Consider the following 72,089-nt stretch of genomic DNA (forward strand, 5'->3'; position numbering starts at 1 on the left):
GGAAGCTCGCCGTATTGGTTTGTTGGCTGTGGGACCGCAGGACATTGAGCAGTGGTGTGCGTTGGCCTATCGAGTGGTCTGTGCCGTGGAGGGATCGTCGTATGTAATGGGCCTTATCCATAGGGTGCAAGTCCGGGTGTTGATCGATACAGGTGCCTCGGCCACCCTCATGTCGTTGCCTACTTTTCGTTCGTTGCCGGCGTCTCCTCGGCCTCTTAAGCAGGTAACGGCAAATGGGGGTAGTTTGGGGATAGTTGGTCGCATGATCGCAACGGTGCAAAAAGGAGATGTGGTAATGGACGGGCCTGTGTTGATTTCTAAAACTATGGCAGTGTCCTGCTTGTTGGGCACGGATTTTTAATGCAGGATGCCCCTCAATAATGGTGGACCAGGGGTGTATTGAGATATCATTGGGGCATCACCTGCATTTTTTGAAATCCCCCACAACATATACATCAGTTAATGCGGTTGTGGAGGCTACGGTTAGCCAGACAGTGCACGTTCCGCCAGCCACGCATATGCTTGTGCCATTTCGGTTGTGTAAGAGCTTGGCCCTGCTAAATCCGGAGGAGGGAATTCTTTTGACCCCCTCTAACGTGGTATCGTGAACACCCTCCTTGGTGGGGGCACTGACTTGTGCCGGCAAACCGCGATCCCTTCCTCCAAGTGGTTAATGCGGGCCATACACCGGTAGTAATCCAAGCAGGCTCCCCTTATTTTAAGCTGCAATTATAACAATGCCCAGTGGAATCACAATCGCAGGTCAAGGCCCAAAACGTCTAGCGGAAAGCAACAAACAGCACGATCCCAGGTGTCAGACATTTGATGTAACACGCGCCTTGAATTGAGCAAGGTGATGAAAGCCAAGGTGAAAATAGACGAGTGGAGCAGATTCCAATGTCTGTCACTGTTTGAATTTTATTAAAATTAAATAAAACACTTAATAACTGGGCCCTGAAGTCCCAGAAATTGTAGTGGTCTCCGCGCATCGTAGATCGATGTTCAAGGGGAAGAGAAGGCCGAAGTGGATGGTTGGATGAGACTATCAGGGCAGATAAATTAAACTACTAAACTGTCTTCTTGGTTCTTTCGGTAAAGTCACGTAGAAGGGGGGAAAAAACATAATATATATTTTTTATTATGTTATATTTTAATATTTTATTCTTTTATTATTTCCCTTCTACGTAACTTTACCGAAAGAACCAGGAAGATGAATCCCTGCAGTCACGAAAGCTTTAAATCGATACTAAACTATGTTTAATTTGTATTTCACTAGGTAAGGCCCAGAGTTATTTAACTCTTTTTCAGAAGAGACCCGAATATCACAAATGATAGTTCAATGAAGTGGCTTATCGCATGTAAATGCATAGCAGCCAAATACTTTAAACGTGTGGTGTTGATTCTAAATGTGGAGGGAAAAATCGGAGGAACCGGAAAAAAAATCCACGCCACCACGGGGAGAGAAAAATGCAAACTCCAAATATACAGCAGGCGTCAGGGTCGGGATCGAACCCGCAATCATCCTGCATACCAGGCGAGGGAGATAACATATCCGATCCGCCGCGGCACCCTCCCTCATCATAGCAGATGAGCACCGCTCCTCACGAGTGTGGAGGCAGTTCGATTCCCACTCACAGAGCAGCGAGCTCTGCGGGCATGCTGGGCTTTGGCACCTGTGGAGGGACTGAGTCTCTGCCGAAGCTTTGAAGTCATGGAGCAGTTTGTAAACATAAGGTGGAAACATTCATAACAAACATCTGATGACATGTACAACGAACATGTTTAGCAAACATGTATAACTAAGATGTATAGCAAACGTGTATAATAAGCAGCTAATGACATTGAAGTATGAAACAATAATACATGTTACCCTTTGTGGAAATAATACAGGTGTTAAGATGTTCAAACACCAAATAAAAACCTTATGCAAGGAATCATATATATAAAACATATGTATAACAAACATCTGATGCCATATAAAACAAACAAGTATAACAGACACAAACATCTGATGCCATATTAAACAAACAAGTATAACACACATGTATAAAAAAACATCTGATGACATGTATAACAAACATGTCGATAGCAAACACCTGAACGTAATCACAATAAACTCAACATCTTCGTCAATAACTACTGTGGCCTTTAAAAGGAATGTCGGTATAAACAGGTGCCGCTTTCCGGGCAATGGCCGTTCTTTAAAGCACGTAAAATAGAACAGTAAATGATATCGATACACCACGCGATCTCTCTGGCCTCTGTGCCTTGAAGAAGGGCCAATGTTTACAACGTCACCTATTATGTGATTTTTATTAGAAGGCCGCAGTGCTATTGATGAATACGTTGACCTTTTTGTTGTCAGCATCAGCATCGGAATTTATTATTTATACTAGAAGAGGAATCCGATGAGCTATGAAGCTCTTTTTTGGCAGATGTGCAGAATGGGCATGGGGTAAGAAGGTTACAACAATCAATGCAAAATAAAATCACGTTACAGAGTGCGAAGGTGCAGGAAAGGCAAACAAATGACAATTTTTCGTGTGCACCACTTTCAATGCAGAAGCAGCAGCATCAACAAAGTCATTTTCAAACAATAATAATGCGAATATGCTGCGGTGTTTTAATTTCTTAACACCTGTTTTATTGCCAGCAATGGTAAAACTTGTTCTTACTTTTCAATGCGCTGCCTCTTTGTCACGCCACTGGTTTATGAAGGCCTACCCACTCCGCGTCGGATACGGGGATTGTTTGACCATACTTCATCACAACTGGTCAGTGCCATATCGGTGACAGCAGAGTCCAGGAAGGGTTCATATATCACGTGCCAATTGGTGCGAGCATTGTCCGCGAATTAAAAAATTGTGTCGCCTGTTATAATGCAGTGCCGTAAACCCACCGCGCCACTGCTCCACCCCATGATGACTCTCCACAACTCTGGCTGTCACCTGATAAGGCCGGTTGTTATTATCGCCGAAACGTCATACTCGAATTGTAAATGCTGTGGGTTTACTTTGCAACACACCAGTGTGCTGAACTAGCAACTAATTGGCACGTTTTGTTTACGACAAACCATACTAATTGGTTGTGTCGGGTGGTGGCGGGTTTATCGACACATTTACATTTACACGATCTAATCCAAAAAAAACTCTTATGGATATTGATTACTAAAGCCTATGTGTAAATTTTGCTTCTGTGAGTAACAACACCCATTGAACTCTATGCTACAGATATTTCTCTTAAAAATTTTAAGTAAAAAAACAACAGATCATAATCATAACACGCATGCGCAGATTCGACATTTTTAGAAAAGCATTTTATTTTGTTGTTACACAGCCATAGCAGCATCGAATAGCTTTACATTGTGATGGAGCATCATAGCACCATCATAATCCTTAATTATTGGTGAATTGTGTCATAAGTTGACATTACTTTTCCTGTAGGAGCTAAAATTATTATTACTGGTGATTAACTGTGAATAACCGAAGCAAAAAGAGATATCCATTGTAATTTATAGGAATACATTAACCCCCTCCCCTCTGGTCTTCACACCTGATTGGCTCTCAAATGACAACATTACATTTACCGCCTCAATTTAAGACTGAAATCGGAGGATTCCTCCACAATTGTGGCTGTCTCCTGATGAGGCTGGTTGTAATTACTGGCGAAACGTCACGGTACTCGAATTGTAAAAGTTGTAGGTTTACTCTCCAACACACAACCGGTTAGTGCTGAATTAGTAACTAATTGGCACGTTTTGTTTATGTAACAAACCTTACTAATTGGCTGTGTCAGATGGTGGGCGAGTTTAACTACACATTTATATTTACGCGATCTAACCCAAAAAACCGTACGTAGCCAACCGTGCAAATCATAATTACCTACATGAAGCGAATTCCAGCACAGCCATTATTAAAGAACTACAAATGATTTAAACGCAAGTGCTGCCAAAAGTGTTGTCTCCACTGTGACTGCAATGGGCTTACCTTTTCGAATAAAATGGGACAGTGTCAGCGCATTGGTTCTGGTTTGTTGTTCTGGGGCGGGGGGGGGTGAAGGTTCCATCTTTGGTGACATTCCATCTCAGGGTTTTTTCCCCAACTATCACTGACGCACGAACGCAGGTGGTGCAACAACAGCAAGCTCCATTAATCATGTGTCACATCTGGAGCTGTAAAAACCGTAAAGCATGAGTCATTGGATACCTAAAAAGCAGTGAAGCGTGAGTCATCTAAGCTTGGAAAGCCATTAAGCACGAGACATCTGATACTGGAGCACGTTCCCGCCCTGCAAATGTCAAGCAAAATCCACCACTGTGTTCATGCCTTTGAGCGCCAAAGGAATAAAAAAACACTGCCCCGATGGACACCGCGATTACGGCATGGTGAACAGGGTAGGCTGCATCGTCACGAACGGGAACTTGTACGTGTTTGGAAGGCCCTCGTGTTTGACGTTGTCGAAAGTCGACCACGAAAACGCGGGCAGTTTTCCTTCCATCGTTGGCCCATTGACCGCAGACGTCATGAACTTCTTTGCCATCCTCATGTCCGCCACCTGCTCAGGCATCAACAAATGATAGAAGTCACCGCAGCTCCTCTTCTGCTTGCTCCGGACACGACAAACAATGTCTGCATTTTAAACACGTAGTAGGATGTCGCGACCAATATCATCCATAAGAGGTTGTTTTGGGTTAGATTGTGTAAATGTAAATGTCATTAAACCCACCACCATCCAAAACAGCCAAAACTTGCCAATTCGTTACTATTTCAGCACACCGGTGAGATGGAGAGTAAACCGACTTCAAGATTTACAATGCGACTTCTGTGACGTTTCGTCGGTAATTACAACAACCAGCCTCATCAGGCGACATCCAGAGTTGTGGAAAAATCCTCTTGTTTCGGCCTTAAATGTTTCCGCATTTTACGCCAGGGCGATTTTTACGTTCGGGTGCGGTGTGATTTCCATCTTCTGTCACCCCGGTGCGGAGAGCCCGCTCTGCAAGCCGCACGGCACGCAGAAAATCACGAGCAACGGCGGCCGCGGTATCTAGGAAAATTGTTTACGACCCGCCACACGGACTCGTACCTTGGTGTCATAGCAGCCCACGGGGCTCCCTGTGTCAGGCTGCAGGTCATCGCGGCAGCAGATGGTGTTGCAGGGGTTCCCGGACGTGTAGCGATCCGTCTTGTACCCTTCGGAAACAGCGTTGCGGTGACGACCACTTCAGTTGTGGAACTCATGAAGTCCGAACCTTGCTTGGACAATTACACCAGGTACTAATTTGAGGCTGAGTCTACCTAGGGGAGGCCCAGTATTGGTTCGGATAATCGTCATCCGTGTTGGCTGTGAGCGAGAATCGAACTCGGGTTGCCGGGTTTATAGTTTTCTGCGAATGCTTTTACACGTGATTGTCGTACAGTTAGAGACCCAGATATGCAAGAAAAAGAATGCATTTTTTTGTCAATTTAATATATTTGTGAGTGGACGTCATCCCCACATAGGCTTAGAGCCACGTGACAGCCTCCTCCTCCAGCACGTGCAGGACAACAACAACCAGTCTGCCCGACAGGAGGCTAACTGCTACACTACCGCTCATTGGCACACGAGATCATGCATCATCCTTTGGACAATCATTTTTTTTCGCGCCAGGTAAAATACCTTCCGCCTTGTGTAGGGAACGGGATGGGGGGTTCAAGGGATGTGAGCGCTGCGCCACTTTCTCACGACACCGAGCAGAGATCAGGGACTGCCCACGGTTGTGACGAGGTAATACAGGGTGTCCGAACATGAATATACGAAAAATAAAGTTGTATTGTTTTTCCAGATAGTGACAGAAATTGTATATGAATATATGCATTATGCTCGTACGTTTTAGTTTGTTGTGAATGTCGATTGATTCTGTTTCAGGAGGAACCCCATTTTCTGATATAATGACAAGTCCACCCGTTCACCAGATAACACCATTATATTTTTTGTTATCTCTGGGTTTTACACTAGCAAACCTAGGGACCTTGAAGAACGCAAACATCGTATTGTTGATGCTGCTGTGTCATCATTCATCCCTACAGCATCCATCCCTACAGCTGTGTTTGAAAATCTTTAATCAGATTTTGAACGCCAAATGAGATTGATTATAGTGAACGATGGGCGACATATAGAGGTGTAATAATAGGTGTAATGATAATTCGCTAATCTTTAATCAATACAATTCACCTTTTAAATTATGTAAAAACGTAGACTTCTCTTACGTGTATTTATTTTAAATTTACAACAATTCAACGTGCTTTTTGGTATATTCATGTTCGGATACCCTGTAAAACGAAACTGCATGACCGCAATCACAAATTACTCGAGTGATACTGGCGAAGCAATGAGACTCATTGCAATGTTATACACACACTTTATACAAAGTAAATGTAAATTTCGATTTAAAGCTTTCGTGACTGCAGGGATTCATCTTCTTTGCTCTTTCGGTAAAGTCACGTAGAAGGGAAGTAATAAAATAATAAAAATAAAACATAATAAAATAATTCTCACGACGTTTCAGCCACAACGCAAGCAGCAGCAGCAAACTGCAGCAGCAGCAAACTGCAGCAGCAGCAGCAAACTGCAGCAGCAGCAAACTGCAGCTCCCTTTGATGCTGTTAATCCTGCATAATGCACATGCATATGTAGTACTAATCACATTCCTGCATTTCACATAAATATGCTGAATTCCTCTTGATATGCAAATTCCTTTGTCAAAGCGCCCAGCTTATATACATGCTCCAAGCTCGTGTGCTGTTTCATTCAGACTCTGTCGCCTCGACGGACCTGGTTATCACCTGAGGACGGCTGCTTGCGTTGTGGCCAAAACGTCGTGAGAATTTTTTTATTGTTTTATTTTTATTATTTTATTACTTCTCTTCTACGTCACTTTACCGAAAGAACCAAGAAGATGAAAGTAAATGTATTTAACGATTTAACTACGCAGACAATGTGCCTCCTTTGCGTATTTATCTCTCCACATAAAACTAGTTTTGTTGTTGCACATGCTCATGAGCCATACGGCCTCCTGGGAGTAAACATTTTCAGCGGCGTTGTTTTAAGACACGAAAACTGTTCAAGTGTCTCATCAGCAGAGTGGGGCTTCATTCAAACAATGCTGGTGCCCAGACGTTTATGGGCAAACGCTCTTTTATGGCAGATATCGGTCGTAGTTCGATGCACAACTATACTGTATACTACATAATGATGACTTTTGTGTGTATATAATTGTTCAATCAAAGAATTCGGCAGAATATGTATATCTAATCTCATGATGGATATTTAACACGTAGGCTTTCGTGACCAATATTATCCATAAGAGATGTTTTGGGTTAGATCGCGTGACTATAAATGTGTTGCTAAACCGGCCCACCACCCGACACATCCAATTAACAAAGTTTGTCACGAGGTCTAATGTTTGCAGACTACATCGGTATTTTATTGTTGTTTATCCAGAAAACACTTTCTCAAGAAGTTCCTGCAAATTTTTGTTTTCAATAGGGGGCGATCGTTGCTGCGTTCAATCTCAACCGAGTCATTTGCAGGCAATGTTTCAGGCATTCAGATGTGTTGGGCAATACCACCGTGTATGTTTTTTTTTATAATTAAGCAATGGGAGGAAAACAGAGAATCTACAGCAAACGCTTACAAAATATACACGCTTTGCTCACAGGGGGAGAATGTACAGACTCCACTCACTCACTAGAACAGGGGGAGAACGTACCGACTCCACTCACTCACACTGCTGACGAGGGGGAGGACATAGAAACTCCACTCACTGTATAACAGGGGCAGAACATACACACACCACAGAGAAAGCTGTTCTGAGTGGGTAATCAAAGATAGTCCCCTTCTTGCTGTAAGGCACGTGTGTTAACCTCTTCGCCACCACCCTGCTGCCCAAAGCGTGGTATGAGAGTGAGTTGTAAACAAAACAACTTAGTTTTGTATAAAGTTATGCAGTACCGTTGTACCGCAGCACTGCCTTGAGAGACTCCACATTCCTGATCTTGCTCTGATCGCGACGGAAAATCTTGGCGCGCGATGACAGCTGATGGGAGTATTCGTTCCCCATATAGTCATTCAGCCTCTGGTATCCGCCCAGCTCGTATATGGACCTGTAGAACGGGATGTTGTAGGAAGCCCAGTACCCTGTTGCGCGGTGAGACAAAAGACAGGGGCGCCTGCCGTTGGCGCATTCACAAAACCAGAGGCAGCTTCTGCGTGAATTACATTTCACAAAGAGGACTGCAGAGCTCGGGCAATCGTTGGCTGCCAGCTCATCACGTGGCTGTTGCCTTTCTCGTTTATCTGTGATTCCTCCTCCGAGCACCTCGAGTCGTCCTCTCTCTCTCTCTTTGATAGTGAGTAAACACGTTTGCGGTAGCTGCGCTTTACAAATTGTTATCATAACTTAACTGATGTCAAACTGAACAATGATCACACATCATAGATGAGCCACGGCTAAAAATCAGGTAAGGCTCAGCTGATGGCCCTTCGCCATCAGACAGGTAACGCCACAGACTCATTACCGCATCTCCGATCAGGGGTGTAACTACCTATTTAAATGGGGGGGGGGGGGGGGGGGCTATGCAAGACTCACTTTTACTGAAATAGCTAAGGATGTTTTTAACCCGTATACAATGATATGTAGGCTATAACTATTTATATTTTTTTAATTGCACCGTGTAATGGGTTTAGAGAAAGACAGACTCACAGTGACAGTGTTAATAAAAACGATTTAAAGGAACAATACTCACAATTACGTTATCGTGCGTGTTGCGTTCACGCCGACCACATCGCACTAGGGATACCTCAAAGGGCAACTTTCTGCTGCTCTATCGATGCGATAGCCAGATGCGTTAGTCGAGCTTGGTCCACGGTAGACCGCAGGTTATTATTAAGGAATATCTTTTTTCTTGAAAAAAATTCTTAACATTGTTCCTACTCGTTTATCTGTTGATTCGGGGCCCCTTGTGGCCGACTAGGCACCATGCGTTGCATGACGCTGCCACAAACCCTCAACCAGAATAGCACCCTGTCTCTGATTAACGCGGTTGGCTACCAACAGTGCGAACTAACAAAATATTTTAACAATAGAATGATAATAATAATAGATTTGACCCTTTCTGGTAATAAAAACAGGAGGTGTTAAGACGTTCCAACACCAAATAGATACATATTTCAAGGCATCGTCTGCATTCAACACGCGTACTTGTGGAAAGTATGCAAACATGCTCTGATAATATATGCATTGTTTTTTTAAACTGATTAGCCTACACCAAAGCCAGCCTGGTGCAGCCTTGTAGCTATTTGACGTTTGAAGATCTTAACACCTGTTTTATTGCCAAAAAAGGTAAAACTTATTCTTATCGCTTCATCATTTTGAAACTGACAAAATGGACCCACAGATAAGTTCAATATACTGATAAAAACAAAGATCCCCCGAATAGCCTAAACAGACTGTCGGGGCAAGTGCTGTCAGCGAGTATCACCTATGAAGGCCGGCACCGTACGAGGGGTTGGGCGGTCAGCATCAATGATAAAGCGCGAGACAGTGGTTTACGATATGGTTAATCATTTAGGTTACATGGCCACAATCACATACCTTAGCTTGTCTTTACGAGTCTCTGTAGGTCTATATGTGTCTTTATGTATCTCTAGGAGTTCCTATGTATTTATTCGTGTCTGTTTGGGTTTCCTATGTGGTCCATAGTTTTGGGTTGTATGGCCACAGTCACACGGCTGTGGCTTCGTCTTGAATTTTCCATTCATGAAGGCGATGTGCACACCGGCCTGTTGATGTTCCGATGCAGTCGACGGTTACACCGGTGTTTTCATCAGTGGCGAGATGTTAACTACCTCGCCTGGTAAACAGGAGGCCATGGGTTCAAACCCGATCCCGACCCTGACGCCTGATGTATATTTTGAGTTTGCATGTTCTCCCCGTGGTCGTGGGGATTTTTCTCAGGTTCTCCAGTTTTTCCCTCCACATTTAGAAACATGCCTTTAGAGTATTTGGCTGTTATAAATTTCCACGTGATAAGCCACTTCGTGGAGCTATAATTTGTGATAGCCAGGTCGCGTCTGAAAAAGAGCTATATAGCTCAGTGGGCGTTCTTACCTGGTCAAATACAAAATACTTTAACCGTTTATAGTTTAGTTTTAAAGGAGAGAATGTCAAAGCCAGGAGGTGTGACTGTATAAAGGGGGGTGTGTCAGTGGCATGCGCACTGCGCAATGAGTCTCGTTCACACGAGTTTGATTCTTGGCCATGACTATCATCGGTGGTGGAACTATTTTTTTAAGACGAGCGATCCTGCGCGAGATGTAATGAGTCAGCCTCGTACTGTTCCGACTTACGAACCGTCTGACTTACGAGCAGGCCTCAAGAAATAATTATGTCCGTAAGTTCGAGGAATGCTCGTACATTGTTAACAGACACGCACAGCACTGATGAGAGTGGGTACCGTTCCGCAGGATGTCGGTTTGGTCAGCGGAGTGAACCAGCGTCGGCATCTGTTCCACCACGTACAGGGCACCATCATGAATGCCTACGCCCAGCTCAATTTTGTTCAGATTCAATATCATGTACTGGTTGTTGTAGGTTCCTGAGGATACACAACAGAGGGGAATATTTTGCCAGCGTCAGTAATCACCCTTTGGTTTTTAAGCAGCATCGCGTTGCACAAAGTGTGTATAACGGTCACTGAGCAATCACGGACAGGCAAGCTGGAAGGTAGCTAGCTGGCGCCGTCAACAAAATTACTCAGCTCTGCAGTCGTCTACGTATCAAGAGGATTGGTTAGCCAGAAATACCGCACCGAATCGCAAGGCCCTTTCTCACGAAGGGTCCCACCAAGTTTTCACAAGAGAGAGATGTTGCCGTGTGTGTTTAATCACACCCGAGTAATTTGCAGTGCAATTTATTACATTTGGGATTATTTGGCCAATGCCAGTTAAATAGTGTGTAAAACGAAACTATAAACTAATTTTATTTCACCAGGTAAGGCCCATTAAGCTATATAGCTTTTCTACAGAAGCAACTTGGCCACAAACGTTAGCTCAACGAAGTGGTTTATTACGTGGAAATTTATAGCAGCCAAATACTTTAAAAGCATGATGATTCTAAATGTGGAAGGAAAAACCGGAGGACCCGGAGAAAAATCCACGTGTCCACAGTGAGATCATGCCAACTTCAAATAAAGCGGCATCACAGTCGGGATCGAACCCACGACCTCCTGTATACCAGGCGAGGTAGTTAACATCTCACCACTAGGGCGCCCCGAGTGTGTGTTTTAGCTATGGGAGGGAAACCGGAGAACTGAGAGTAAATCCATGAACAACAGAGGGAAAGCACGCAACCCCTGTAGGGCAAGGTGTCCGAGTTGGGAATCGAACCTAGATGCTTCAGTAGGGAGTAGATAAGATTAGTATGCCCTTTGCTCTACGTGCCTTTTCCTGGAAATCCAAGGGAGTTTCGCAACATTTGTCTGATCCACTCACTCTTTGCTGCCTCCACACGTGTTGGATGGCAGGCCACATGGATTGCCACTAGAGTCCAGCTAGATGACATCCATTAAAACCCTGTCCTATAACAGCACATTTATTATTCATTAGGTTACTAGTTAAGCTACAAAAACATATTTTAACGACCCTAATATTTACACGGGCCCAGGCCGCCATCAACCCAGCAATTGAACATCGACCAACGATCTCCTGGTCTCCAGAGCAATGACTCAATCGATCCGGACGGCTTTCTGCGTCGAATTTGTATTTTCTCCACCTATTCTGCATGGGTTCCCTCCAGGTTCTCTGGTTTTCTGTCATAACTAAGACAAATAAAATATACTCACGATGTAACTGGTATTGGCAAACATATCCCAATGCTGAACAATCAATCTGCAAATTATTCGAATTGGCGTTACCCTTTTCGGCCACAATGCAGGTGTTAAGATGTCCCCGGAAGCATGAAGACATTCTCATTGGGCAACATTCATTTGTAAGGCAATTACCCAAAGATCTGCGATCTGTTGAACAGATGTATTAGTGCCATTACAAAATAAGATAAAAATCAGCCACGCGTCCGTTTGTTTGTTCACGATTCCTAGGTTTCGTACGGAACTTGGTTCAAAAGCGTTTCATGTATTTGCTCTGAAGTTTTGGAACCAACTGGCTTGTGTCCTCTCTGGGGATCACCACTCTGTCATCACTGTACTCTCTTCAAAATACATTATTGAGGTCGCAACAATACAAATGTGAACGTACGCAAGATCATTTCGTTTTATTTACTTGATATATTTTTTTATATATTTTTTCCTCTTCATTAACTCTTGCTGCCGTGTTTGTCTTCTGGCCGAGTCGGATAACAAACTTCTAATTCTGATTCAAGCAGCACACATGCTTGTGGTACAACATGCATGCAAACAAACATGCTTGGATGATGCATTGTTCTTGAAATCGATTTGCCGTCACCCGAGGCAGCCTCCTTTATATTTGGCCTTGTCTCACCACCGTTGTTGAACCGAGAGAACGCCAAAAATGTGAACAGCACAAAAGCAACGCAGACATAAAACATATTAAAATAGCTCGGGTTGTGCAGTTTAGGATCCCCATAGATATTACCACCCTACTTGGAGAACTTGGCATGACCCTCCTGACAAAAGAGTTTTGAGACTCGGTACGAGTATGCAGGACACCCGCACTGCTCGGGTAAATAATGGAGATTTGTGGATGTGCCTAACAAGGACCTCATCAGTAATACATCTGTCCAGGTGCCTGGCTTCGACCTCCAAAGGCCCCAGTGGGTTCAGTTGAACCGCATCTGGTGTTACGAAGGGGTGGTGTGTGCCGCTTCTGAACCATTGATGGGGCGTACTACGACAGGAGACCGTGGCACACCATCGACTCCAGCTGTTAAGTCCGTCAGAGTGTGCCGGGAGGACTGGTTGTTGTTGCTCTGCACGTGCTGAAGGAGGAGGTGGCTGTCACATGGCTCTGTGGCTACGTGGTGCTGACATCCACTCACAACTCATTGGTTCTTTCGGTAAAGTCACGTAGGTATAAAATAAAATAAATTAAATCACGACGTTTCGATTGCAACACAAGCAATCATCATCAGGTGGGAAACCCATAGCAAGAATTATTTTTTTGCTGAAGTGGGAGAGAGATGCCGTGGGAAGAGGTTATATAGGTAAGAGAGGGGGGAGAAGCAAGGGAGGGGGTAGGGGGAGGGGAGCGTTGCGTGGACGCTAGGAGAGTGACGTGAAGCTGGACGGGGGGGAAGTGGGCGGGGCTGGAAGTGGGAGGCTGAGATAGCTGCGGGTGCGTGGGGGGGGGATGCAACAACAACGCCACTCACAACATTTATAACATTGACAACAGTGGCGGCTCCTGCAAAATCTCTCAGGGGGGGCAAATGTCTGGATGATTGATAAGGATAAGGTCCACCCATGCAATGGATAAATTAACAGCTTAAGCATGTAAAGGCAACTTCACTTATTTAATATTAATGAAAAATAAATTGACTCTTACAATACATCTTGTTTGTTTCTATACTCACTATTAAAACAAACCACTCAAGTTTAGTTTATTAAAGATTCCACTAGGTGGCGATAAATTATATTGTTGAGTGAAACGTACTTACGTATGATGACGTAAGCACGTATGATGACGTAAGCACGTTAGGGCTTGCCCTCCCGGAAGCCATAGAGAATGCATTGGAGCGCCCCCGTTCGAAAAAAAACATCTTTGAATGTAAGTCTATGGGGCCACTCGGGGCGATTCTCAGCCGGAGTGAAATCGCCCAAAAAGAGGCGGTACTCCACAGAACGTGACATGACGCTGATTGGACTATATCCAGAGGCACAGTGACGGCTAGCGTGACTCTGTGGTTCAATGACATTGGTGGTGCGTCGCCCAATCGCCCTAATGAAGAAACCGCCCCTGATTGACAAGCATATTTTTTTGGCATATTTGGCGCTCTAACTGTATGGCAGTCACGTGTAAAATCATTTTCTGAGTAAATAAATGAATATGCATTACCCGAATTGTGCTTGGCTAAGATTTCGCCCCACTGTTTGCCGTCGCGAGCGAGCACGTTGGCCGTGCGCACTCTCTGCCACGACAGCAGGGCCCGGGGCGTGATGTCGTCGAAGAGGTTCTGGTTGTAGTTGACGATCGTTGTCTGGAGCATCACCAAGCCGCTGCTCAGCAGGTAATAGTCGTCGAGTGATGACAGGAAGCCTGCGGGGAAAGGGCACCAGTGGACGCAATCCCCGGGGGGGGGGGGGGGCGGTTCGGGTTTACGACGGCCAGAATTCCAGGTGATAATAGAAGCGCCCTGCCATCGCGTCTGATAAATATAATCAGGGACACAGCCACGATGGCCGAGGCAACGTTTGCTTCGTGTTGTCTCCGTTGGAGCATTTCATCTCCTGCTCACGTAAATGATGCCACTACTACAACAAGGTAGACGATATTACTTTGTAAGAAACGTAGCACTACAAATAATCGATCAAATCAATCGACTATCGAAATTTTTTTTTGGTAATTAAGTAACCATTTAACATGTATGCTTTCGCGACCAACATCATCCATAATAGAGGTTTTTGGGTGAGATCGCGAAAATATATGAATGTGTCGTTAAAACAAACGGAGTACGACGTTTGTGCAAGAGCGCAGAAAGGTGGTCACCACATCTACGCCTCTATATAAGGAACGAAACAGTAAGACTTCTCTACAATTATGGCTGTGGCCTAATGAAGCTAGTTGTAATTACTGGCGAAACGTCGTGCTCTGATTGTAAATGATGCGGCTTGGCTCTCCAACACACTGGTGTGCTGTGTTAGTGACGAACTGGCCACGTTCTGTTTACGTGACAACCCGTACTAGTTGGCTGTGTCGGGTGGTGGCGGGTTTTAACGACACATTTATATATTTACGCGATCTAACCCAAAAACCTCTATTATATAAGTAACCATTGTGCATTAAAGTCGGCAGGTGCTGGGGCATCTTTCGCATGGATTAATAGCAGTAGACCAAAGATGCAATTTCAGATGTTGTTATCCACTCAGTTGTCTGTTCAGAAGCAGAGTCGATGTCGTCCATCCCTCCTTTAAATGAGTGAAGACAGCAGCAGCGGCGGAGTGTTCATGATGGTGGTCGATGGTTTGGGATTTGTGGCCACACTCGCAGGCCGCCGAATATTTCATGCGTAATTCGTGCATCAGGTGGCCGCATCGGCCACACGCCCCCCTCCCCCGATCCCGTTTCAGAATCAGAATATCAGATTTATTTATACTGGAGGAGAAATCCGATGGTATATGAAGCTCTTTTTCACAGATGTCCAGTAGGGGCACGGGGTAAGAATGTTAAAACAACAAACAATACAAAACACGATCGTAGTGCAAAGTACAAGAAAGGTAAACAAATAACTCAAATACATACAAATGAAAGTAAACCACCCCCATCCTACCAGGCAAAGTCCACTGATATATTAACTAATAATTCAGAAGCAACCTGGCCACAAATGATAGCTCAATATAGTCGCTTATCATTTGGACATTTATAGCAGCAAAATAATCAAAATAATCTCAGTCGATGGTCGGAACATTGGCAGCGTGCAAGGTTGAAACCGGGGAGGGTCGACCAGTAGATTGCCCGTACGAGAGACGTTCATTTTTGACGTCGGTCACAGTCCAGACTCTCGCTTCCTCCATCTCTCTCGCCTTCGTTTGTAGTTGTGGTGTGAGGCATGAGACAATTCACAGTTTGGGAAACTCGACGATGATGATGAGTGATCGCTGATGTGGCGTCGCTGATTCCCACCCACATTCACACATGCGCATGCCGACTCAACTCATGATCAAATTGTTGTTGTGTGCAATGCTGGTGATGCCACCAGCACCACCACCACACCTTGATAACAACCACTTTCTACCTTCTGCCAGATCACACAGCTGCTGCACAGGAGAGTGCAGCACTCCAGTGGATAGGATATGTTATCTGCCTTGTCTGGTATACAGATCATAGGCTCGATCCCGACCCTGACGCCTGCTGCACATTTGGAGTTTGCATGTCTTTTTTCATGTGGTCGCGTGAATTTTTCTCCCGGTCCTCCAGTTTTTTCCCCTCCACATTTCGAATCAACATCACGCATTTAGAGTATTTGGCTACTGCTATAATTTTCCACGCGATAAGGGGGCGTCCAGAAATGACGTCACGTTTTTTTGGACGATTTTTTACCCCCCCCCCCCCTTTCGTCACACGGCGTCACAAAACGTCAGACCCCCCCTCAAATATAATGTCACAAAGTTCTGCCTCCCCCCCCCTCAAAAAAAATTAAACACGCTTCAAATATCTTTAAACTGTTGTCATTGTAGTGCGTATTTAATATGGCGCTGCACTCTGATGTATGAGAAAACATTTATTAAAAAGTATATTTAATTAAGTAGAACGTGTTGTCTATATTTATTTAAAGTTGCGCATTTTGATATGACGTCACATTTCTCACCCCCCCCCCCCCTCGTCACACATCGTCACAAATGATCCCCCCCCCCGCCCCAGGTGCGTGACGTCATTTTTGGACGGCCCTTAAGTCACTTGGTTAAGCTATCATTTGTGATGGCCAAGTCGCTTCTGATAAAAAGCGCTACACTGCGTCATCATCAAAGATTAGCTCAGTCGACCTTACCTGGTATAAAGAATAGTTTAGTAGTTAGGTTTTTGTGCCCTGACCGTCTCATCCCACCATCCACTTATGTCTTCTCTTACCCTTGAACATCGATCTATGATCGCGTGGAGGCCACTCCAATATTTGCCCCGGTAACAGACCCTCAACCATCTCACATCCGTCGCTTATCCAGCACAACAGTTCTGTTTTGTCCCGAATCCTTTTTAAAATACTCAGTGGGAAAGATTTGCACGAGTCTTTGTTGGGCGCAAGAATGCATGCACATGCGCGTGTATGTGTGCAGTGGGGAGCAGTGGCGTAGCGTTTAGCGTGCTGCACTACGAACCCTGCCACCCGAGTTCGATTCACGCCCGTTGCCAACTCCAGTGACGTTTATCCGAACCGGTCCTGGGCCTCCACTAGGTTGACTCAGCCTCAAATTAGTACCTAGTGAGCTGTGTAAACATCGCTACTGGGGAGACAAATTTGGTCGGGCGTGGTGCTGGCCACCCACCCCCTCGTGTGCCGTGCCGGCTTTCATAGGTGTTTCCTAACATAACTTGCCCCAACAGTCTATTAAGGCTACACAGGGGACCTTTGTCTTCGTTTGGTGCAATGATTTTGGTGTCCCTATGGCAGCCGAGTGCACGCTGCCCAAACGCGGTTGTTGCTACGCCGTGAGCATCACGCGGCATTAGCCGGGGTGGGGGGAGGTCTCCTCACCAGGGTAGCTGCTGAACGATGATTTGGGCGCGGCCGCAGCGACTTCTCGCAGGTTGAAGTCCCAGTGCTTGAATATCCGCGACGTGGCCGAGTACGTGAACCAGCTCGAGTGCCCGAAGAGGACGTTCTCAAAACCCGGCGTCACCTGCCATAACACAAGTCCCCAAGAAGTACGCGTGTCTGAGTGTGGGTGTGATCGGCGCTCATTTAGGGAGTGGCTCGTGTCGCGGAGAGCGCGCTGAGCTATGAATTCGGCCACCCGAGTTCGATTTTTGCTCACGGCCAACACCAGTCAACCCAGCCTCACATGAGTACCTGGTGTGGTGTGTAAACATCGGCACAGGGGAGACAAAGGCGTTTGGGTGTGGTGCTGGCCACCCACCCCCTCGTGTTGCATGCCGGCCTTCATAGGTGCTACTCGCTAACAGCACTATATGTATCCCTATGTCTATGAGCCTTTATGATATCTCTGGTTTTACTATACAGTCCATAGTTTGGGTTGCATGGCCACAATCGCACTACTGTGGCTTGTCTTCATTTTTTTCATTTGTGGAGAACATGCACGCATCGGACCTGCTGATGTTCTGACGCGGCTGATGGTTACAAACTGTTTTTTTTTATTTAACCAGACCTCGGTTGACTAAGAAATGAGTTAGGGTCCGCGTGTGAGAAAAGGTAGTGGGAACAAACCCTATCTGAGACCCCCACCTAATCACTTTCCAGATTTGAGCATTGCCACCATGGGATTGAAAGTCAGCTCACCGAGCCGACCTCCGTAAGGCTGACACACCGCACGGACACGGAGCACCGGCACGGACACGGGCGTGGTGCAGGCTGCCGCCCATAAAACTGCACCTCATAATGCGGCTGTGTGTGGTTAAAAAGGTATTGTTTTTTTACACAATCAGATTGTGCTAGCCCAATACCAAATGGGCTAACCCCTGATTGCAAATAGTGCTGTAAAGCGCAAAGACAACGCGATAAAGGAATCCGCGTCTAATGGAAATCCCACAGGGCAGAACGCGACTCCGCCCCGCCCCCCCCCCCCGTGTCAAAGAATGACGACGCTAATGATTTTTAACAAAATTTCTTAAAAACCCTTCAAGTGACCCGTGTGTCTTTAACACACTTTCCCACACAGTCCGCTAACCATATTGTTTCAGGACATTCAAACCGACATTTATTTGAGTCTAAGAGTTGGAATTCGGTGTTAATACGCATGAAAACGTGATGCGTACGTGTTTGCGCTGGGGTTGATGGCCATCACCTCGCTACGCTTGAGAAACCCGGTTCACCGTCGGTTGAATGACGTCAATCGGGAGACAGGATCTAAGTGGTGCCACCTCAGAGCTGTCGCCTTTATTTGTTTATCTTCTTGGTTCTTTCGGTAAAGTCACGTAGAAGGGAAGTAATAAAATAATAAAAATAAAACATAATCAAACAATTCTCACGACGTTTCGGCCACAACGCAAGCAGCCGTCCTCAGGTGAAAACCAGGTCCGTCGAGGCGACAGAGTCTGAATGAAACAGCACACGAGCTTGGAGCATATATATAAGCTGGGCGCATTGACAAAGGAATTTGCATATCAAAAGGAATTTAGCATATTTATGGGAAATGCAGGAATGTGATTATTACTGCATATGCATGTGCATTATGCAGGATTAACAGCATCAAAGGGAGCTGCAGTTACTGCTGCTGCAGTTGCTGCTGCTGCTGCTGCTGCAGTTTCTGCTGCTGCTGCAGTTGCTGCTGCTGCTGCACTTGCTGCTGCTGCTGCAGTTGCTGCCTTATCCATTTTAATATAACACTATGTATTATTCTACCCACCCTAATGTGTATCACACTGCTATATGTTTACTATACAATTACGACACCATACATTACTCTGCACACTGCACCATGCCAGTGAGTGGAACGCGGTCTGAAAGTCACCGTAAACGTGAACACAATCAGTTAAGATCCGAAATGGTTTATTACGTCCTTCCAATGATTGCTAAGCCAGAATCCATCTTCTCGGTTGAAATTGTCTCTGTGTTTGTATATGTGGATCGCCTCATGAACGAATCTCTCATGATAGCCAGATGGCTTGCAGAGAACCTCTGTCTTGGCTCACATGACATTGACTTCTCCAAGACAGAGGTTCTCTGCAAGCCATCTGGCTATCATGAGAGATTCGTTCATGAGGCGATCCACATATACAAACACAGAGACAATTTCAACCGAGAAGATGGATTCTGGCTTAGCAATCATTGGAAGGACGTAATAAACCATTTCGGATCTTAACTGATTGTGTTCACGTTTACGGTGACTTTCAGACCGCGTTCCACTCACTGGCATGGTGCAGTGTGCAGAGTAATGTATGGTGTCGTAATTGTATAGTAAACATATAGCAGTGTGATACACATTAGGGTGGGTAGAATAATACATAGTGTTATATTAAAATGGATAAGGCAGCAACTGCAGCAGCAGCAGCAAGTGCAGCAGCAGCAGCAACTGCAGCAGCAGCAGAAACTGCAGCAGCAGCAGCAGCAGCAACTGCAGCAGCAGTAACTGCAGCTCCCTTTGATGCTGTTAATCCTGCATAATGCACATGCATATGCAGTAATAATCACATTCCTGCATTTCCCATAAATATGCTAAATTCCTTTTGATATGCAAATTCCTTTGTCAATGCGCCCAGCTTATATATATGCTCCAAGCTCGTGTGCTGTTTCATTCAGACTCTGTCGCCTCGACGGACCTGGTTTTCACCTGAGGACGGCTGCTTGCGTTGTGGCCGAAACGTCGTGAGAATTGTTTTATTATGTTTTATTTTTATTATTTTATTACTTCCCTTCTACGTGACTTTACCGAAAGAACCAAGAAGATGAATCCCTGCAGTCACGAAAGCTTTAAATCGAAATTTATTTGTTTAGTTTATTTATTTTACCAGGTAAGGCCCCATTGAGCTCTGTAGCTCTTTTCAGAAGCGACTTGGCTATCACAAATGATAGCTCAACAAAGTGGCTTATCATGAGGAAATTTATTGCAGCCAAATACTCTAAACGAATGGCTACCTCGAGTCTAGCAATACAGGAGTCCCTCGGTTAAGTGACACCAGTTAACGGTTTTTAGGTTAACGTTTCGCCTCCCATAGGGACCCCATGGTTTCCACTAACGTTAAAATGTTGAATAAAGGGCAGGTGTTTACATTGTGCACGCGGGCGGAAATTTCGGCTAATTCGAGTGCACGTAAGTGGGGCTGAGCCACGCCCTCAGCCAATCAGCGACGCCCATTTGAGCCGTTTAGACCTCGACTGTCTTTGTTTAACATTATACTTTTCTGTTTTGGTAGTGGAAAATATCCCTCTTGCAGACTCAGTGATGTTTACCTTTGTTTAACTTATAAGTGCATTCGATTAACAGTTATTTCGGTTTAGAGTAGTTTTGTGCAACGGATTAACGTTAACCGAGGGACTACATTGTAAGGGTAACTGAAAAGCCAATTTGTCCTATGCCGAGAAACATTTACATCTATCGTTCATAAACCCAACGCTGTGTAATGTAGCACATAGTTGCCGATGCCACGGTCCAGATTTATATCATTTACAGCAAGATTAGCAACTGAATATTTGCGTTGAAACTTAAAACGTGTCATGTTGCGTTATATAACCAGCGTGATGAGCATGCGTGGCAGTGAATGAAGCCCTGAGCTGAAACTGTCCCCCAGGATATGTCTGCTTAAACAATTTATCTGGTAGATCTCAACGTTTTATTATTATTATTTTTTACGAAAACAGATGCTTTTCTATTTTGGTGGTGAGGTGTTGACATTCGCATCTAACATTGAGAAGCGCCTGGGTTTGATTCCCAGACTTGGGTGCCATTGGTGCGTGGAGTTTGAATGTATGTATGTTGAACTTCTTTCGCACCATATATAGCCAACCGTGCTAATGTATGTGTAGTGTAATAGCGTTGGCTGGTTGACAGCAGCGGCAACTGTGGTGGATAGATAGTACACATGCCGGTAAGGGTGTGCACGGGGTGTAGGCAGAGGGAGGAACTAGGGTAAGGGTCACGGAGGACCCCGTCTAGAGGCCCCTGGAACCTGCTTGCGGGTTCGAGAAGGGAGGCGTGGTCAGGGCAGAGCCATGCCACGCTGGTAGCATAAGAGCCGAGAGCGGGGGGGCTCGTGGCTGCCGGTTCTGGGAATGGACTCGTCTCGTCGTTGCTGTCGTCTCGTCTCTGTCGTCGCTAAACGTCTCCGCTAGATTTTGTGCTACAAATGATAGTACTTGGCTATCTCACTCAGTGTTAGACGGCTAGTGTAATGTACAGGCTACGCTGAGCTACTGTGGAGAGTGTGCGGATGAGACCGTGAAAGTTGTTAATAAAGAAAGTGCCTCCTAGAAACTCTGTCTCTGAATCGTTGACACTACATATGTATGTTGAACGTCATTTGCACGATACATAGTCAACCGTGCTAATGTATATATGTTGAACTTCTTTTGCACCATACATAGCCAACCGTGCTAATGTATGTATGTTCAACTTCTTTCACACTGTACATATCCAACCGTGCTAGTGTATGTGTACTGACATCGCGGGATGTCACTGTGTGGTGCCGGCCCTCGAGAGGCACGGCGTGCGATGTATTGACATCGCGGACACCACTTGGATGTGGGTGCAGTACCGGCTCTAGAGTGGCTCGGTGAGTGCTGATAGAGAGCGCTGGTTGGCACCACGCTTGGCGTGCAGTGCCAGCCCCTACAGGTTAGGGTGTGGGAGTGCTGGCCATGGGAATGGGGTTACTAAGGGCCGTGGCACTCTGGTTGACCCCAGAGGTCACGTGACCGATTAAGTATACACAGGGGCCTCAAATGGGGGATAGGGATGTTCACGTGTCAGGGTCAAGATCCTGCTCGAGGATTGTAGTAGGTGGTCATGGCCAAGGGCGGATCCGGCCACGCATCAGAGGATATAATTCGGGTCTCCCAGAGGGACCGGCACTGTTGTTCTTCCTGAAGAAACCTTCGTCTACGTTCTACGTCCTCCAGTCTCCAACATGTGGACCGGGACCCAAGCTGTGGTCCTGTCCGTTGTAGGTAGTTACGGTGTAATTAGCGTAGTTAGCCTGGTGGTCACCACCATAGGTTCCTATTCTGTTAATGGGTAGTTACCCCGTCTGTTGGTGTTCATAAATGTGTTGCTTCCAAAGAGTATGTCTGCAACTTAGTTGAACTCACTACAACTGGTGTCGGAAGTGGCTAAACATTATTTTAGTAGGCTAGCCGACTTAGGTTATGTTTACATGAAGCAAACCACGTACCAGGACGTCGGACGACGAGGACGACGACCTCATCCCTCAAACAGCCCCAGGGATGACTACGCCGGAGAAGGGAAGTGAGGCGCCATCAGCGGAGCAGTGCATCGACCGTACACGCGACGGCTCACCGCCGTCAGGGAGGGAGTGCCGCACAGCACACTCCCGCCTCGCTGAACTCCTCCAAGCCGCGGCATCCATCATCACGGAGCTCCACCGTGAGGAGCCAGTGGGGGAGGAAAGAGCAATGGAGCCGCGTAGGGTGGAACATTTCCCAACATCAGGGAACCTCCGTGGAGCAGCTCACACATGCGGCCGCCATTTTGCTTGAGGAGTGGAGCAAGGAGCCCGCCAAATCTGAGACTGCGTCAAGTTCACCCGTTGACTTTCCATTTCTTCAGCGATGACTGCCATTTGTTCAAGAATTTACTGCCATCAGAGACGACTGGGTGGCTTCAAGCGCAGATTTTTGACGAATGGTGACTTGAGGGGGTAGACGGAGGCACTGAGTGCGCTGCCCGCCGTGCTGGACGACTATGCCTTGGCAGCGTTTCTCACCATTCCGCCACTGGAGAGGGCCACGCTGCATCAAGCATTTGCTCAAATGGCAACCATTTACGAACCACCATCAGATGTGCGCCATAAGTTTGCTGCGTGGAGGAGGGGGGATGCCGAGATGCCCCTCGCCTTCCGTAGCACACTATTTGCGCTAGCAAAGGCTGCCTTTCAAGATGGACCACGACGGAATCGACTCACTGGTCCTCGAGAGATTGTTGGCGTTGGCAAAAGACCTCCACATCGTCCTGCCAGCCTCGATGACTTATCTTCATTCAAGGTTGCAAGATGCATCCAGGTGCACCTGCTCTTGCAATGACATAAGGGGTTGGCGGCGTGTACTGCTCCTCGTGAGGCGCATGATACACCCAAAGACGTGGAGCCCGTCCAAGCCTGCGCAGCGACTATCATTTCCAAGTTGACTTTTTAAATTTTGACCCCTAAATGTCGTACCCTATGCCACATCGAGGCCTTGTGCTTTACCACAAATGGCGGCTCATTGAGCATCATTGGGAAAATATCAGCGGAGGTGTGCATTGGTAATATCAAATTGATGGGACCAGTTCTTGTATCAATGTCCCTTGCTTACTCGAGACTAACTTTTTAGGGAAGATGCCCCTAAAAATTCTGATTTATCAAGGGTACCTTGAGTGACCATCGGGCTGCTGAATCAACGTTTTGCCTTCTCCCACTCGATTGTGCATGGCCAATGATACCGTACAAGCACTTACAACTAAGACCGTAAAGATTCCCCCTGGCGTGCAAATGTTGGTTCCTTTCCGGTTGCTCAAACCGCGAGACCAGGCGGCGACTACAGGAGGAATCCTCTTGGGTCCTTCAAAGAAGGCCATTCGTGCGTTGACTTTAGTAAGGTCCCAGACTCTGGTATCCAACGATCAGGAACCCTTCATTCAAGTCCTTAATGCAGGGTTAGAAACGTCGGTCATTCAAGAGGGCACCATGCTAGCTCATGCGTCACCTGCACTACATGAAAATAGCATTGTTGCAAGTGTGGGGGTCGCGTCGGATATGCCGCTGAAACAGGATTCTGATGAGAAATGGTTGGATACGCTGTGTTCGGAAAATGCAGAATTGTCCAAGTCCCAGAGGGGTGAGTTGAGGGTGCTCTTGCGTGAATTCTCAGATGTCTTCAGCAAGGGTAAATTTGACATTGGCTGCACTACACTTTTGAGTCACCACATCGATACGGGAGATGCCGCTGCCATCCGGGAGAACCCCTCCCGGCTGAGCCCTACAGAAAAAAAACACGTACGGCTGGCTGTTGATAAATTATTAGCAGCTGATATTATTTTGCCATCCACCAGTCCGTGGGAAGCCCCGATTCTTCTTGTTAAGAAGCAGGATGGTAGTTTGCGCTTCTGTGTTGACTTCCGTAAGCTTAATAAGATCTCCGTAAGCTTAATAAGATCTCCGTGGTTGACGCGTATCCTCTTCCTCAGATGGACGATTTCCTCAATGCTCTAGAGGGAGCACATTATTTTTTGACTTGACCTCCTATCCGGATTTTGGCAGCTGCCTCTAGATGATGTCTCTAAGCCCAAAACAGCTTTTCCTACACCGCAGGGCTTATTTGAATTTAATTGGCTTCCGATGGGTCTTCATTCTACGGCGGCTACGTTCCAACAATTAATGAAACTGGTTTCTACTGTTCTCCAGTGGGACTCATGCCTGATATATCTTGACGATGTTATCATCTTAAGCCGTACGTTCAAAGAGCATCTGAAATTACTGTGTGCTGTCTTTCTTAAAATTTGTGCGGCGAATCTCAAATTTAAACCACAGCAGTGTCACCTGTTCCAAAAATCTGTTCCATATCCCGTGTGTTGGTGTTAATAAATGTGTTGCCTCCAAAGAGTATGTATGCCACTCAGTTGAACTCACTACAGTGAGGGAAAAAAGTATTTGATCCCCAGCTGATTTTGTACGTTTGCCCATTTACAAAGAAATGATCAGTCTATAATTTTAATGGTAGGTTTATTTGAACAGTGAGAGACATAATAACAACAACAAAATCCAGAAAAACGCATGTCAAAAATGTTATGAATTGATTTGCATTTTAATGAGGGAAATAAGTATTTGACCCCTCTGCAAAACATGACTTAGTACTTGGTGGCAAAACCCTTGTTGACAATCACAGAAGTCAGACGTTTCTTGTAGTTGGCCACCAGGTTTGCACACATCTCAGGAGGAATTTTGTTCCACTCCTCTTTTCAGATCTTCTCCAAGTCATTAAGGTTTCGAGGCTGACGTTTGGCAACTCGAACCTTCAGCTCCCTCCACAGATTTTATATGGGATTAAGGTCTGGAGACTGGCTAGGCCACTCCAAGACCTTAATGTGCTTCTTCTTGAGCCACTCCTTTGTTGCCTTGGCCGTGTGTGTTGGGTCATTGTCATGCTGGAATACCTATCCACGACCCATTTTCAATGCCCTGGCTGAGGGAAGGAGGTTCTCACCCAAGATTTGACGGTACATGGCCCTGTCCATCGTCCCTTGGATGCAGTGAAGTTGTCCTGTCCCCTTAGCAGAAAAACACCCCCAAAGCATAATGTTTCCACCTCCATGTTTGACGGTGGGGATGGTGTTCTTGGGGTCATAGGCAGCATTCCTCCTACTCCAAACACGGCGAGTTGATTTGAAGCCAAAGAGCTCCATTTTGGTCTCATCTGACCACAATACTTTCACCCAGTTGTCCTCTGAATCATTCAGATGTTCATTGGAAAACTTCAGACGGGCATGTATATGTGCTTTCTTGAGCAGGGGGACCTTGCGGGTGCTGCAGAATTTCAGTCCTTCACGGCGTAGTGTGCTACCAACTGTTTTCTTGGTGACTATGTCCCAGCTGCCGTGAGATCATTGACAAGATCCTCCCGTGTAGTTCTGGGCTGATTCCTCACCGTTCTCATGATCATTGCAACTCCACGAGGTGAGATCTTGCATGGAGCCCCAGGCCGAGGGAGATTGACAGTTATTTTGTGTTTCTTCCATTTGCGAATAATTGCACCAACTGTTGTCACCTTCTCACCAAGCTGCTTGGCGATGGTCTTGTAGCCCATTCCAGCCTTGTGTAGGTCTACAATCTTGTCCCTGACATTCTTGGAGAGCTCTTTGGTCTTGGCCATGGTGGAGAGTTTGGAATCTGATTGATTGATTGCTTCTGTGAAGAGGTATCTTTTATACAGGTAACAAGCTGAGATTAGGAGCACTCCTTTTAAGAGTGTGCTCCTAATCTCAGCTCGTTACCTGTATAAAAGACACCTGGGAGCCAGACATCTTTCTGATTGAGAGGGGGTCAAATACTTATTTCCCTCATTTAAATGCAAATCAATTTATAACATTTTGACACGCGTTTTTCTGGATTTTGTTGTTGTTATTATGTCTCTCACTGCTCAAATAAACCTATCATTAAAATTATAGACTGATCATTTCTTTGTCAGTGGGCAAACGTACAAAATCAGCAGGGGATCAAATTCTTTTTTCCCTCACTGTACATATGTGTAGTGACATCGCTGGATGTCAACAGGCTGTGGGTACAGTACCGACTCTAGAGGGGCATGGCGTGCAGTGTAGCTACATCGCCGGATACCACAATGATGTGGGTGTAGTACCAGCCCTAGAGGGGCCCGGTGTGTGCTGAATAATAGTGCTAGATGGCACCACGCTTTAAGTGCAAAGCCGACCCTACAGGACAGGATATGTGAGTGCCGGCCGAAGGAAGAGGCTATGTGAGGCCATGGCACTCGGGTTGACCCGGGAGGACACGTGACCGGTTAAGTTGACAAAGGGGCCCCAAAAGGAGGCTAGGGGGGGTCATGTGATTAGGACCCAGATCCTTCCCAAAGATTCTGGAAGGTAGACGTGGCCAAGGGTGAAGGCGACCACGCCACAGAGAATATAAGCTGTGTCCCGAGAGGGACCAGGGCTATTGTACATCATGGAATAAACCCTTCGTCTATGTTCTCCATTCAACGAGTCTCAAACACATGGACCCAGGCTGAAGTCATTGGTCCCGGTCCGTAGTAGCAGTTACGTTGGAACTAGTGTAGTTAGCCTGGTGGCCACCACCATAGGTTGTTATTCTCTTAAGGGTAAGTTACCCCGTGTGTTGGAACGAAATAAATGTGTTGCCTCCGAGTTTACGTCTGCGACTCCGTTGAACCAATTACATATGTATGTTTGACTTCTTTCGCATTACATAGCCATCCATGCTAATGTATGTATGTTGAACTTCTTAAGCACCATACATAGCCAACCGTGCCCATTGAATGTTCTCCCCCTTCTGCACAGGTTCTCTCTGGGATCTCCAGTGTCCTGCCACGGCTAAATAAAAACGTAAACTGTATCTAGCATCGGCCCAAAACCTCCCACTGCTGAAAACTCACATGCAAATCACGTAATCAGGATCACACACAGCAGCAGCAATAACATCACCCTCGACTGCGCAAAGAGTCGTAAAGCTTTATTAGGCAAACGAGCAGAATCATATCTACGGGACCTTTTTTAGCAGTATAAAGAATGATCAAAATAGGTTTTACCCGTTCTGGCAATAAAAGAGGTGTTAAGATGTTCAAACACCAAATAAATATCTTTTTACATGACAATACGTCTGCATTATCCACAAACTTGTGGCAAAACGTGCAAACAAAAATGCTCTGATAACATACGCATTGTCTTTGAAAATGATTGGCCTACACCAGAGACAGCTTTCTAATGGCCTAATCTCACCAGTGTTAGACTAGAGAAACGCCAAGAGGCGAACAGTATGAAGACAATGCACGTATCAGAACACTTATAGCTCGGGTCGAACTGATTGACCTACACCAGACAGTCTTCTTAAGCAGAATCATCATCAGCAGAATAATAAAATGACTACATATTACTCAGTGTGGTGCAACAGGATATGAACGGCTGCGGGGTGGACGTGGAGATGAGAGCAAAGAGAGAGAGAGAGAGATGAGAGCAGAGAGAAACACACAGGAAGGCAGAATACCTCACCACACGGGCACGTGGACCAAGGACTGTTGTTACCTTGATGATAGCTGAGCAGTGGCCATTCCTGAGCGTGTACCTCCGGATGTCGCCGGACGTCATGGCGCCAAACCCTCGCGCTTGCTGAGGTGACAGCTTGTTGACGAGATCGATGATGTCACCAATGCCGTTCAGGTAGTGGAAAGCGAATTTGGGCAGAGGCTGCGGGCAATCAGAGCAGTGACAGGCTACAGGTTTCACATTTCTCGATATAACTTTGCTCGGACCCGAGCTATAAGTGTTCAGAGACTTGCATTGTCTTTGTACCATTCAGCTTTTGGCGTTTTAAAGTCAATGCATGTATTATCAGAACATGTTCATTTGCATGTTTTGCCACAAGTATGGGCAGTTAATTCAGACTTGATGCCTTAAACAAGTATAACCCGTAAAAACAAAGTTTTTCACTATAAATCCTTTATATGCGTGGCGGCTAGAGTCCTCTCGTCCTCTGGCTTGAGATGGCTGCCACCTATGGGTCAGATGATTGTCTGCCATTATTAAGCAATTGGTAATTAAATATTTAATTTGTTTTCCCTAAACAGTGTAAAATTTTGGAAAAAAATTTTCATGAACATTAATTGTCTCGCACAACGAGTCTGTGTGCAAAATGTCAGCTCGTTTGGATCACGGGAAGTGGGTTAAAAAAACGACCGAAAGATTTGCACGGTCGCACGCAAGCACGCAAGCAAGCAAGCAAGCGAACTTAATATAAAGGATTAAAAAAGGTATCGATTTGTAGTTTGAACCATCTTAACACCTGCTTTTTTGCCAGAAAGGGTGAAAACTTATTCTTATTTTTTCATCAGGTTTCACATCGCTCGTCGGTGGCACGAGTGCCAGCACTTATCTGCTCAACCATTCCCTGTTGTGCTAAACTGACGACCGTAATCTGTGCAGCCTAACGCGAGCTGTCGTGCCAGCGAGCAAGCTACGAACATGGCAAGCAGTGGCGGCTACGCACGGTGGCTACCTGTAGCCCGGCACTTCCTGAAGGTAGTGAGGGGTTGGTGGATCACTGCACAAGCGCTATGTAAAAATTCCCTCTCCTTGGGCATCGACGTGCCATTCCCTGGCGTGTCAGGAGATGGCTGCACAGCAAGTGGACTAATCGCTATCTTTCTCCATCTGTACGGGGATGGAGCATTGCCTGCTCACATTATTCGGTTTTCTCAGGGTGGTCCGGTTTCGTCCTACTTGTCCAATAAACACAACTCATCATGAATTGGCTGGAAACATCTTACAATAAATACCCAATGCAGGACCGACTCAGTGTGGCTCTCCCGGATAGATAGATAAAGCAATTGATTATGAAATATGATGAAAAATAAGAATAGGTTTAACCCTTTCTAGCAATAAAACAGGAGGTGTTAAGATGTTCAAACACCAAATATATACCTTTTGCAAGTTCTCAAGTCTGAATTAACCACACATACTTATGGCAAAACATGCAAATAAACATGCTCTGATAATGTACGCATTGTCTTTGAAACTGATTGGCCTACACCAGACACAGGCTTCTTGTCTAACCAGTGTTAGACCAGAGAACGAAAAAAGTCGAACAGTACAAAGCAATGCAAGTATCACGGCACTTATAGCTCGGATCGAGTAGTCATATCTAGATATTACGAGTACATGTCACTGATTAGTATATCTATATGTAATGAGAGCGCCATCTCCTGTATTATGTGGGGCGTTACTTGTTATGCAGTTATGGTTTATCTATGCTAGGGTTTATATCTGGAGCAAAGGTCGGGGGGGCTGATCCACCCGGGAAGCCTCTGGAACGTTCCTGAAAGTTCCAGGAAGGGCGTGGCCAGAGGCGGGGCTTAGCCGCCTGGGAGCACATATAAGCGGGGGCCGGAGCAAGGTGCGGGGTCGGTGTTGAAGATCAAGAGGAGCTCCCCGTCGCTGCCGCCTTCATCGGCCACGTGGCGGCTCGACCTCCAGCCGCTCAACCGCTCCCTAGCGCACCGTCAGCCAGTGGCGTGTTAGCGAGCGGGTGAGCGCCACGTGGCGCAGGGCAGCGTAGCCGCCTGGGTGGCGTATACATCCGTAGTGAGAGTGAGAGAGAGATACACCCAAGCTGTACCGAACATTTATTAAATAACAACTTAGAGTTCTTACCATGTCGGAGCCACTTATTACATATACATGGTCATAATAACCACGTGTGTGAGCGATAACAGCAATAATGTTGCATTTTTAAGTCATGTCATTCGTGCAAAATTGTGGAACCAACGCTCAAGCACAATTTTAACAGTTTTCCGCACGGAGGCTTGGGGGAAAACAGACAAGCGGGAAGGCGGCCAATTACCGATGGCAACAATGGCTCAAGCTCCGTGGTACTTAAATTAGATGTTTGGCCAACTCCATGAATGAGCATGGGGTGGAAACCGGAGTACCCAGATCAAACCTACATACTGTATGTAAAGATATGAGACCTTTTTTTGGCAGTAACAAAGCATGTAAAAAAATATAATAAGAGGTTTTACCCTTTCTGGCAATAACAGGTGTTAAGATGTTCAAACGCCAAATAGATACCTTTTTCAATGAAGAAATTCTGCATTTACCACACGTATTTGTGGTAAAACGTGAAAACTATTACTATTTATTTGACCATGTAAGGACCACTGAGCTATTTAGCTCTTTTTCAGAAGCGACCAGACTATCACAAATCAGAATCATAATTTGTATTGTGGAGGAATCCGATGAGCTATTAGACTCTTTTCGCAGATGTCCAGTAAGGGTGGGTAAGAATGTTACAACAAAAATACAAAAAGATGATAGCTCAATGAAGTGGTTAATCACGTGGAGATTTTAAAGCAGCCAAATACTCTAAACCCATGTTTATGTGGAGGGAAAAAACGGAGAACCTGAAGAATAATCCACGTGACCACAGAGCAAAAGAGACATGCAAACTCCAAATATACAGGCGTCAAGTTTGAGATCGATTCCACGACCTCATGCATACCAGTTAACCATACGTACTGTCGCAAGACATGCAAACAAACATGCTCTGATGTTTGTCTTGGGGGTTTCCTTGCAAAAAGAGTATTTCATTGTTTTTTTACATCTTAACACCTATTTTATTGCCATAGAGCGTAAAACCCATTCGTAATTTTATGCACCTGTAAATTAACCCACTTGATGTGCCTGCTGTACCGCAGCAGACCAGAGATGGCGACCAGCACACCCTCGGTAAGAGGGGACGTGTTCCACGAACTTGCGCGATCCAAGCCGCGATGACGAATCGCCACGGGCATGAGGGATTCTATTCGGCCGTCATGAAGCTGTCTCTTTTTGTTCTCAGAATCCACGATTTTCGGAAGGAGTCGGAAGGGGGAGGGGTGAGAGCAGTTCGCCGTCAACCCACCTTCACGTTGTTCTCGAGAGCCCACTTCTGCACCCCCTTCTGCAGTCCCTGCATCTGTCCGTGCAGGGCATCCACGTGCCTCCATGCCGGGTCCCCGCGGTTCGCTTTGATCTGCCCGACGACCCAATCGTCCTGCTCGCTGAGCAAAGGCAGACGCAATGGGGGCGGGGGAGGGGTAAATACCACCAACGGGAAAATAACCAAAACGATCACCATCCATAATAGGGGGTTAATTTTTTGTTGGGTTAAATCGCGTAAATGTAAATGTGTCGTGAAACCTACCCACATACCCGACACAGTCAATTAAGTAAGGCTTGTCACGTAAACCAAAACGTGGCTAATTAGCTACTAGTTCAGCATACTCGGTGTGTTGGAGAGTAAACCCACAAAATGTATAATTCGAGTATCATCTTTCCACCATCAACATCATTCCACATGTCCGATAAGCACGATTGGCTATGTTCGGTGCGAAAGAAGTGTAACATACATGAAGATTTAGACAGACATATATGCATGCACACATATACAAGTGACACAGTTCCCCCATATAGCCTTAACAGACTGTTTGGGCAAGTGCTGTTAGCGAGAAGCACCTATGAAGGCGGACACAGCATACGAGGGGGTGGGATGGCAACACCACGCCCGGCCGCCTTTGCCTCCTCAGTGGCGATGTTTACACACTGCACCAGGTAGTCATTTGAGGCTGAGATGACCTAGCGGAGGCCCAGGACTGGTTCGGATAAACGTCACTGGAGTGGGCCGTAAGTGTGAATCGATCTCGGGTCGCAGGGTTCGTAGCACATCACCGTAACCTGCTGCACTCCGCTCCTCACTCATTGCACTGGACAAAGACAAAGATCCCCATATAGTCATAACAGACTGTTCTGTTAAGGGGCACCTATGAAGGTTGCAACGGCACACGGGGTGGGTGGCCAGCACCACACCCAGCCGCATTTGTCTTCCCAGTGGTAATGTTTAAACACCGCACCAGGTACAAGTACTCATTTGAAGCTGAATCGACTTCGGGGGACGCCCACGACTGATTCAGATCGTCTCTGCTGTTGGCTGTGAATGGTTCGTACACATTATCAATCCACTGCTGGTTGAAAGCCTCTCCAAGCAGGTTACCATCTCTTACGATCCTGCGACGTAATCATCTACCCAGTGCCTGCTCTACACGCGAATTGTTTTCATCACTCCATCTCCTTGGTGGACAGCGCAGCCCAGGTGAATTTGCTACCATCAGGCTTAAGTTGGACCTAAACCAGCCTGTGACCCGTGCCCAACAGCTCTTAACATTGTCCGTTTGTTTACAAAGGGAAAACAATGAGACATTAATAAGACATTTGTTATATATATTATGGGACCCTTTTTTTGCCAGAATAAAAGTGTAGTGACATAAAATCGGTCATGTAGCAGCAACAGCGCTGGTTGCTGGCAAGGAAGGGAATCTGCAGTTTACAGCAGGCCTGACTGATAGCAAGTCACGTGATAGACCAGAGCGAGGATGTAGGGGGCACATCGAGAACCCGCTAGTAGGTTCGGGAAGGGGGCGTGGCCGGGGCAGAGCCAGGCCACACTGACAGTATAAAAGGCGCCACGGGAGGAGACCTCAGGGCTGTCGTTTGAAGTGGGATCCCATCATGCTGCTGGAGTCTTCACCGTCATCTCTGTCTTCACCATCTCGGTGTCGCCAGTCAGGCAGTCAACCAGCTGCCCTGACTGGGAACCGTAGTTACCAAGTGTTAACTGTTAATGCCGTTTTCCTAAACAGCATGCCTTGTACTCTTAGTGTCTGAGTCAAGTCACTACAAAAGTATTAAAAATAAGAATATGTTTTATCCTTTCTGGTCAAACATTAATCAGTTTCAAAGACCATGAATATAATATCAGAGCATGTTTTGTTTGCATGTTCACTGCAAGTACGTGTGGTTAATGCAGACTTGATTCCTTGAAAAGGGTATCTATTTGGTGGTTGAACACCTGTTTTATTGCAGAAAGGGTAAAACCTATTCTTATTTTTCATTTTAATTTATGTTATAATTATTTTTCATTATCCAGAACTCACTCGGTACTGTTTTCAGTGTCACTCAAATGCCTCTTACTTGAAGAATGTGTTCAGCTCTTGACCGATACGGCTGTCGGTAATGAAGAACGGGGCGAGGTTCCGGTAATGAGGATATATGCGACTGTAACACAAAGTAAATCGCATCGGTAAATATATTAAAATAACATAGCTCATTCAAATATATAAAAATACAACAACTTTCATACACTGTGGTCTATTTCGCAAAATTATTCGGAAGTGGATTGAAGTAGTTGCATTTTCGGTTCTAACCTGTATCAGCTGTAAACTTGTATCATGCTGCAGAGTAAATGTTACCCCGGTTGTCTGGCTTGTGAATTGTATTTTTATAAAAAATGGGCAACATAGTCCTTTCTCTTATATTTTTTGTATTTTACCAGGTAAGGCCCACTGAGCTATTTAGCTCTTTTTCAGAGTGACCTGGCCACAAATGCTAGCTCAACAAAGTGGCTTATCCTTGTGGAAATTGTTTTAGCTAAATAACTCTAAACTTATCTTTGTAAATGTGGAGGGAACAACCGTAGCACCCAGAGAAAAATCCACGTGACTACAGGGAAAAAGACACGCAAATTCCAAATATACAGGCGTCAAGGTCGGGATCGAACCCACGACCTACTGTATACCAGGCGAGGTAGTTAACATCTCACCATCTCGTGCACCGCATCAGCCTTCAAATGTGCCCACTAACAGCACTTGGAGCTGAGTGGACTTGCCAATGACCTGGTACCAGCGGTGTCAAAATCGGAGCGATGCTCACAACAACAAGCGGAGCTCCGAGCACTTAAACCACAGCAAGTTGGCACAGCAGGTGGAACAGTTGGTGCATCGGCCAGTCATCTCACTCAGTCAGTCAACTCAAGGAACCTGTTGGGTCTGTCCCGTGACCTGCCAGCGGGCGTTCGACACTTCACGGGGCCTTAAAGTGCACATAGCCTGACACAGGCGCTGTGGTAACGTCACAGCGCCACTTGGTGTGGCTAATGGCGGTTGTTGTTGCGCGTTATTTGGCAGGGTGGGACCTCACTTAGCAGTGAGGTAGCCCTCGAGGAAGCCGGCCATGTAGAGGGTCTCCCTGTCGCCTCTCTTGTGGGGACCGTATCCGGCGCGCACCTCGAGCACGTCCCAGCCTGTTTGGGGCAGCGTGTCGTTGTAGAGCGCGTACGCGTCCCCCTGGGAACGGTCCAGCACCCCCGCCCTCAGCGTCACGTCACCCTCCTGGGCATTCCAGTAGACTGTGGCCAGCTTGACCTCTGCTCACAACACACACGGGAAGACCGGGAGGAGGGGGCGGGGCAGCGGGAGATGATCCCACAACGTCACCCCTATCTGCTACTTCTCACACAAGTACTCTTCCTTCCGATATTAGGAAGTCACTGGAGCTTTGCACTTTTAAGTCTCGTTTGAAACCCCATTTCTTTAAAAGTGCTTTTGGTGTTTAGTTTGTTTTTCTTCCCCCAGCACCTCCGATTAGCACGGTTGGCTACATACATACATATATGACCATTATTCAAGAAAAAAGGCAAAGTGATATCAACCTGCCCCCAGTAGCGAGGCCAATCTTTACACCCCTGGTACGAATCATCATTGAGTCCACTGAGCTCCACTTCCTCCTGTAGTACATCAGCCCATCTTACCTCTGGTCACTGCTACTAGCCCACTCACTCAAACATCCATATGCTCGCTCACTCACACATTAGACCATCTCTTCTCCAGCTCATGATGCGCCTATTAAGCCTCCACACTCTCCAACACCCAATCACAGAAATTGGATTCAAAATAAATTGGCCTGTGGCTTGGTCTGTGACGTAAAAGATTTCGCTAACTACTGTACTTATTTGATGCTACATTTTAATTTCCTTAAATTGACAGGGGAGTTGATGGTTTAAGGGCTTCTCTATATGCGAAATTATTTTGTTTTAAGTCGCTGTACAATTTTTGAGAGTCTACGGTTTTCAGTTTGTTGGGCTTCCTGTTTTTAATCGGAGGTTGCTTAATTTTAATCGCAGGTTGCTTATTTTTAATCGGAGGTTGCTTATTCAGGCGTTCTCTTCACACTCCGCTCTTTTATATTCAGAACCTACCTCCTTCCTGTTTAGGGTGCCACGGTGGCTAGGACATACAGTGAGGGAAATAAGTATTTGATCCCCTGCTGATTTTGTACGTTTGCCCACTGACAAAGAAATGATCAGTCTATAATTTTAATGGTAGGTTTATTTGAACAGTGAGAGACAGAATAACAACAAAAAAATCCAGACAAACGCATGTCAAAAATTTTATAAATTGATCTGAATTTTAATGAGGGAAATAATTATTTGACCCCCTCTCAATCAGAAACATTTCTGGCTCCCAGGTGTCTTTTATACAGGTAATGAGCTGAGATTAGGAGCACACTCTTAAAGGGAGTGCTCCTAATCTCAGCTTGTTACCTGTATAAAAGACACCTGTTCACAGAAGCAATCAATCAGATTCCAGACTCTCCACCATAGCCAAGACCAAAGAGCTCTCCAAGGATGTCAGGGACACGATTGTAGACCTACACAAGGCTGGAATGAGCTACAAGACCATCTCTAAGCAGCTTGATGAGAACGGTGAGGAATCAGCCCAGAACTTCACGGGAGGATCTTGTCAATGATTTCAAGGCAGCTGGGACCATAGTCACTAAGAAAACAGTTGGTAACACACTACGCCGTGAAGGACTGAAATCCTGCAGCGCCCGCAAGGTCCCCCTGCTCAAGAAAGCACATATACATGCCCGTCTGAAGTGTGCCAATGAACATCTGAACGATTCAGAGGACAACTGGGTGAAAGTGTTGTGATCAGATGAGCCCAAAATGGAGCTCTTTGGCTTCAAATCAACTCACCGTGTTTGGAGGAGGAGGAATGCTGCCTATGACCCCAAGAACACCATCCCCACCGTCAAACATGGAGGTGGAAACATTATGCTTTGGGGGTGTTTTTCTGCTAAGGGGACAGGACAACTTCACTGCATCAAAGGGACGATGGACGGGGCCATGTACCGTCAAATCTTGGGTGAGAACCTCCTTCCCTCAGCCAGGGCATTGAAAATGGGTCGTGGATGGGTATTCCAGCATGACAATGACCAAAACACACTGCCAAGGCAACAAAGGAGTGGCTCAAGAAGAAGTACATTAAGGTCCTGGAGTCGCCTAGCCAGTCTCCAGACCCTAATCCCTTAGAAAATCTGTGGAGGGAGCTGAATTTTCGAGTTGCCAAACGTCAGCCTCGAAACCTTAATGACTTGGAGAAGATCTGCAAAGAGGAGTGGGACAAAATCCCTCCTGAGATGTGTGCAAACCTGGTGGCCAACTACAAGAAACGTCTGACCTCGGTGATTGCCAACAAGGGTTTCGCCACCAAGTACTAAGTCATGTTTTGCAGAGGGGTCAAATACTTATTTCCCTCATTAAAATGCAAATCAATTTATAACTTTTTTGACATGCGTTTTTCTGGATTTTGTTGTTGTTATTCTGTCTCTCACTGTTCAAATAAACATACCATTAAAATTATAGACTGGTCATTTCTTTGTCAGTGGGCAAACGTACAAAATCAGCAGGGGATAAAATACTTTTTTCCCTCACTGTATCTCCCTCGCCTGTGTGCAGGAGGTCATGGATTCGATTCAGACCCTGACACCTGCTATATATTTGGAGTTTGCATGTTCTCTTTCCCTGTGGTGGCGTGGATTTTTCTCCAGGTCATTCAATTTTTTCCTCCACATTTCGAAACGTGCATTTCTAGTATTTTGCTGCTATATATTTCCACATGATCAGCCACTTCGGTGAGCTATCATTTCTGATAGCCAGGCCACTTCTGAAAAAAAGCTAAATAGCTCAGTGAGCTTTAAGTGATAAAATAAAAACAGATAAAACAGCTTAGAAATAGAAAGGACTATGTTGCCCTATCTGATAAAAAATACACAATTTACAAGCAAGACAACCAGGGTAACATTTGCAACGTGATTAAAGTCTGCAGCTGATACAGGTTAGGATCAACAATGGGACACCTTCACTCCACTTGCAAATAATTTTTGTTGCCCTTTTATATATTTGCATGAGCTGTGTTATTTTTGTATATATTTACATTTAAAAACATGCGCTTAGAATATTTGGCTGCTCTAAATTTCCACGTCATTAAGCTACTTTGTTGCACTGTCATTTGTGGTTCGGTAAATTTTGAAAGATCTACATAGCTCAGTGGGCCTTACCTGGTAAAATGAAAAAAAAAAGTTTATTAGTTTAGACCCTACATCTTCCTCTTCAGACCCCTCCCATCTCGATCTAGGCCTCTTCCTTTGATATTTAGGCCCCACTCTTCCTTTTTAGGGCCCGCCCATGTCTCTTTAACCCCCCCCCCCCACTTGATATTTAGGCCCCATTCATTTCTCTTTAGGCTCCCCCTCTTCCTCCAGGGCACAGGCTTTGGGCTTACTTTGGGGCTTGTATTTCAAAGGCCAGTAGTGACACTCTCTTTGACACGTGAGACCTGGCAAACTCTGGTCTAAAGGCGAGTAGATTTGAGTGAGAGACGGCGTGATCGGTGGGAAGTGGTGAGGGTTATATAAGGGGGAGAGTGTGTGTCTGTGACTAGAATGCCTCTCAAAGCAGCAATACAATAATAATATCGTCTTTATACGAGAAGCATCTCTTATTTTCCACAGTGATAAATCCCAAGGGCATCAAAATAACCCTCAAACATGAATGAAGATGCAACATTTACACATGCCGTTTTTATTATTAGGAATATAATTAGAATTATAAATCCCAAATATTGTATTTCTGCCTTTGAAAATTCACTGCTGGATGCAGACCTTCCCTCGACATGTCGGTTGCCTGAAATTGCATGTCACACCGAACATTGAGAATTCTTGCTGTTCAGTGTAATTTCCAAAACTTTCAACAGTCAAACCAAGGCAACTTATCAGATTCGCCGAAGGAACGTCCCACGCAAAAATATCAAGAAAACTAGACTGCTGCTGCCTTAATGGCATTCTTATAAGATGAGTAACTTTCAGACTAATTTAAATGTTCAGCTGTTTTGTCAATCCTCCGTTGGATAAAGACCTCCCCGCGCTGCTCAGTGCGGATTAATGAAGGGAGGACCAAGAACCGGTTGAGATACCTACTCGTCACTGATGTTAGCCGTGGCTGGAAATCAAACTCAGGTTGCCTGGGTTCATATCATGGTGTGTCAACCACTGCGCCACTGCTTGGCCAATTATTGTCATCTGGGTAAATTCCTATTGCGGTTATATCTTTTTCAATTGCAAACTTAATTATCTCAGTGTAGCATTTTACACGTCCCAAATATGTATTATCTCGCGTTTCAATTATTCTCGCTCCACGCGGAGGTATCGAGAGTAAACTTTTTTTCCCGAGATACGCGGAGGGAAACATTTTCTCCGAAGATGAGACTAAAACAAATGTTGCAAACGCGAGCTCGTGGTTTTCTTTCCCAAAAACAACAACAACAACAACCCGCCAGCGTCCAGGGGCGTGGGCACCTCACATCCTGCAAGTTCTGTCTTGCCCACAGATCGTCTCCGCGTACAACATGCCACAACACGTCGCAGTGGCGCGTCTCACTCACCATCTATGTGTGTGCACCGTACATAGCCAACCGTACTAATTAGAGTGTTTATTAGTGTAGTGTATAGTCTAGTGTATAGTAGTATAGTGTGTAGTGTATAGTAGTGTAGTACATAGGGGTTTGTATGTATGTTGAACTTCTTCCGCACCATGCATAGCCAACCGTACTACTCGGAGTGTACAGTAGTGTATAGTCTAGTGTATAGTAGTGTACTATAACTCTCATAACCAATATCGGGAAGGTTTTGTTGAAGATTATTCAACATAGAATTGAGAGCTACGTAGAAATAAAACTACAGGATGTTCAAGCAGGCTTCAGAAAAGAGGAATAAGGGACCAAATTGCCAACATCAGAGAGATCATGAAAAGATCAAATGAATACCGGCAACAGCTGTACCCCTGCTTCATTGACTACAGAAAAGCTTTGATTGTGTGGACTACGAACTGATGTGGATTACAATTCAGGAAATGGGAATCCCAACTCACCTTGTGTGCCTGTTACGTAATCTATATGCCAACCAAAAAGCGACACAAGAATTTGACATTGGCAAATGAGTAAGACAAGGCTGTATGCGGTCTCCTTACGTGTTCAATTTGTAGGGTGAGCATATCATGCGAAAAGCAGGTCTGGATTTCATCGAAGCAGGCATGAAGATTGGAGGCAGAAGAATAAACAACTTAAGATGTGCTGATGATACCACCCTACCAGCAAATAGCCAAGCTGCAATGATGACCCTGTTGGTAAATAAAGAAGCCAGTGAGAAGGCTAGACTTTTATTCAATCTCCTAAAGATAAAGGTGATGGCGACAGAACAACTGAACTCATTTAGTCTGGAAAATGAATCAATCGAATTTGTGAAGATCTTTGAATACCTGGGCTCCTTGCTTGCTGAAGACGGGGAGTATAGCTACAAAATCAGAAGGCGGCTCATTCTCAGTAGAACAGCCACGTCACAGCTCAATGAGATATGGGCATTAACAGAAGCACCAAGAAGAGGCTTGTTCAAAGCTCAGGCAGTCCCTGTTGCCCTACATGGATGCGAGTCGTAGACACCGAGCTTGAGAGAGCGAAAGAAGATCAGCGCATTTGAGATGCGGTGCAGGAGATGAGTGTGACATATACCATAATGGACAGCCAAAATATCAAACATGTCTGTCCTGAGAGAGATCGGTCCCACTGTGCCACTCGATGCCTTTTTCGTAAAGCAGAATTTGACATAGTTTGGACACGTTATGAGGACCTCTGGACTAGAGGAATCGGTCTTGCTTGGGAATAGAGAAGGTAGCAGGGACAGAGGTCGACCTCGGAGGAGGTGGATGGACAACATCAAGAACACCACTGGCCATGCACTACTAACCCAGCTACAAGAGGCAGCGAGACACAGGTGTGGATGGCAGAATCCGGTCGTGGATATCACCAGAGGTCGTACTCATCACCAGAGGTCGTTCTCGACCCGATGGTACAAGGTGACATGGTGATAATAGTGTAGTGTGTAGTAGTTTATAGTGTAGTGTATACTGTAGTGTAAAGTAGTGTAGTCTGTGTATATTGAACTTGTTTCCCATTGTACGTTGTCAACTGTGGTAATCGGAGGCGCAGGGGAAAAACTTCTATTTATTTATTAAATATGTTGATTTCATTAACTTTATTTTTAAAAATATGTTTATTTAAATAACTGTATTTATTTAAATACATGTAAACCATCACACGAGGCTCGTTCGACATTGGGATGGCGACGTGGCCTAGTGGCTGCGCGTCTGTCCACTGCTTGCTGCGGTTGGTTCACCGTTCAAATCCAGCGGTTGCCCTTGTTAGTGCCGCAGGTGTAGCGACCGTCGAAATATCACGAGCCGTCTGCTTCACAGTAGAACTTTAAAAATATATAAATACCCCGTGGATGGCATTCGCGAGGGAGAACGGGGCATTGTTTTTGCAAGTGTCACCATCCAAATTTTGCCAAATGGATGTATTGACAGTACACCGGTGCAGCACAATGCACCGGTCCTCGTAAAACAGTTCTAAAAATCAAGATATGAACTGACATTCGTCTTCTGACCTCTCTGGCATCATGAGAACCGATTTTGACGCACCACCACCAAGATTGTTGGCAAAAAAATGCTTTGTTTTATACCGCGCACCAGCGGTGTACTGCCAATACGTTTAAAAGTGAAAATGAGCCGCAAATTACTGAACCATCACCCCCCTACTGCAAACCCCTTTCAGAAGGGCCCTCCTGAAAAAGAGTCACGAGATTCGCAAGGCTTTCCAGGGTAAACTTCGGAATCAATACAATAAATAACAATACAAGTCGGGTGAAAGTGCCCAATTAATGAAGCCCCACGGTGGCTCGGAGATGTTAACTACCTCGCCTGGTACACAGGAGGGCGTGGGTTCAATCCCGACCCTGACGCCTGCTGTATATTTTGAGTTTGTGTGCCTTTCTCTCTCATCATCATTACGATGGCTCGGAGATGTTAACTACGTCGCCTGGTAAACAGGAGGTCGTGGGTTTGATCCTGACCCCTATATATTTGGAGTTTGCGTGTCTCTCTCTCCCAGCGGTCACGTGGATTTTCCTCCACGTCCCTCCGGGTTTTTCACCTCCACATTTAGAATTTACATCATGCGTTTAGAGTATTTGGCTGCTATACATTTCCACATGATGATAAGCCGCTTCGTTGACCTATCATTTGTGGCCAGGTCGCTTCTGAAAAAAGACCAATATAGCTCAGTGGGCCTTTATACATGGTAAAATAAAAATTGTTTAGTTCATAGTTTGTAGATGTTATCATGCTAGCTAAGCAGGGGTTACCCTTGGATAATTCTTGGATTTGGCGATACGTCATGGGCAGTAAATCGCAGTGCGGCCAACTCCACTGTTATACTTACATCTAGTAAAGTATAATAGTCGTATAATATGATACACTATTTACTGGCAACAATGTAAAATTGTTAGACTATTTAACACGTAGGCTTTCGCGACCAATATCATCCAGAAGATATTTTTTTGGGGTTAGATCGCGTAAATATATAAATGTGTCGTCGTGCATTTTATAAATAACATAATAGCGGCTGATGCCAGACAGGCCACGCCTGGTGCTGAGCCAGTAATACTGGCGACTCTACATGCCTATGGCGGGGACCCATCGTTCTACTGAAATATACTGTTGGTTTTCCAAAGTGGTGCTCACTTTTATCGACCAAGCAATGTCTAAACTATGAACTAAAAACTTGTGGTAAAACATGCAAACTATTTCTATTTATGTTATCAGGTAAGCCCCACTGAACTATATAGCTCTTTTACAGAAGCGACCTGGTCACAAGTGATGGTTTATCATGTGGAAATGTATAGCAGCCAAATGTTCTAAACGCATGTTGATTCTAAATGTGGAGGGAAAAACCAGAGGACCTGGGGAAAAATCCACAGACTACCACGGGGAGAAAATGCAAACTCCAAATATACAGCAGGCGTCGGGGTCGGGATCTCACTCACGACCTCCCGTATACCAGGCGAGGTAGTTAACATCTCGCCACCGTGGCACCCCATCATGTTGAGGTACGGTCAACTGACAATACCGCCCCCACGACTCACAGAGTGTGCGGAGGGCCTTAATCCACAAGTGGATTGACAACGGGATTTAAATCAATGTAATTGCATGACCATGCACGGAGATATTTATTAAACAAAAAGAACATCACCAGAGGACAACGACTCTGTAAATAATATATTAGAATCATAATATTTATTTATACTTGAGGAATCCGATGAGCTATGAAGCTCATTTTCACAGATGTTCAGTCGGTCAGAAAGTTACAAGACAATAGAAAAACACAAAAATGTGTAAAGTTTAAGAAAAGTAAACAAATCACTTTAAAAATATACACGCCAAACTAAACTACTTTTTTATCTGACCAGTCAAAGTCCACGGATGCATCAAATTATTTTGCAGAAGCGACCCGACTAGAAATGATAGCTCAACGAAGTGGCTTATCATAACGTGGACATTATAGCAGCAAAATAATCTCAATGCACGTTTCTAAATGCGCACAGCGCCCGCACAGTTCATTTACAACGTTCATTTAACTCCCACCACACAATTTGAAAAAATTAACAATTATTTAATTATGAAATGAGCCATTGGAGATGCTCATCTCTTGCCTAAAAACTTGAGCCAATTGTGGAAATGCCACATTCCTCTTGTGAGTACAAAGTATAAGGGCAAACCACTGATGACTTCAGCAGAAAGTGTTTTTAATGTGTTTTTTTTATGTTATCAACCTGGATTTTTGACTCGCGACATTTCAATTGGAAGTTTCAGAAATGTATTATCCGAGCAAAGAACCCACTGAGCTGTTCGGTTTTTTTCAAGGGTGACTCGGTCAGCAGCAAGTTGAGCCAACCGGGCCAGACAATTGTACTGAACTCTGTTGGTCTCGCTGTCAACACTCGTATTGTGGCTATGACCGGCTGCCATCACGCGGGCAGTTTAGAAAAAGAGACTGCGCGGGCTTACCCGAGACAGCCAGAGAGACTGCGGAGAGGATGAACGCGGCTGGGTAGAGCCACATGGTGACACTGTGACCAGCGTGCGCGGCACTTGTTTTGAACTCAACCCCTGCGGGAGGCGCGCAGCTTCATCGGCCAAAGCTGCTCCGACTCTGCCGCCCACCGCCACCACTCTTCGCGTTGCAGCCCTCGTGCGCAGGAAACCGCGAAACAACCACAACACCTTTGTTTTTTTTAAACTAGCAGCCCGCACCTCTTGTGCACGTAATCGTCCCCGCCTCCCTTCCCTCCCCCCTGCCTCCCTTCCCTCCCCCCCGCCTCCCTTCCCTCCCCCCCGCCTCCCTTCCCTCCCCCCCGCCTCCCTTCCCTCCCCCCCGCCTCCCTTCCCTCCCCCCCGCCTCCCTTCCCTCCCCCCCCGCCTCCCTTCCCTCCCCCCCGCATCCCCCCCCCCCGCCCCGCATCCCTTCCCTCCCCCCGCCTCCCTTCCCTCCCCCCCGCCTCCCTTCCTTCGTTCCCCCCTCCCCTCCCTCCCCCCTTCCCTCCCTCCCCCCCTTTTCTCTCTCACTCCCCCCCTCCCCACCCTCACTCTTCCCCCTTCCCACCCTCTCCCCTCCCGCTCACCCCCGAGGCCACGTGAAGTCTGGAAGGCTCGCTGCTGGCAGGAGCTCACGGGACAAACCCAGGTGCCATGGGTGGACTGAGGTGACTGGGAGATACACCACCGGTGCTCCCCACTGTTATTGTGAGTGTCGCTGCTATGCCCTCAATCAATTGAATCCAACATTTATAATGATCCATATTCAACAACAAGCTGAGATCGAAAGTCTGGATAAAACACAGAGAAAATCAATAAATTATGTTTTTAATATATTATTATTCTCCTTTGCCGAGACCGGGCGATTTTGTTTGTTTCAATGGGGTCGTAAATGGACACCTGCCATTGCAATGAATGCATGGCAGATGCAGTGTACAGGATGACAAGCCGATGATCAGTGTGCAGATCAGCTCCACGGCAGGTGCTGATGTCAAGGACATGGGCCCGCATCCGCTGTTCCGTCCCCATGTAGTCCAGCAGATGTTCTTGCTTGGATCCGGCATGCATCCATGATGTGGCGTGGATGCATTGAATACGGAACAACTTAGTTGGTGATTTCACGTCCATTGGTTGCACAGAAGTCCGGCAGCCTCCTACTATTATACCAACTATAATCACCCAGGAATGTCTGTCAACGCTCGTGACGTCACTCCACATCGACCAGCCAGCCCCCTTCATTAATATTCATGAGCAGGTGACGTCACTCCACATCGAACAGCCCCCCTCATTAATACTCATAAGGTGACCTCCTCCAAATGGACACCCCCCCCCCCATTCATAATGATTAGCGGCTGACGTCACTCCACGTGGGGGGCAGAGGGGCCTCCTGGGCTCCTCCCCCCTCCTCGGAGTCAACTTACAACCCTCACTACAAAGCCAGAACCCTCACGTCACGCAATCTCCGTAAGGCTATTGAGACATCAAAGTAAAAAGCACATCATGATGAACAAGGGATTATAACCTTCAAATGAAATAGGTCTGTGTCACCGCGCCCTTACAAATTGCACACGTATTAATGCAATGAATATCACGTCGCGATCTGCTTTTCACTTGCAAGTTTCAGATTTACTGCAACACACCCGTCCTTGGACGGGCAAAAGGCTAGTTATTATTATTTATCTGGCCCATGACTACCAATTGAACCATACAATCACCCATTTTAGTCAGTGTCTGGGAAAGTAGGTCATAGCAGGCTGACTTATCAGCCTGATCTGCATCCCTCTGCTGATGTTACTCTTCTGTCGCAGTATAAGTCACCACCACCATTCCTCGACTCCCGTTGATGCGGAGGTGAGCCCACAGTAGCCTGGGACTTACAGCTTTCCACACTCTTTCGTGACTGCAGGGATTCATCTTCTTGGTTCTTTCGGTAAAGTCACGTAGAAGGGAAATAATAAAATAAAATAAATACAACATAATAAAATAATTAACACGACGTTTCGGCCACAACGCAAGCAGCCGTCCTCAGGTGAAGAACATGTCTGACTTTACCGAAAGAACCAAGAAGAAGCTTTCCACACCTTGTCTCCGCGCTCCCATACCCCCGAAATTATTTTGTTCTGAACAAGAGCCGCTCCCTGTTGTTTGGCCGTTTCCTGGCCCCAGTGGAGGATTTTTCCACCCTTCATGGCAGTGTTTCTCAAACTGTTTTTTGGCTTGCAGACCGCTTAGCCCATGTGAACATTTCCGTGCACCGCCCGGGCCTCACCCCCTGCAGATAAAACGCATTCACTTATCTCGAAATACCACGAGTGCTAAATTCTTCACATTACATGAAAAACACATGTGTTTTTATACACGCAGCTCACAAGGTTGGTTTTTGTGGAGCATTTCGATCTTAGCTTAGAGTAGTTTAAACCGGGAGTTTACCTACATTAGTTTTTTTTTTTATACATGTCATCACTAATATATGAATTAATGTCCGAAACAAAAGTTATAAACATCGTCATAATTTACGAATCAACCTGCAATTTGCCTCACCTGGAGGACCATCGTGAACAGCTCGGTGATCGGGGGATCACTCTTAGAACCACTGCTTTATGGTGACCGGAGCCAAAACCAGTTAACCGGACCCCCTGTATTCCACAGAGGTCTAGACAGTACAGATCCAGTTTTTGACCCAAGAACGACAGCCTCTCTGCAGCGAACGTTGGGACATTCCGCGTGGCCAACGGTCGTGGATTTCTGTTTTTGGCGGTGGGGTGGTTCAGTCTGACATCACCAAATGGGGTTTGGCCAGAAGTCATCAAAAGGCGTCAGCGCCGCGGTGGTGAGATGTTATCTCCCTCACCTGGTATACAGGAGGTCGTGGGTTTGATCCAGACCCTGAAGCCTGTATATTTGGGCTTGGAGATAGTGTTTAAGGCACCAGTCCTAGGCTGTCACAAGATGGGTACTCTTCAGAAGCCACGTGTATTTCACATGTTGGAAAACCCAAGGTGAGGTTTTCCATTGTTCAAAGCCGAGGTGCCTGGCCTGCAGGGGCGCCGCCGTGACGAGATGGCATGCAGGAGGTCGTGTGTTCGATCCCGACACTGACGTCTGCGTGTCTCTCTCTACCCGTGGTCGCGTGGATTTTTCTCCGGGTCCTCCGTTTTTCCTCCTCCGCATTTAGAATCAACGTCACGCGTTTAGTGTATTTGGCTGCAATTAATTTGCACGCGATATGTCACTTCATTGAGCTATCGTTTGTGATTGCCAGGTCGCTTCTGAAAAAAACTGCTGCATCGCTCAGTGGGGCCTTACAGATTAAAACAAAAATAATACATTCACTATTTGCGTTTCAGAGCCAGTGTGTGTGTTCAAGACAATCAAACACTCCTAGTGGTAGAGCCGACAGTTGGTTCGTCGTGAAGCTGAGCGTTCTTAGTTCAGTCAGAGGATGGAAAGTGTCGGCTGTTAGCGCCTGCAATTGGTTGTCTTCAAGGTTTAGCCACGCGTGGTTAGATTAAGAGGCAAGTAGCGTTGTAGAGTTCATTTTAATGTATCACATCGGCAAAAAGAAGATTATAATAAAAACGATACAAATCTGATATTTGGGCTGACAGGGTTGCGAGGTTGATTATTTTCTGCATGGTGTCGCGTAAAAGGATTACAGTCTCGTGTCAGTACGACCAATTGAACCTTATGGTAGTACCCCGGGTACCATAGTACTCCGGCTCTCGCTTAATGTCCGTGAGTCATTTTTAGTCTGTTGACGGTCGGCGATGCAGCAATCATGAACTCATCTCGACGAGCTGTGCACGATGCACTATTCAAAGTATAATTTTTCGACAACAGATTTTTAATGCTAAGGTTTAGCGTTTCGACATCGTGGAGTAGCACTGATTTCGGATTGATTGGTACCTCAGTCGCGGAGTTAAGTACACCCCTGGAAAAAATTGTGTCCCAGAAATAAAATATTCAATTGCCTCGGCCTTTTTGTATAATTTGGTACCCCGGGGTAGCGCCATAAGGATCACGTGATTGTGAATGTTGCTCTGGCTGCCGCTTGACGATGCCGTTTGTCATTACTGGCGAAACGTCGTACTCAGATAGTAAATGTTGTGGATTTGCTCTCGAACACACCGGTGTGCTGTACGAGCGACGCATTGGCACGTTCTGTTTACGTTACAAACCTTACTAATTGGCTGTGTCGGGTGTTAGCGGGTTTAACGACGCATTTAGATTTTCTAAGCCAATAAACCTGTATTATGGATGATATTGGTCGCGACAGCATACGTGTTAAACTGTTGCTCTGCTTTGTAACAAAGGTTGGACATTGCCTAATTTTTAAGTGTTCCTGAATTGGATGGCATGTTTGGTATAGTCATAATCGTCATTACCATCATCATCAACCACGGCTGGGTGGAGGTCTTCCCAAGTCGTCGCCATCCCTCATTGTCTCGCGATGCACCAAATCCACCTGGCGTCTGCACGCGAGCCGATTTTGTTGCTCCATCTCCACGGTAAACGTTGCTCCCTGGGCTCGTTTTCTCATTTACGCAAGTCTCAACTACCGAGTCATCATCTCTCCCTGCCAAAGACCGATGATGTACGTTGATTGAATTGTTTTTTTGACTCTCCGTGATTGGAAAACCCAAGGTGAAGTTATATTTTGATTCTGATATTTTGTTTACAGAGTCATTGTCCTCTGGTGCTTTTTTTTGTACGAGACATCTCCGTGCATGGTCATAGAATTACGTTGATTTAAATCCCGTTGACAATCCACTACTAGATGAAAGCCCTCCGCACACTTTATGAGTCACGGCGGCTGCATTATCAGTTTACCATACCTCACCACAATGGGGGGCCACGGTGGCGAGATGTTAACTACCTCGCCTGGTATACAGGAGGTCGTGGGTTAGATGCCGACCATGACGCCTGCTGTATAGTTGGTGTTGTTCTCCACGTGATCATGTGGATTTTTCTCCGGATCTTCCGGGTTTTCACTCCACATTTATAAATACGTGTTTAATTTGCACATCATGTGCCACCTCATTAGACTGTCATTTTCGGCCAGGTCGATTCTGAAAAAGAGCTATATAGCTCAGTGGGCCTTACCTTTTAAAATACTAAATTGTTTAATTTAGTTTTAGTACCCGCCTTGAGTGGAAAATTATCAGCCCATTACATTCATCATTCCAATTGATCTAAGGGTGTAGATCGATTCGTTGCATGGCGGCTGTAGCATTTGCCTCCCCTTCAACCGATTCGGGGCACAGTTCAATTCACGAATCGATGATGCACTGCCAGCAGTGCATGTGTAAACTGCAGTTGAAGCAACCTCTGTATCCCGGACCATCAAGACCCAGGCACGTGGTAGTGACATTACAAAAGAGTGGAACAGGGCGCAGTCCCTGCTGTTATGCAAACCTCAGTTTCCCGTCACGGATGGTGAAAAACCTGTGGTTGGTTGCATAAAATATATTTAGTAAAATCTTCCCCGTAATTTTCAAGGAATATTAAGCAACTCATTGTCATCGGCGATCACTCGGGATCAAGTATGACTGCCCTCCTGGTGGGTCCCGTTTGTGGATCTCCAGATGGCTGAAGAGGCCAATCCGAGAGCCGCAGATTCTGCTGCATTGTGGGAAAGCGCATTGCCGGACTATCCTCGTAGCAAAAGCAGCTACACGTGCTACGGGCCCCGCTCTTTCAAGGGCCCCGCGCTAAATGCTTTCAAGCTATCAATTCCGATTCAGTGATTCTGCACTTGCTCTTTTAATATAGTACCTTAACTTTTATGAACGACTGGGTGTTTAAGGTTAGCGATTTGTCGTAGTATCTGGCTGTATAGCAAATGGAAAAATACAATTACTTTAATATGTAAGTAAAACAATTGTATTTTAATATTTATGTGTTTATATTTATGTAGGGCCCCTTTATAACATATGCTACAGGCCCCGCACGAGGTTATTCCGGCACTGGGCAAGGGTACGTGATGGTGGTGGAGGGTGATGTTTGGGTCTTCTTGGTGGTAAGCCTCTCCTTACGTTGTTGCCACGTGTCCTCGGCGGCACAGCGGAGATCTTTATCGTCGAATGCGATCCCCACGTGGACAGTTTTCCTCCATGTAGTTCATTATGCAACTGCATCGCCACTGGCCCCATGCTCTGAGTTGTAACACACACATGGGTTCCATTTAATCACGTGTCTCTCGATTAAACCACACCTGAATTCAGCACTCACTGATTCACTCCAGTCTATCTCTCGCCAGTCGCATCATCACTCTGCTATCGCTACTACCATGGTCACTATTCCAACGAAACCTCACTCGTGACGTCCTCCACCTATATTGAGGACTCGGGCAATAAAAAAAAGAAATTGGCTGATATTGTCTCATCCACCGCACTGTGTCCAATGACCACACTGTCGGTTACAACAACACGCTCATTCACTCACCACACAGACAGGGTGTCTGACTCTGTGATGTTTGTATGCTCTCCCCCGCTTCTGTGTTGTCCTTCGGATTTTCCAGTGTATTTTGCCCCCATAGCTAAAAGCCAAACAAGGCGACTGGCATTGGGCAAATGATCCCAATGCTGAGATAAATACTTGAAAATAACGCAATTTGGATTATACACACAGCAACATCGCCCCGACCCCCCCCCCCCCCCCATTACAAAAAAACTTGGCAAGACCCTCCTGGAAATGAGTCTCGACACTCTCGATATTCCCTAGGTTATAAGAGTTTCGCATTTTTAAAATGTGCTTACTTCCTTACAGTGAGGTATTCCTGGGTAAGCGAGGACAATGATGATGACGTGAAAACACAACGCGCTACGGTTGGTCTTGCACAGCGCAATCAGACAGATCGAGCCTTAATCTAGAATTGAAGCTTTCGTGACTGCAGAAATTACTATGCTCATTGTTTTTTTCGGTAAAGTCATGTATGGGGAAATAAAATATAAATAAATAAAATTAGATTAAAATAAATCACGACGTTTCGATCGCAACACAATCAATTGTCATCAGATGAAACAGTTACAGTGAGGACAATGATTATGATGTGAAAACACAACGCTGTAACTGTCTCACTTGATGATTGCTTGTGTTGCGATCAAAATGTCGTGATTTATTTTCTTTTATTTCCACCTACGTGACTTTACCGAATGAACCAAAGGTATACATGCATGTATGTTGAACTTCTTTCGCACCGTTTGTAGCCAAACGTTCTAATCGGAGATCGCGAGGAGAAGCGAACACGATCGAGCGATGAAACAAAATAAGTTTCGTGCGGTTACAGCAGCTGAACTGTATGCATTCGGAGCGACAAGTGATTGGAAACGGTTGATGGAGTGTAAATAACCAGGCGCGCTGCTCCGGTTGGGGTATGTAGAAGCGTCATGCGACACATGGAGCCCCAGTCGGCCACAAGGGAGCCCCGAATCAACAGATAAACAAGTAAAAAAATGTTAAGAAACAATATTCTAAATAATTATTCGTGAAAAAATACCTGCGGTCTACCATGGACCAAGCCCAACAAACGCATCTGGCTATCGCATCAACAAAGCAGCAGAAACTTGCACGATCCAACTGCTTTGAGGAAATCCAAGAGCGATGTGACCGGCATGAAAGCAAGACGCACGATCACTTAATTGTGAGTATTGTACCTTTACATATTGTTATTAATACTGTTACTGGGAGACTGTCTTCCTCTAAACCCAATACACGGTGCAACTACAATCATATATAGTTATAGCTTACATATTATTGTACGAGCCTTTTGCCCGTCCAAAGACGGGTGTATTGCAGAAAATCTGACACTTGCAAGCGAAAAGCAGACCGCGACGTGATATTCATTGCATTCATTCGTGTGCAATTTGTAAGGCCGCAGTGAGAGACTTATTTCATTTAATGGTTATCCCTTGTTCATCATGACCTCCTTTTTACTTTGATGTCTCAATAGCGTGACGGAGATAGCGTGATGTGAGGGTTCTGCCTTTGTAGTGAGGGTTGTAAGTTGACGCTGAGGAGGGTGGAGGAGGTGACCCTAACTCACCCCCATGTCGAGTGACGTCACCTGGTCATGATTATTAATGAGGGGGGCTGTTCGATATGGCGTGCCATCGCCTGTGCATGAGTATTAATGGGGGGGGGGGGGTGATCCATGTGGAGTGACGTCACCAGCTCAAGATTATTAATGTGGGGGGGGGTGCTCCATGCGGGGTGACGTCACCCGACATGACTATTAATGATGGGGGGGTCCATGTGTAGGACCCCACCTGTTCATGATTATTAATGAGGGGGGCTGTTCGATGTTCAGTGACGTCACCCGCTCATGATTATTAATGAGGGGGGTTCTCCATGCGGAGTGACGTCACCCGTTCATGATTATTAATGAGGGGCAGGGTCCATGTGGAGGACGTAACCAGTTCATGAGGGGGGCTGATCGACGTGGAGTGACGTCACGCGCGTTACACACTGACATTATTGGGTAAATATAGTCGTCAATATGGGTTAAAACCATCCGTAGCTATTTCAGTACAAGTGAGTCGGGAGAAAGGAGGGACGGGGGAAGCGCAGTTAGATCTTGCATAGCCCGCTCGTTAAAATAGGTAGTTTAAATTAGGTAGTTGAAATAGGTATTTGAAACGGGTAGTTGAAATAGGTTTTTGAAACAGGTAATTGATGAAATACTTGAAACAGGTAGTTGAAATATTTTAAATACGCAGTTGAAATACATAGTTGAAACAGGTAGTTGGGCTGAGAGGCAAGGGAATTCCAGTAAAACTTCGTTTATTTAATAGCGGATATAGATTTTGTAAGAACAGCGAGGCAATTCGGAATCTGCGGCTCGGAATTTGCGGAGTTTTTGGAGGTCTCTTGGGAATATTTGACGGATTTGTTTAAAATTATTTTTAGGATTAAGTACTGGGAAAAGTGGGGTTTGGTCTCTTCGGATGTTCAATGTGGGACAGTTTGGAGGCGACAGACAGGTTGTAATGATGCGTTCTACACGAGGCGCCAAGGGCAAAGCAAAAAATCCGGAGTGATGTAATGGAACGAGGCGGTTTCGAGTTGTTTCGGTGGTGGCTACGCGGTATCTGATGTCGCAATCAAAGACGGGGGATGGTGGTGACATTGACGATATAAAGACGCAGCCGAAGTGGGACACTGTTTCTGGAGATGTCCAACGTAAATTGGAGGATACGTTATAAAATAACATGCTTTTTCTCAGACTATGTCGCGCACATAATACCTATCGTGAGCGTAACAATATAATTGAATCCCTTAAATAGGCACGGTTTAATCTTGATTTGAAGCTTTCGTGACTGCAGGAATTTGTGACTTTACCGAAAGAACCAAAGAGTATAGGCACGGTTTACTTGCTCGTTTTAAAAAAAAGGCATACATGTTTTGTTGTTGCAACATGATTGTTTAATATAAAATGCGACATTTGGACAGCGCTCTTCGATATAACGACACTTTTGTACACGGCCCGATCTGGATGACAACCAATTGCAGGCTCTCTAGGCCGGAGTTTTCAACCCTCTCACTGAACTGAAAACGTTGGGCTTGAAGGGAAATCTGCTTCCAGTTCTACCACCCGGAGTGTTTGATTGTCTACCCCTCGCAGGCCTGGATGCTCGCAAGGGGATGGAGGGATGAGCTCATTCTGGGCTCGGTGGCACGGATTTGTTTTGCAGGTAGCCCCCCCCCTCCCTGCAGGCGCAAGTGCGGGCGTGATGATTGAGCGGTCGCGTGGAGAGCGGTGGGTGTAGACGAACCCGGGCGACCCGAATTCGATCCCTCTCACACAGCCAACACCAGTGACGATTATCTGAATCGGTCCTGGGGCTCCCCTAGGTCGACTCAGCCTCAAATCACTACCTGGTGTGGTGTGTAAACATCCCCACCGGGGAGGCAAAGGCGGCCGGGCGTGGTGTTGCCATCCCACCCCCTCGTGTGCCGTACCGCCATTAATAGATCCTGCTCGCGAACAGCACTTGCCACAACAGTCTTTATATGGGATGGGGAGAATTTGTCTTTGTCCGCGGGAACGGTTGAGGTGCGCCCCTCGTCCCCCACACCACAGCATCAGACAATGACACGGTACGTCCGGCTATACCCGCGAAAGTCCAAAACTCACCTCGGCGATAGCCACATTGGTACACAAAGAGGTTGCTCGCGATAGGTCGAACCCGCGACCGATAAGCCCGCGACATTCCAGGGTCCCCGTAGTAGGAACAAGAAAATAAAAGGGCGAGAATGTGGGGCACCTGGGAAGATTTCCAAGAAGCATTTCGGTTATTTGTTGGTCACTCTTTAGAATGAATATAAGTTCAAGTTGATTGCACGTAGCATGATGTGTGAGACAAAAGCAATCCACAAGCATGCCCACGCTGTAGCATCGCTTCTTAACCCCCCCCCCCCCACTTTGTTCGTATTGACTGTTGCCCACATCATCCAGGAGTACATGTTGTCTACCTATTTCATCTAAACGGTGGGTTTTTTTCACGGATCACCAACAGCACCGTTAACTCGAGTTACTTACCGGTTTTATTTTATTTCTAACTACGTGACTTTACCGAATGAACCAAAGAGTATGGATTCCTGCAGGTCACGAAAGCTTCAAATCAAGATTACTTTCCTCTTGTCCAGAATTGACTCGGACCATACATAAACTGACCGCTGTGTCCTGGGCTGCAGAAGGAAAGCATCGGCTGGTGTTTTTTTTCTTCCCTGCAGGGCCATAATCTTACATCACCTGTCTGTCTCTACCACTTCCCTCTGTGCCTGGTTCTGTAAAAACCCAGATGTGGCAACTCCACGTCATGGGTATCTTGAGTTGCACATTGTGTTGTTGTTAAATGAATATTGCCAGCCTTACAAGATTGTCAGCCCGAAGATGTTATACATCGTTCGGTCGTTCCTCAATCCGCTTGTCCTGGTGAGGGTCGCGGCGGCAGCAGTGTTTAGTGGCGGTCCAGACCACCCTTTCCTGGCGACATACTCCAGCACTACATCACTATACACTACTATACACTACTACACTATACACTACTATACACGATTACACTATACATTACTATACACTACACTACTACACACAGACTCAAGCTCTTGCTGGGGAATTCCCAGGCGTTCCCAGGCCAGGGACATGGTACCGCCAGCGTGTTCTGGGCCGACCAAGGGGTCGTTGCCCAGTAGGACGTGCCCGGCAAGAGTATAATATATATTGCCATATTTGTTTAACACCTCTAAACATCGAAAATTAAAATTTAGCGCTTGAACAATTTGTCACATGCGAATAATAGAATACAATTAATGCTGTGAACCGCAATGTCATCATGAAACTGTGTCTGTACGCAAATATGCCGCACGTGGCTCAACCTTGAGAACAACCAATTGCAGGCTCTAGCCGCCGACGTTTTCCATCCTCTGACTGAACTAAAAACGCTCAGCTTCACGAGGAACCAGCTGTCGGCTCTACCACTCCGAGTGTGTGATTGTCTTGCACACACATGAGCTCCGAAACACAACATGACCGTCGCTGCAATCGGGCGTTTGTGCACGACGTTTGCTTTGCCAATTTTGACACGAATACGTCATAATAATAATGAAAATGTCAACATTACTGCACACGATTCGCTAACTTTCGAAGAGAGAGAGAGAGGACGACTCGGAGGCACGAGGAGGGACCACAGACAAGAGAGAAGGCAGAAGCATGACCATGAGCCGGCGCCAAACAATTACCCAAGCTCTGCGATCCTTTGAATATTAAGGTGATATCGGCCACTTGAGTGTTTACATAGTGGGAGGGAAAACAAGAGAACTCGGGAAAAACCCATGCATGCGACAGTGCAATGCTCTATCCCATGCAGATGGAACGGCTGAAGTCCACGCCTATGCTGTGCTGCTTTCATTTGACATGACACCGCCATGCAGAAGGGAAAATTGCAACATTTGTGCGACCCACCGAACCCTCGCTGCCTCTCCCGTGCTGGGTTCCAGGCTGTGCTACTACTCTCGTATGCATAGTCACCTTACTCGTATTCATGTTTAACCCAACTTTGCAGCTATTTTCATTAAGACCTTCTTCCTTTGCCCATGATTTATTCCTAAATATTTTCTCCGCATAAATAATTCGATTTCTGTTATGATATTCTGATGTCACACTAAATGGCGCTGGTGAAAGAGTCTCAAGGTCCGACTGTCTTCATCAAATATAATAATTTGAAATGTTCTTCACTAAAGGTGGACCGGGATCTAAATGACGATGTCGTGGAGAATGCATACTGAGCATATAGAGGGGCCTGTAACCGCAGCCTCTCGTGCTTTGTAAAATTAAACTCACTCACTTAGAGTCTAAAGATTTCCATCAGCGTACATTATCGGCCTTTGGCAACGAGAGATGATAACCGGTATTTGAGACTTGCCCAAATGAGAAAACGAGCCCAGGGAGCAATTGGCTCGCGTGCAGACGCCAGGTGGGTTTGGTGCATCGCGGGACCTTGAAGGATGGCGACGACTTGGGGAGACCTCCACCCAGCAGTGGTTGGTGAATATGGAAATCACGATGATGATACAAACGAAACCAAATGTACCATCCAATACAGGAACACTTAAAAGTGAGGTAATTTCCAACTTTCGTCACAAAACAGAGCAACATTGACACGAGACTGTATTCTTTTTACGCGACTTCACTCAGAAAATTATCAACTTCGCAAACCAGTCAGACCAAATATCAGATTTTTATCATGTTTTTTTATTTTAGTTTTTTTTTACCAAATCTGATACCTTAAAATGAACTCTACAACACTCCGTGCCTCCGAATCTAACCACGCGCTGCTAAACCTTGAATACAACCAATTGCAGGCGCTAACAGCTGACACTTTCCATCCTCTAACCGAACTAAAAACACTCAGCTTCACGAACAACCGGCTCTCGTCTCTACCACGTGGAGGGTTTGATTGTCTTGCGCACGCATGAGCTCCGAAACACAACATGACTGTCGATGAAATCGGCCGTTCGTGCAAAACTTTTGCTTTGCCAAATTTGACATGAATACGTAATAATAATAATGAAAATGTCATCTTTACCGCACACGATTCGTTCACTCTGGAAAAGAGAGAGGACGACTCGGAGGCACGAGGAGGGACCACAGACAAGACGGACCATGAGCCGGCGCCAAACAATTACCAAAGCTCTACGGTCCTTTATATATTAAGGTGATATCGGACACTTAAGGAGTATTAAATGGTGGGAGGGAAACTCAGGGGAAAAAAAACCCACGCATGTGTAGTGTACTAATTCAGAGACACGAGTAGGAGGCATTATCCCTCTTGTTTATTCCGGCTCTCACAGCCATAGGGGATAACTCCATACCAGGTCGGGACAGCCAACATGCTTCCAGATTGAAGAGGCAACGACCACGACGACAGCACCATGACGAGTTCCATTCCCGATGGCGGCAGCCGCAACTGTGAGTCGGAGCTCGCCTTTTATCCTCCCCAGCGTGGCCAGGCTCCGCCCTCGGCCACGCACCCTTCTGGATCCCCCAGAAGGCTCTGGGCTTGGCCCACGGGTCTAACTGGTAGAACGGGCTGATACCCATAATTCCATTGTCTAGCAAACTCCCAGCGCCACGCGCTACAGTGACTCATTCAATGTCACTACACATGCGACAGTGCAACGCTCTATCCCATAAAGATGGAATGGCTGGAGTCCACGTGTATGCTGTGCCACTTTCTCTTGGCATGGCACCAGAAGGGAGAGTGGCAACGTTAATGTGCGATCCACTGAACTCTCGCTGCTTCTCCTGTGGTGGGTTACAGGCCCTACTCATACGCATAGCCACCTTGCATTCATATTCAACCAAAATTTGCAGCTATCTTCATTAAGACCTTTCTACCATTGCCCTTAATTTATTCTCGTTGGTTATTATTATAATGGATGGATATATAGTCATAAAAACCTGAGATGGCTAAATATTATTTCCGTACAAATTATTTTATTTTGAAAATGATCTTTTGATGTCGCACTAAATGGCGCTGGTGATAGCAAGTCTCCGCGTCCGACTGCCTTCATCAAAGATAATCATTTGGAACGCTCTTCACTCAAGATGGACCTGAATTTAAATGATGACTAGCTGTACTACCCGGCTTCGCCCGGGACTTGTATCCACGACGGCCGGCCGCCTTTGTCTCCCCAGTGGCGATGTTAATACGCCACACCAGTTACTCGTTTTGCGGCTGAGTCCCTCCCTCACCACTCTCCCTCCCTCACCACTGTCCCTCCCTCACCACTCTCCCTCCCTCACCACTCTCCCTCCCTCACCACTGTCCCTCCCTCACCACTCTCCCTCCCTCACCACTCTCCCTCCCTCACCACTCTCCCTCCCTCACCACTCTCCCTCCCTCACCACTATCCCTCCCTCACCACTCTCCCTCCCTCACCACTCTCCCTCCCTCACCACTCACGCACGGCCGCCTTTGTCTCCCCAGTGGCGATGTTAATACGCCACACCAGTTACTCGTTTGAGGCTGAGTCGACCTAGGGGAGGTTCAAATAATCGTCACCGGTGGTGGCCGTGAGCGGGAATGGAACTCGGTTCGCCGGGTTTGTAGCGCAGCGTAGCGTTAACCACTACACCCACCGCTCCTCACACACCACACACGCACAGACACACACACAGACACACACAGACACACGCAGACACACACAGACAGACACACACACACAGACACACAGACAGCACGCTAACCACTACACTACCGCTCCCCACACACCACACACGCACACACACACGCACACACACAGACACACACACAGACACACACACACAGACAGCACTCTAAGCACTACACTACCGTTCCCCCTACACAACACACGCGCGCGCGTCCATAGGTACACATACACGCGCTTGCTGCAGACACACTCGACTGTCAGGGTGCGTACGGCAGTAAACGACTGAAAAAAGAAAGCGGCAATGCTGCGCGAGGAACGCCTTAGACCTGCAACACATTTGTGTAATGCGAGCGTAAACACACAAACACATACAAACACATACACACACATACATACACACATATACACACATACACACACATACACACACATACATACACACAGACATACACATACACATACACACAAACACACACATACATACCCACAAAAACATAGACAATACACACACACATACATGCAGACACACAGACAGACACATAACACACATACATACACACAGATACATACACAGAAACACATACACACAATACATAGACACACACATACATACACACAAACACATCCACAGACGTACATACACACATACATACAGATACGCAGACATACACATAAACACATACAAAAAAACCCACATACATACATACACACATACACACAAACACATACACACACATACATACACACATGCATACAGACACACAGACATACACAAACATATACACACATACACATGACCCGGCTTCGCCCGGGACTTGGATCCACCACGCCCGGCCGCCTTTGTCTCCCCAGTGCCGATGTTAATACGCCACACCAGTTACTCGTTTGAGGCTGAGTCGACCTAGGGGAGGTTCAAATAATCGTCACCGGTGGTGGCCGTGAGCGGGAATCGAACTCGGTTCGCCGGGTTGGTAGCGCAGCGTAGCGTTAAGCACTACACCCACCGCTCCTCACACACCACACACGCACAGACACACACACAGACACACACACAGACACACGCAGACACACACAGACAGACACAGACAGACACACACACACAGACACACAGACAGCACGCTAAGCACTACACTACCGCTCCCCACACACCACACACAGACACACACACAGACACACACACAGACACACAGACACAGACAGCACGTTAAGCACTACACTACCGTTCCCCCTACACAACACACGCGCGCGCGTCCATAGGTACACATACACGCGCTTGCTGCAGACACACACGACTTTCAGGGTGCGTACGGCAGTAAACGACTGAAATAATAAAGCGGCAATGCTGCGCGAGGAACGCCTTAGACCTGCAACACATTTGTGTAATGCGAGCGTAAACACGCAAACACATACAAACACATACACACACATAAATACACAGACATACACACAAACACATACACACACATACATACACACATACATACACAGAAACAAACACATACACACAAACACACACATACATACACACACATACACAATACACACACACATACATGCAGACACACAGACACACACATACCACACATACATACACACGCATACATACACAGAAACACATACACACACATACATACACACACACATACATGCACACAAACACATGCACACACGTACATACACACATACATACAGACACGCAGACATACACATAAAGACATACAAAAAAACCGACATACATATGTAAAGTAGTAACTCGGCGGGAGACGTCTTCACGGGTAGCACACTCTTTATTTTCACCAACTTGTAGTTACACGGATGACTAACACCCACTTCGTTGCACGGGTGACTAACACCCACTTAGCTACTCGGGTGACTCACACCCACTCAGCTACACGGGTGACAAACACCCACTCAGCTATACTGACACGGGCTCTTACGCCCCGTAGCCTTCCGGGACACACCCAGCCGGGGGTGCCCGTCTCGGCTCTGGGTACCACCGTCCCGACCCACACGGGCGTCGGACTACGGGTCCCCCAGTCTCGGCTCCGAGCCACACAGGGCCCCGGTCCTCACAAGGACGGCGGGACTAGGGGTCTCGGGCCACTACCTCCTCCACCCCGTCTTCGGTCTTCAACTGGTTAACACTGACCACGAGTGCTCTCGCGCGTCTCCCTTTATACCCCTCCTGCGGACGTCGCTGAGAGCACCCACTTATCTGACCAATCACTGCGCACTCGCTACGATCCTCTTTTCCCAGCTTGTGTGAGCGCGCCTTACCACCGGCGCGCGCGTCCATGCCACGCCCACATCGCGTGCCCAACCCCGCGCCCCGTGATCCATCACTGTCGGCGCACGTCAATACCACCACTACACATACACACACACATACACACAAACACATACACACACATACATACACACATACATAGAGACACACAGACATACACATAAACACATACACACATACACATGACCCGGCTTCGCCCGAGACTTGGATCCACGATGGCCGGCCGCCTTTGTCTCCCCAGTGACGATGTTCACACACGACAGCAGTTACGCGTTTGAGGCTGAGTCGACCTAGGGGAGGCCCAGGTCCGTTTCAAATAATCGTCAGCGGTGGTGGGCGTGAGTTGGAATGGAACTGGGGTCGCTCAACCAGCTTAATGACTATTTGTACAAAGAACATATAAAGAATCGATTATAATAACCAGGCTACAGTCCACATTATATACTGGCAGTACACGCACTCAGCTTCATAAGCAGGCTAGAGTGTACATGATAGAGTGGCAGTACGCTCACCGAGTTTAATAAGCAGGCTACAGTCTACATGATAGACTGGCAGTACGCTGACCCAGCTTAATGACTATTTGTACAGTGAACATTTAAGTAATCGATTGTTGGCGCGTTGGGTTTAAAAGTAATATAAATTGCACACATTGTGGTGGGGGTGGAGTGAAGAGTAGGAAAAACTTTGATGAATTTACCTCAGAGTGGCGTGGTGGGTGTCGAGGCCTAGTAGCGTGCAGAGCCTGCGGCCTCGCCAAAATTGTCCAGCCGGCAGAGGCAGGGTACGGGTGGCGTGCCTTCCCCCCCCCCCCCTCAGCGCTCGAACAATACTGTGTAATGGCTATTATTTAATTATTTACGGAGCCTATGAAAGTGGCGAAGGCGTGGCTAGCCGTTGGCAGGGGCAACCGCCGTCCAATGAAACTGCAGCCCTTGGCGAAGGCGTCGCTAGCCGTTGCCAGGTCCAATGAAAGCGGCGAAGGCGTCGCTAGCCGTTGCCAGGGGCAACCGCCGTCCAATGAAAGTGCGTATGGTCCGAAATCCACACACACACAGACAGACAGACATGCACGATTTTATATATATAGATGTAGTGTAATTGAATACTGATTAAATAGAGGGGCGTGTGATAGCAGCCTTGTGTGCTTTAGGAAAACTAAACTCACTCACGGAGAGTCTAAAGAATAACATTCCAATCAACGTACATCATCGGCCTTTGGCAGGGAGAGATGATGACCGATATATAAAACTTGCCCAAATGAGAAAACGAGCCCAGGTAGCTACGCTCACCGTGGAGATGGAGCAACGAAATCGGCTCGCGTGCAGACGCCACATGAATGTGGTGCATCGCGGAGCAACATTCACAATCAGATGGCCATATTGACACGAGGCTATAATCCTTTAACGCAACATCGCGCATAAAATAATCAACCTCTCAAACCAGTCAGCCCAAATATCAGATTTTAACGTGTTTTTTTTTTCATAATATTAGTTTGTTTGCCTAAATGTGATACTTTACAATGAACTCTACAACACTACGTGCCTCTGAATCTAACTACGCGTGGCTAAACCTTGAAGACAACCAATTGCAGGCTCTAACAGCTGACACTTTTCATCCTCTGACTGAACTAAGAACGCTCAGCTTCGCGAGGAACCAAGTATCGGCTCTACCACCAGGAATGTTTGATTGTCTTGAACACACTCTGGCTCCGAAACGGAAATCATGGTTATTTACCGTTTTTTTTTATATTTTAGCAGGTAAGGCCCACTGAGATATATAGCTGTTTTCTTCAAAAGCGATCTGGATATCACGAATGATAGCTCAACGAAGTGGCTTATCACGTGGAATGTATAGCAGCCCAAATACTCTAAACGCATGTTTCTGAATGTGGAGGGAAAAAACCAGAGAGCCTGGAGAAAATTCCACGCAACCACGGGAAGAACATGCAAACTCCAAATATACAGGCGTCAGTGTCGGGATCAAACCCACGACCTCCTGCATACCAGGCGAGGTAGTCAACATCACGCCACATGCAGCGAAAGCAGATACATTAGGCACTTGAACACTGATCCTGAGTAACATTTGAGGGGTGCATGATCTCATAAATGGCGTAATCTTATTGACAGAATCTATACATTTTCGGAACGCACGTGGCATTTCACTTCATTAATTCGAAAAAAATTGGAGTAAATTTGTTCGGTATTGCCTCAGTGAGGATGCCTCTGAATATGTGTCTGCTTGACTGTAATAATAATGTTACCCCACCGTCAGAAAAAAAGAGGCATTCCAAGTGATTCTTATTCCATGTTTTCTTTTAAAAATACGGGAGTAAAAGTAAAAATCATAAAAATATAATACTGCAAAATATAAATACTGCAGCATTAATTCCCACGCGGGAAGTTGGTGAAAACTCACTGCCTTGGGTTTGTTACTCTGCAGCTGATTTTGATCCAAGTCGAGTCGAGTGAGTTTTGTCAGACTGTCAAACACCCCGGTTGGGAGAGACTTCAGCTCGTTCCTGTTCAGATTGTGAAGTAGCTATGTTTTTATTTCGTAAATATTTATCAAAGTATTCCTAAGATATAATTAAACGCTACAAATTCTGTCACAAGATTCCAATACTATGAGATTCCCTGTCCCTCCTTGCACGTATTCTCAAATGCACCGCGACCCACCTGTTAATTGGACGATGCCTTCATAGACACTTTGTATGTATCAGTAGATTAGCATTGGCAATGTGAAGATGTAATTACCTCCAAAGCAAGTCAAAGGTGCGAACCTGCAAGTGCTTACTCACGCCACTGTTGGCAGAATGCCCTCTACTCGAGCTAACTCGATCAGGCATGTGGTCTTCTCTTCCACAGTGACCAGACGCGTCGGAACTGCCGATCGACTAACTGTATTGAATTTAGTTCAACACGTAAGCTTTCACGACCAATATTATCTATAATAGGGGGGAGGAGATCGGGTTAGATCGCGTAAATATAAACCTGGCGTTAAATCCGTTTACGCGACGAATCTTAATAATTGGCTGTTGCGGGCGGTGGCAGGTTTAACGACACATTTATATTTACGCTATCTAACCCAAAAAATGCTCGATTATGTATTGAACCCATTTGGATTGCTGGTGGACAGAGGCGGTAGGAGATGGGGGGGGGGGGCATTTGAGAAGCTCGCCCCATTGCTTTGATTGCCGTGCCAGTATTTCGAATGCAAACCAGCGAAATTCGGGATTGCAAGCCCCAAGTCGTGCGCTGACCATTGCACATGTGGGGCATCTCCAGGTGAAGAGTGCAGCGCATGGATGATATGAAGGGGGCCTCGTTGGCTAGGAGATGTTAACTACCTCGTCTGGTATACAGGAGGTCGTGGGTTCGATCCCGACCTTGACACCTGTATATTTGGAGTTTGCGTTTCTCTCTCTTCCCGTGGTCTCGTGGATTTTTCTCCGGGTCCTCCGATTTTTCCCCTCTACATTTCGAGTAAACATCACGTGTTTAAAGTATTTGGCTGCTATAAATGTCAACATGATGATAAGTCACTTCGTTGAGCTATCATTCGTGATAGCCAAGGTCGCTTCTATAAAATATATATATGTATAAAGCTCAGTGCGGCCTTACACCTAGAAAAATAAAAACAAAACTTAGTGTTTTTTTTTCCCCTCTTAGTTTTAACGTTAAGGGTTTTTTTTACTGGGATTGTGCTGTAATGCGCTGTTGAGGCCTTGGTATGAATGGCGATACAGGCAGTTCTCGACTTACCAACACCCGATTTACGAACACCCGCACTTACGAACATCCGCACTTACGAACCAGCTTCCATGAAGGATTTTTTTAAGCATTGACTTAAAACGCGAACTCGCACTTGCAAATTGACCTGTGGCACTATTTTGTTCAGCTGAGCGCTCCTACGCGATATGTAAATGAGTCGGCCTCGTGCGCTGGCATTGACTGGTTGTGTATGTGTGGGAATTTAAATATCAAGTAGATTACTGTTTCCAACTTACGAACAGTCCGACTTACGGGAACGAATTGTGTTCATAAGTCGATAACTGCCCGTATATATACTGAGGGTTACTTCCTTAATTTATTCACTGGAGCTCGTGGATCCGAGAGAACGGACGCGTAGTGAAGACCGATGTGAGGGCCAACGTTCCTGATCCAGACGGTGCACGCATGTGTAGTGACATAAATGTTGTCACTATACTATGGGAACCTCATTTGCCAGTTAAAATATGATAATTGGTTTTTTACCCTTCTATCTGGCAACAAAACTGACACCTTTTTACAAGGAGTCATGTTTGTTGTCACTATAGTGTAGCGACAGTACCGAGTGAAGAGCGGTACTGTATGTGTGGAGCGTCTCTCTAGCACCAGAGTGAGTATGCCATGGAAAGGCTCTCTCGGGGGCATAGCCCTGGTGACGGTGAGAGAGAGGCCAGGCGAAGACATGGTACTTTGAGTGAACCCGAGAGGGCACGTGACTGGACGAGGTGGAAAGGGGGGCCCAGAAGGGGGTGAGAGGAACACGTGATGTAGTGGCCAGAGTTTTCGAGAAGGATCTGGAAGGGGGCGTGGCCAGGGGTGGAGCCCGGCCACTCCGCAACCCATAAAAGCCGAGTCCCGAGCCGGATCGTGGCTGTCTCTGGGAATGGAACTCTTCGCTCTTCGGTCTTGGGTCTTTGCACACGGCATCGTGGACCAGACAAGATGTTAACTGGCCGGATCCAATTGTATAGTTATCCCGTGGTGGTTACCACTATATCGTATCCCGTCGAGTGGTTTAGTAGTTAGAGTGGTGGTCACCACCCTTTGTCGTTATCCTGTGAGTGGTTATATAGTTACCCGTTAAGTTGTGAATAAACGTGTTGCCTCCACGTTCGAGTGTATGCCTCAATTGAACCCACTACACATGCAACCTAGAAGACAACGCTGCCGCCCCACGTGCAATACAATACAATTGAGTGGCACAGTTGAGTTATAGTTGCAGGTTCACATGAACACTCCTGAAATATATCACAGGCCTTTGTGGTGGAGCGGTGGTTTTCATCACTGTGCTTATGAAGCCAGTGACCTGAGTTTGATTCCTAGCCACAGCGAAAGTCAGTTATAAAGTTCGAAAGGATCTTAGCTCCCCCAATTATACAACGTGCACCGACCAGTTTGGTGAAGTATGGTCAAATAATCCTCATAGACACAGTATCCGGGGCCATCATCCTGCAGTGAAGAGACAAAGATGAGTCACTTTATTATTACAGTATTTATTTTATGAGATTTTTCACAAAAGGGTATCATCTGTGTGGCTGATGGGGTGTGTAAAACGTCTTTCAGTTTGATGTCGTCTTGAAATAGAGAGGGTCCTCGACTATAGACAATTGGCCGGTTCGGCATTGGTTCAAGCAAGCCGGATTTTTGATGTGACACTGAATACACTATGTAACACAATTTTTGTTCCTAGGAAGTAAGTGTTATTTCGTTATTGCTTATGCCTAAAAAGTATAGAAATGGCTATTATTCCCTACAAACTTTGCTTTTGTGACCAGGACAGTGATATTTTGAAATTTACCTATTTTCAATGAGAAAACTGGCAAATTTGTGTCTTTTCGTTCACATACAGTCAGAAAAAAACTAAATATGAATCAAAATTGATATGCATTTATACTAAAGTAACACAATGTCCTGGTCACAAAAAGTAAAGTTTGTAGGGAATAATAGCCATTTTCTGTACTTTTGAGGCATAAGCAATTAGGAAATAACACTTACTACACAGGAAAAAAAAGTGTGTTAAATAGTGATATCAACACCAGCCCCGAACAAATTCTCCTGAAATCACGCACTCCCAGAAGGCCGTGTGGCTGATTGGATGTGCTAACACATTCCTGCGGAGGGAGCTGGTAGTAACGTTGGGTTGCTCGGTCAATGGCCAGGGTCAACGGCGGCGTGGTGTATTCCGCAAATATGCCCGACTGTGAGGGCGGGCACAAACCGGCGTGAGTAAGTTACAAGTTCCTTCGGAGCAGGCAGGTAGGAACTTGGTTGGACAGCGCGGCATTCGGGAAGGGGGGGCAGTTGGATGAGTGGGCATGTTTACCCTTCCCCCCACCCTCCCCGACATCGTCAACCAATCGCGGCGTAGCTCGGTGTTCGGTGGAGAGGTGCATGGGTGGGCGTAATTCCGGATATGCACGACAGACAGACAAATAATCCCTGGTGGGCAGTATGGAACCTGTTGTTCCTACCTGTATAACACTCTAGGTAACTAAGACTCACACACACATACACTCACTCTCACACTCTCAGACTCACACACACTCACTCTCAGACTCACACACACATTCTCACACTCTCAGACTCACACACACACACACTCACTCTCACAGTCTCAGACTCTCACACACAACAACAACAACCGCCATTCGCCACTAAGTGGCGGTGACGTCACCACGACGCTTGTGCCAGGCCATGTGCACCTTGAGGCCACGTGAAGTGTCGAACGCCCGCTGGCAGGAGGTCACGGGGCAGACCCAGGTGCCACGGGTCGACTGACCGAGATGACCGAGATGACTGGCTGATGCACCACCTGTGCCCCCTACTGTGCCAACTTGCTGTGTTTTAGCCACCCACTCACACACACACACTCTCAGACACACACACTCACGCTCACAATCTCAGACTCACGCACACACTCACTCTCAGACTTACACACACATACACTCACTCTCACACTCTCAGACACACACACACACTTACATCTCACACTCTCAGACTCACACACACATACACTCACTCTCACACTCTCAGACTCACACACACTCACTCTCACACTCTCAGACTCACACACACACTCACTCTCACACTCTCAGACTCACACACACACACTCACTCTCACACTCCCAGACTCACACACACACTCTCACACTCTCATACTCACACACACACACACACTCTCAGACTCACACACACACACTCAGCGCGGGGTTCAGGGGGGGAGCAGTTGAATGAGTGGGCATGTTTACCCTTCCCCCCCAACCTCCCCGACATCCTCAACCAATCGTGGCCCTGCTCGGTGGTCGGTGGGGGGGAGCATGGGTGGGCTGCATTTCGATGCACGACAGACAAATAATCCCTGGTAGGCAGTGTGGAACCTGTTGTTCCTACCTGTAACACGTTGATTTGTATAAGGGCACCACGGGGTGACCACCCCCTCCTCACCCAGCCCCACCCCTCCCACCCCCCACCCAGCCCCACCCTCCCCACCCAGCCCCTCCCCACCCTCCCCACCCAGCCACTCCCCACCCTCCTCACTCAGCCCCTCCCCACCCCTGCCCCCTCCCCACCCTACCCTCCCAACCAAGCCCCTCCCTCCCCACCCTCCCCTCTCCACCCAGCCCCACCCACCCTCCCATATTTGAAATGCACGACGGACAGAATAATCCCCCGTGGGCTGGTGTAACCAGGAGGTTACTACCAGTAACAAACTCACAGTTCTGTGGAGAGAGACGAATATGTGAATGAAATGAATGTGCTGTGTGTGTATATGTACAGCACTACGCTCTTGTTTCAACAGCATGCATTTGACAATCGCGAACGGCGGATTGCACGCACACTATTCGCCGGATCGCACTGTTTTTTAGTTTTTATTACAGGAGTTATTAGTCGTGAAATTTTTAAATTCGTGCAGTGTTTCGTTGTTAAAATTGTTGTATAATGTACCGTGTATAATATTTGACACTGAAATCAAGCGTAGCTTTAAAAAAATGTCACGCACTTGGTGCCGATCTCTGGAACCTCGTTACAGACTTTGCAACCAGATCATTCGCGTGCCGGATAATCGATGCTCATCTATATTATGTTCTTAATATTCGACAAAACAACGCTAACGATGTTTGTGTATAATTATATCTTCCCGTGCGGGATCATTCTGGTCCCCATTTCAATCGTTCCCGTTCCGAATGCTGCCCAATTTCGGACTTGCACCTGCGACCTCATTAATTTGCCTCATTAATGAAAGGCGCTTTCATCTGAAGAGAGTAAAGACTCGTTTCACCACCGATTTATATTGGAACTTTCACGTGAAATCCTTCGAATTGGAAGTTGAGATCTCAGTCACGGTGCCTTAATATTTGCATTGAACTGCCCATATAGGACTCACCACTGTGATCTCTACATTGGGTCAAACTTAACATCTCTGAATGTTCGACGGCTTGTGCACCAGATCTTATGTATTAATGATGTACTTACAAAAAAATCCGCAGATTACCTGCTGGATCTCCTCTATGTTTCAAAGAACAAATTTGACCTAAGGTCTTCGCTCATTTACCAGCTTCACATTCCCTATTGCCGTACAAATACTGGAGGAAGGGCCTTTGCTATTGATGCCCCCAGGGTCTGGAATGCTGTTGCCAATAAATTGAAACTTGAGTCAATACCTATGAGATCTTCACTCAAAACTGCTCTAGAGGAGTTGTACACCCCTAGATGCCAGTGCTATTCAGTGGCCTAAAATAAAATGTTTCGCTCCGGATGATGGCTACAAAGTATGACCTGTGTTTTGATTTAGTGTGCTGATCTTAAAGGTGCATTGAAAAATTATAATACTCCGATTGATGCTCCTGCTGTTGTGGAGTGACTCATGCAGCCAGCTATGGCTACAGGGTTTTGGTAGTACATGTTGTTTATGCCATCTATTGTTAAAATTCCGTCACAGTTCCTATGATCACTGTTTCATTGCTTTCATGGCTTTATTTTGGTGATTTCGAAAAGTGTATTGGTTTAGCCATGTTTGTGTGTTGTAGTACAGAGTTAGAATGATGGCCTTAATCTAAGTTGTCTTGTGGTTGTTGTTGGTTGTTTGACTTGCATCCCACTGGGATTTTTGCACACAGCGTTGGTATACGGTGTTTTTTCTGCAATATTTTGCTGTCTTTTCTTGGATTTTCTGTTTGCACTCAGTCACATATTCACTTTAAGATGTTTTTGTTCATGTGTTTTGTTTGTTGCGGTTGCACCCGATTCAAGAGCCGAATGGCTCACAGGGCTATACCTAATAAATGAACTTGAACTTTAACTCAGCCAAGTATCTAAACGGGCAATATAGTTAAATCAGAAGGTAAGATAAATCCGTGAGAATCTAGATTTGAAGTTTTAACTCCGTGAGACTTTATAACTCCGTGAGACTTTAATACAGCCATCAGCTTATCTCTCCCACATGCCAGAATCTGAAATTGTATTGATGATGATGCTGCAGCAGCTGCGACATCCTGTACCTGAGCGCCTGGATCGGGAATAATGCAGGCAAGTTGTAAAGTGAGCGTCTGTCACTGCTATTCACCATGTACGGCGTGCTGCTCTGAGCGGATAACTTCTTCCAGGGTGAGTAAACTTTGTAAGCACAATCTCCTAACTCGCTGCTTGGTTGCTAACATTCCACCACCAATCTTGTCCATCGAACCATCACCCCCCTTCTAACCGAAACGTGTCCATGCCCTCATAGCAGACAAGTTATGCACGATTAACCGAACTCATTTGAAAATTGGACCGATCGCAGAGACGCAGATTGGAACGGTTTTCTCGAGTCCAAACACATAGGGGAAGACCTTAGAGCAGATGGTGGGAGACTATCAGGGCAGGTCGCGTGGATCTTTCAGGTTACCTGGATCATTGAGGTCGCGTGTCTCCTGCGCATCAGCCGCAGGATCTGGCATGGGGGAGACAGAGTTGGCGAGGTGTATTGGCATCGACGTCTTTGGCCACGATGACATCTTGGTCTTGAACTGCGGGGAAAATACTTATGGCCGACTGTCAATTTCACATCAAACTATAACATGTTTTCAAATGTAGCACATCTAAAAATCAATACACAGTCTATTCTCCTATGACGCATTCGTAGTTGCGTTCCTGAAGAACACCACGTTATGTAAAAATCGCGTTATGATAAATAATATATACTATAGGGCAGGGGTCCTCAAACTACGGCCCGCGGGCCACATGCGGCCCGCTGAGGACATTTATCCGGCCCATGGTCACTAATTGGGCTGCGCTGGTGAGCACTCATTGGGCTGCGCTGGTGAGCACTGATTGGGCTGCGGTGGCGAGCACTGATTTGGCTGCGCTGGTGATAATTGATTGAGCTGCGGCGGTGGGCACTGATTGAGCTGGGGCGGTGGGCACTCATTGGGCTGCGCTGGTGAATGGTTCAATGGGCCAATTGACTGGACTTGCCCCCCAGGCCTAAGGCTGCCAGCCCTCCCCTGGCTGCGCTTGACTGGCTTTCCCTCCCTCAGCTCCCTCACTTGCCCCTCGGCTCCACTCTCAATGATATTCTTGTGTGCTGGGGATGTACTGCGATCTGTGAACAAAACTGCAGGTGTAATTAACTTTTTAATGGCACCCGCACCAGTGTGAGCCTGGGGTAAAAGCGGAGTTCCCCCAATCAGACTGCATTGATGGGCAGTGCAGTCTGTATGTCTCTGTGTGGGCAAAGTTATTGCTGGTATATTGTTTTTGTAGCGCTGTATATATATTGGTATTTTACTAATAGCAATTTTGACTCCCTAAGAAACAATGTTGTCAAGAAAGAGAAAAATTGACTCGGAGTGTAGGATATTCAAAGAACAGTGGACTTATGATTACTTTTTCATGCAGTACAAGGAAAGAGCTGTGTGTCTGATATGCCAGAATATAGTGTCTGTGTTCAAAGAAAACAATTTACGTCGACACTATGAACCTCAACATAAAGATAAATATGATTGTTTGGTCGGAGAAGTGAGAAAAGATAAAATATTAAAACTGAAAAATACATTAACAACTCAGCAAAATACTTTTGTGAAGCAGAAGCAGCTAAATATTTCATCACTGCGAGCAAGTTTTCAAGTTGCCAAGCTAATAGCGTGCACTGGCAGACCATTCGTGGAGGGAGAATTTGTTAAAGAATGCCTTCTTTTTGTTGCCAAAGAGATGTGTTCAGAGAAGGCCGATTTATTTAGTACAGTGAGTCTTTCAGGACCTACAATTACACGGAGGATTGAAGAAATGGGAGACAATTTGCATCAGCATTTGCAAAATTCCACAAAAAAACTTTCCTATTTTTCCTTGGCACTCGACGAAAGCAATGATGTCCGTGATTCTGTACAACTTCTAATTTGTATTCGTGGGACGAATGACTATTTTGAAGTCACAGAAGAGCTTGCTGC

The 72,089-nt window shown here is 46.2% G+C and overlaps 1 protein-coding gene across 1 annotated transcript; it reads right to left on the reverse strand.

Annotated features, from left to right (window-relative positions):
• Positions 1-3,294: 3,294 nt before the first annotated feature.
• LOC133358629 (phospholipase B-like 1) lies at positions 3,295-44,086 on the reverse strand. Its single transcript, XM_061577014.1, has 11 exons — positions 43,909-44,086; positions 34,812-35,037; positions 33,807-33,890; positions 31,702-31,840; positions 28,329-28,490; positions 17,423-17,567; positions 14,071-14,271; positions 10,497-10,637; positions 7,993-8,178; positions 5,086-5,192; positions 3,295-4,554 (listed from the first exon to the last, which is right to left on the reverse strand). The coding sequence occupies exons 1-11, from the start codon at positions 43,961-43,963 to the stop codon at positions 4,375-4,377; spliced, it is 1,626 nt and encodes a 541-aa protein (XP_061432998.1). The 5' UTR covers positions 43,964-44,086; the 3' UTR covers positions 3,295-4,374.
• Between the last annotated feature and the right edge of the window lie 28,003 nt (positions 44,087-72,089).

This window comes from Lethenteron reissneri, chromosome 63 (assembly GCF_015708825.2).
Source record: "Lethenteron reissneri isolate LAM-NWPU_2019-01 chromosome 63, ASM1570882v1, whole genome shotgun sequence".
Taxonomy (NCBI): domain Eukaryota; kingdom Metazoa; phylum Chordata; class Hyperoartia; order Petromyzontiformes; family Petromyzontidae; genus Lethenteron; species Lethenteron reissneri.

What these genes read in the sequence shown, in the direction of transcription:
- LOC133358629 (XM_061577014.1), bottom strand. Translation starts at nt 43,963, where the DNA reads ATGTGGCTCTACCCAGCCGCGTTCATCCTCTCCGCAGTCTCTCTGGCT. An exon ending in AGTCTCTCTGGCTGTCTCGG is followed by an intron (nt 35,038 to 43,908) that starts GTAAGCCCGCGC and finishes TGTTGTGAGCAG; the next exon opens with AGGTCAAGCTGGCCACAGTC. An exon ending in ATCGTTCAGCAGCTACCCTG is followed by an intron (nt 14,272 to 17,422) that starts GTGAGGAGACCT and finishes CTTTCCCCGCAG; the next exon opens with GCTTCCTGTCATCACTCGAC.